The 71,783-nt window shown below is 40.4% G+C and overlaps 1 protein-coding gene across 1 annotated transcript; it reads right to left on the bottom strand.

The window, feature by feature from the left end:
• Window positions 1–20,818: 20,818 nt before the first annotated feature.
• Window positions 20,819–47,503, bottom strand: LOC103029142 (adhesion G protein-coupled receptor B1). The gene is made up of 31 exons (XM_015603237.3): window positions 46,958–47,503; window positions 40,981–41,918; window positions 39,640–39,789; window positions 39,429–39,524; window positions 39,145–39,306; window positions 38,860–39,024; window positions 37,987–38,151; window positions 37,663–37,827; window positions 37,434–37,535; window positions 37,108–37,214; window positions 36,800–36,994; window positions 36,607–36,675; window positions 35,188–35,296; window positions 34,921–35,064; window positions 34,731–34,806; window positions 34,361–34,463; window positions 33,744–33,787; window positions 31,582–31,705; window positions 28,703–28,806; window positions 28,436–28,538; window positions 28,044–28,264; window positions 27,853–27,919; window positions 27,643–27,728; window positions 27,057–27,228; window positions 26,862–26,957; window positions 26,642–26,678; window positions 25,405–26,045; window positions 25,036–25,071; window positions 24,605–24,709; window positions 24,103–24,153; window positions 20,819–23,137 (listed from the first exon to the last, which is right to left on the bottom strand). The coding sequence occupies exons 2-31, from the start codon at window positions 41,702–41,704 to the stop codon at window positions 22,940–22,942; spliced, it is 4,617 nt and encodes a 1,538-aa protein (XP_015458723.3). The 5' UTR covers window positions 41,705–41,918; window positions 46,958–47,503; the 3' UTR covers window positions 20,819–22,939.
• Between the last annotated feature and the right edge of the window lie 24,280 nt (window positions 47,504–71,783).

Genomic DNA, 71,783 nt, shown 5'->3' with positions numbered 1-71,783 from the left:
AGCAGTGACACTGAGGTGTTTAAGAACTCCAGCAGCACTGCTGTATCTGATCCACTCACCGTACCAACAGCACACACTAACACTTCATACACCAACACCATGTGGATCCTGATTATTAAAGAACAGGGTAAAAGGAGAATAGTAAAATATGCAAACATTCATGATCAATGGAGCTGACAGATGGGAAATGAGTATATACACAAGGAAGTGGTCATAATGTTATGCTCAGTCAGTGCATATACTGTATATATACACACACATTTTACACAACTTTTCAGTGCAGCCCATTACCTTACACTTACTCACTACTGCCCAGGTCAGCAGAGAGATGGATGGATGGATGGAAGGATGTTGCACCTGTTTCCATAGTAACATCACTGCTGAAGAGGAGCTGGATGCTTTGTGTTTCCCAGGTGATGTTAGTTAGTATAGCACAGATGCACACTGGACAAGAGCAAGAGGAACAAAACAATAACACCACAATGTCTTTGTGGATTACAAGCCACTCACACATATGCTTCTTGTGTTATTTTAATACATTTACTTGACAATATGCATTAATAAAAGCCCCTATACTATACCAATGCAGTCAAAAGTAAATCATTTGGCATTCGTCAAGAAGTACACTGACATGTCAAAAGTGATGGGCCAGAAATACAGTGGTATAAAAAAGTTTTTGCACCCTTGATAATTTTCATGATTTTCCTTTATAAATCATTGGTTGTTCGGATCAGCAATTTTAGTTAAATATATCATATATCAGATGAACACAGTGATATTTGAGAAGTGAAATAAAGTTTATAGGATTTACAGAAAGTGTGCAATAATTCTTTAAACTAAATAAGGCAGGCGCATAAATCCGTGAACTCGTTTTATTGATTTGAATACCTTTAGCACTGATTATTGGAACACAAAATTTGTTTGGAGAGCTCATTGACCCTTGGCCTACATTCACACAGGTGAATCCAAGTATGAGAAAGGGTTAAGGTGGACAACTGCAAGTTTTCCTCCTCTTTGCATCTTCTCTGAAGAGTGGCAACATGGAGCCTCAAAACAAAATGACCTAAAATCAAAGATCAACATCATGATGGTTCAGGGGAAAAATACAAAAAGCTCAAAATCTTAGAGATTTCAGCTGTCAGTTTCCACTGTGAGGAACAGAGTGAGGAAATAGAAGAACCACGGGTACAGTTTTAGTTAAGACCCGAAGTGACAGAACAAGAAAAATTACAGATAATCAGAGGAGAAGGATGGTGAGAACAGTCATAGTCAACCTACAGACCTCCAGAGCTCCACCTACACCTACAACATCATCTTACTGCAGATGGAGTTACTGTGCATCGTTCAGATATTCAGTGCACTTTACACAAGGAGAGGCTGTATGGGAGAGAAATGCAGAAGAAGCCTTTTCTTAGCACACGCCACAAACAGAGTCACTTGAGGTATGCTAAAGCTAAAGCACATATGAACAAGCCATCTTCATTTTGGAATAAGGTTCTGTGGACTGATATAACTAAACTTGATTTATTTGGAAGGCGGTTATTTATGCATGGCGGAAAAAGAACAAAGCATTCCAAGACAAACACTTTACTGCTTCCCACAGTAAAATCTGGTGGTGGTTCATCATGCTGTGGGGCTGTGTGATCAGTGCAGGTACTGGGAATCTTGTTAAAGTTGAGGTTCTCATGGATTCCATTAAATATCAGCAGATTCTTGAGAACAATGTTGAAGAATCAGTGAGAAAGTTGACGTTTGAAGTGCCGGGGCTCTGCTCCCTGCTCTGCTGCCTGCTCTGCTGCCTGCTACTCTGGTCTACTGCTGTGCTGGTCTGCTGCTGTGCTGCTCTGCTGCTGAAAGCTTGCTTTAATCTTCAGCTTCTACACTTTTCTCTGTTTTCGTCTCTTTTACTCTCTTCACACTTACTAATCCACTTTTAGCTTGCTTCCTCTTTGCTCTACACACCTATTAATCCACTCTCAGTCTACTTTTATAGACTTTTTCCTCAGGTTTGCTGGATTAGCTGTTTGCTGCTGCAGTTTGTTTGTGTAAGTTTCTAATTTCAACTGAAACAAGGTGAGTGCTTTTTTCTCCATGGCTTCTGCTCAGGTTTACACCTGTTTAGAGTGTGGCATGTATAGCTTAGATCCCTTATCCACCGATACTGGTAACAATAGTGGTATTTGTACTAAGTGTGAGATAGTTAGCACCTTGGTGGATAAGGTGAATAAGTTAGAGCTGCACGTCCGGGGTTTAATAAGGGATAGACAGCAGGATTCACTGTTAGCAGCCCCGGGTGTCTCAGGGAGAGTTAGTACCCCCTCGACTCCGGCCTTAGAGCCCTCACAGCGGGGCGAATGGGTAACGTCTCGGCGGCATAGTCGAAAGGCTAAGGCTAATGCTACCGCAAAGGCCACAGCCAGCCCACCTAAACACCACGCTCCCCCAGTTCACGTGTCAAACAGGTTTGCCCCGCTCAGTGAAGCACCAACTGAGGAGCCTGTTAAAGGTACTCTTGTGATAGGAGACTCTATCGTCCGACACGTGAAATTAGCTACTCCTTTAGGGGCACCAGCGGCAACAGTTACTTGTTTACCGGGAGCCAGAGCACCGGACATTAGTGGCAACCTCAGGTTAGGGAATAGGAGATATTCGAGGGTAGTAATTCATGTAGGGGCCAATGATATTCGTCTGCGGCAGTCTGAAGTAACTAAGGCTAATATTAAAGAGGTGATTAAACAGGCCCAGACGCTGTCCGAGGAGGTAATCTGCTCTGGCCCCATCCCAATGAGGCGTGGTGATGAAGCTTACAGCAGGCTTTCTTCGCTGAACCGCTGGATGTCCAAGTGGTGTGCAGAAAATCATGTGGGCTTTATAGATAACTGGCTACAGCCTGGTCTTTTAGGTAGGGATGGTGTCCACCCCACACGGGAGGGTGCTGCCTTACTTTCATGCAGCATAGCTCATAGTCTTTTAGCTAGTCGGCAGAGTAGTATTAGAAGCTGCTGACAATCCAGAGCCGGGACCAGGCCGCATGCAGAGAGGCTTAACCGACCGTCTGCGAGCTGCAAAGAGACGTTACCTAGATACCAATGTATTCAGACTGTGTCTGTCCCCCGAGTCAAACAAAAACATCAAAAAACTAAAACAGTCAATCTAAATAACTTAACTTATATTAAACAATCATATCCAGACTGTAGTACTAACACTTCAAGCCTAAAGATTGGTTTACTTAATATTAGATCTCTAAATTCAAAAGCAGTTCTAGTGAATGAAATGATAACTGATCAGAAATTCGATGTTCTGTGTCTGACAGAAACCTGGATTAGGCCAAATGAATATGTAGCATTAAATGAAGCCACCCCTGCAGGCTATAATTATATACACAATCCGAGATTGTCCGGTAGAGGAGGTGGGGTCTGCATATTTTTCCAAAGTACCTTAGTTAGCAATCAGAAACACTATGAAAATTTTACTTCTTTTGAGCTTCTTTACACCAGTATAATTAATCCAGTTACAAAAAAGAATGCATTTTCTTTAATTAATATCTACAGACCACCAGGGCCCTATTTAGAATTTTTAAAAGAATTTAGTGATTTTGTCACAGACTTAGCAGTAAGTAATGATAAAGTGATTATAGTTGGAGACTTCAACATTCATTTCGAAAAATTGGATGATCCATTAAAAAAGGCATTCACATCGATTTTAGACTCAGTTGGTATTATTCAAAATATAACAGGACCTACTCATTACTGTAATCATACTCTGGATTTAGTTTTGACCCTGGGTGTGAGCATAGATAACCCAAATATTCGTTCTCAAACCTCCGCAATTTCAGATCATTACCTTCTTTCATTTAAATTACATCTCAGTCATAATATATGTACATCCCCTAGCTACTCTGTAAAACGTTCAATTACGCCTTTTACAGCCCAACAATTTACAGATAAGCTTCCAGACTTATCAACTCTAATGTACTCTCCTGTAGACCCAGTAGAACTAGACAAACTAACCGAAGGTTTAGAAAATACCTTTCGCTCTACCTTAGATGTTGTAGCACCCCTTAAACACAAAATAGAGAGACAGAAAAAGCTCGCACCGTGGTACAATGATCAAACTCGTACCTTAAAGCAGTTAGTACGAAATTTAGAGCGTAAATATCGATCAACTAAACTGGAAGTGTTTCACTCTGCGTGGAAAGACAGTCTTGTTAAATATAGAAAAGAACTAAATAAAGCCCGCTCAGCGTATCTGGCCTCACAGATTGAGATAAATAAAAATAATCCTAGAGTTCTCTTTAGTGTTATTTCCAAATTAACTAAAAACAAGGCAGGTACTGAACCTCAGATTCCAGCCATTCACACCAGCAACGATTTTATGGACTTCTTCGATAGTAAGATTGAAAACATTCGGGATAAAATTAAACAGATAAATATTACATCCTCTCTGTCATCCTCATCTGCCTTTAAAACAGCTGTAATTAAACCTCTGATCAAGAAACCAAATCTTGATCCTACTGTACTGTCTAACTATAGACCTATTTCAAACTTACCCTTTATTTCTAAGATTTTAGAAAAAGCTGTAGCCCAACAACTTTGCTCTTACCTGTAAAGAAACCAGATCTATGAAAAATTTCAATCTGGATTTAGGCCTTATCACAGCACTGAGACAGCTTTAGTTAGAATAACAAACGATCTACTTACAGCTGCCGACCAAGGCTGTGCTTCCCTACTCGTACTTCTCGATCTGAGCGCAGCCTTTGATACAATAGATCATACTATCCTTTTAGAAAGACTAGAGAACATGGTCGGTGTACCCGGAACTGCCTTAGCATGGTTTAAATCGTACTTAACCGATCGCTATCAGTTTGTGAGGTTAAATGATATGTCTTCCAGTTATACCAAGGTAAGATATGGAATTCCACAAGGCTCTATATTAGGACCGTTATTATTTACATTACATATGCTCCCACTGGGCAAAGTTATTAGAAAACATGATGTGAATTTTCATTGTTATGCGGATGACACGCAGCTCTTCATATCAGCCAAACCTGATGACAGAGTGAGATTAAAGAAAATCGAGGATTGTGTAGAAGATGTAAAATCATGGATGTCGCACAACTTCCTCCTATTAAATAGTGATAAAACAGAAGTTCTCCTATTAGGCCCCAAAGCTGCTAGAAATAAATTATCAGACTTAATGCTAAATCTGGCTGACTTCTCAGCCACCCCTGGTTCAGCAGCTAAAAACCTTGGAGTTATTATAGATTCAGATCTAGCATTCGATAAACACATATCTAATGTTACTAGAACAGCTTTTCTACACCTCCGTAACATCGCCAAGCTAAGAAATGCCCTATCACTGCATGACGCAGAAAAATTAGTACATGCCTTTATTACCTCAAGGCTAGATTATTGTAATGCGCTACTGTCTGGATGTTCCGGCAGTAACTTAAATAAACTTCAGCTAGTTCAAAATGCTGCAGCCAGGGTCCTTACTAAAACGAGAAAATTTGACCATATTAGTCCAGTACTATCAGCACTGCACTGGCTTCCAGTCAAATTCCGCATAGACTATAAAATTCTCCTCTTAACGTATAAAGCCCTACACGGGCTCGCTCCTGAGTATTTACAAGACCTCATCTCCTGTTATGAACCACCGCGATTACTCAGATCTCAGGGTGCTGGTTTATTAGTAGTTCCTAAAATTCAGAGGAGCTCTGCAGGAGGAAGAGCTTTCTCTTATAAAGCGCCTCAACTCTGGAATAATCTCCCCGAATATGTTCGGGACTCAGACACAGTCTCAATCTTTAAGTCTAGACTGAAAACTTACTTGTTTAGTTTAGCTTTTGGTAATTAATGTTTTTCCCTTTAGATAAGGCTGCAGATTCAGGGGTTCATGGACAGAGGGAATTGTGGGTAAACTGAGATGCTGGTGCTGTTGTTCTCCCACTGCACACGGTCACTCAGGTTTGTGGACGGTGGAGTGGGTGGATGCCAGTGTTTCAGGGAGCCTCCATGTCTATGTTACCTTCTGGCTCTAGTTAGGCTGTTTTATTCAGTTCTGCCGGAGTCATTTGCCACACTCTGATAATGTTTTATATTCTCTGTTTTACATAAATCCAGTCAAAACTAATTCCATCTCTCTGCCTTCCTCTGAGTTACTGACTGCCCACCTGTCTGACCCGATACCGAGGGATGTTGGACCCTCAGGCTCTCATGTCCTCTGTCTGGCCAGACTGGAAGTTTCTGAAGTCAGCTCTTCTCCATCCACCACCACAGATCAGCTGCTCATCATCCATCTTACTCTATAAGCCATTAGTGGAGCTGCTATACACCTGAATATATAAAACCTATGTGGATGTATGAAAGACTTTTTTAAATTAATTTAAAAGCCATTTGACCAGTGGTAGGATGGTCCCCCCTTTAATGTGAGTCTTGGTCCTCCCAAGGTTTCTTCCTCCTCCTGCAGCTCTGAGGGAGTTTTTCCTTGCCTCCGCGCTCACTGGGTTCTGTATTATGTATATTCTATGTTTAATGTTTTGCCTGATTCTTTGTCCTGTAATCATGTTTCTGTAAAGCTGCTTTGTGCCAACACCAGTTGTAAAAAGCGCTATACAAATAAATTTGATTTGATTTGATACTTCAACAAGACAATGACCCTAAACACCCTAAACTCTGCTTAAAATGTACTAAAGCATTCATGCAGAGGAACAAGTACAACATAGGTAAGGGTGATGGTGGTGGTGATGAAGGAGATTGAGGAGGTGATGGTGGTGGCGATGGTGGTGGTAATGATGACGGAGATGGTGAAGGTAAGGGTAATGGTGGTGATGATAAAGATGGTGGAGATGAGGGTGACGGAGATGGTGATGGCTGATTGGCTGGAGGTTTCTGGCGGGGGTGATGATGGTGTGGTAACTGCTGCAGGAACAGAGGAGGAGTAGGGGGCTGGTGGTGGTGGTAACAAGGTGCTGGATGCTGCAGGAGGGCAGGAGAAGAGGGTAGCAGGAGCAGCACAGTCAAACCTGTTGTAAAAGTTGTTCAATTGATTTGCTCTGTCCACACCCCCATCTACTGGGTTGCTGCTGTTTTTCTTGCACCCAGTGATGGTTTTCATCACACCCCAGACCTCCTTCATGTTGTTATCTTGCAGCTTCCTTTCCACCTTTTTCCAGTAAGACTCCTTGGCCTCTTTAAGACTAACCGAGTACGTGCTTCAGCTCCACCAAACAAACATTCACACAAATTCACTTTAAATTGTATTATGTAAAGACTAAAGGATTTTAAAGATATCAGTCTGAAGTGGACAAAATACAGTTCAGTCTAGCCAGGAAACTGGTGATATAAACTTGAAAAGTCTTTGTACTGAGCTAATGCTAACATCCAAGTCTTTTCACCTTAACTGAGCAACTTATCTAAGTGAAAACTTGAAATAAATTTTATTGTCACATACCTGGCGTTCCTTTTTAGGGGTGAAGATCATAAAAAATGTAATTTTGTATTTATAGTAACTTGAAAGAATGTCTGAAGAGTCCAATCCCATTTTACCCCTTGTCCCTAGCACTTACCCCTACCCCATTGTTTTTGAGTGTAACATGGGGAAGTGAATTATTACTTTCCATTTCTTAATTTCTCTGTGAAAAGGAGCTTTGATTAGCTTTCATTTATTTTTTCCCCCATTCCGACTTAAATGCTGCAGTCTCTGTTGTCTGTTGTACCATTTAAGGTGGCACGGGAAAGTTAGCTACTACTGAGACAAACTACTAGCAATCTTTTTTATGCTTGTTATAAAGAATGTGGCCATAAAACATTGAAACTACACATTAAACTTTAGTAACAACGTTCTAATCGTCACTTTTAACAAGGAATATATTTACATTTGTGGGTTTCTTTCCAGTGATTCTTATACTCCTCGGTTTGAAGTGTGCATCTGATAAATCTCCGTATGAAGGGCTAACAAGCCCTATCCCTTCCCCTAACCTACCCCTCCAGCCTGACAAGAATTGGGACACCCCTAACTCTTGGCATGCACACGAAAAACAGAGGGATAGGGGTAAGGTGTGAAATGGGATTGGGCGTAAGCCAATACACTTCATTTTTTTCTCAGCTTTCACATAATGATATCTTTTCAGGTTATTTCCAAACATTGTATTCTATGCCTTCTGAAAAACCCCACCCAATCTGAAAGGTATTTCCTTTTTTGTGACTCTACACATTGACCATTCCTTTCTAAGAATCCCCCAAATGCTGTGTGGAACATTTGGCGGGTCTTGGCTTTGAATATTGTGAGTGGCCTATATTATATTTTATATTTTGTGATAATTGAGCTGTGAATGAGGGATAAGCATTTATGTTCACCATTAGTGTTGCAGCTGGTTATTAGCATTTCATCCATCCATTCACATCATTTGGACATGCACACATGTACGCAAACACTAAACCAGCACTTCCACTCGGCTTCCGCCCGACAGGCCACCACTTCGGGTCCCTGAGTGGCGCGAGAGCTCGTCCCCCACAGCGGAATTGCTCTCTGGGGACCGCTGGCATTTGCCCATGACGCACATGCACAGCTGTAATCCAGAGACCGCGACACTTTGTCATTCATGGCTGAAGGATCACATGGGAGGCACTTTTTAGCGGTGCAATTAGTTTCTCACAATCAGAGCCGGCGAGACAAAAAAGCCTGACTACAGAGGCTTAAGTGCTCCTATTCAGACCAACATCGCCAGAACGAAATAAAACGCTCTCTCTCTCGCTCTCTCTCTCTCTTTCTCTCTCCCTCTCTCGCTCTCTCGCCCCAGCCCGAGTTTGCAAAGAGGGGGAATGACTGTACAGCTATTTTCTGTGGCCTTGCTGATACTTGAGCGATGCTGCGTTAGTGCCTGTGTGCTGGGCTGACTAACAGCGTGACACATGAAAGAAGCGGAAACCAGGCCTCAGGTACTTCACTAATGGGTGTGTGGGCTGCGCAGTCTATAGGTTGGACTGGCAGATAAAGAGATAATTGTTGGGTTGGTGCAGAAGTTCAGATTGCTCTACAGGCTGATAGCTGTTGAGTAATGAATGGGGAAAAATGTGACAAATATCCAAAAATCCAAATATCCTAATATACCTGTGTCCCACAGTCCAACAGTGCAGAGAAGATGCTTTATTTTTTGTGTTGAAACTTTAAACTCATGTTAGGAATGCACGCATCGACTGGGCTTCGAGAGGTCCTGTCAACTAAAGGCCCGTTTGGACCACATGCAGATGGAAAAAACACACATGAAGTGTTAAAAACTATTTCATATAAATTAAGGATGACTTTCAGACTGAGTATGAAACTGATAGATTGCGACCCTGCATAATTATTTAGGTCCGAGCATGTTCGATTTTCTGTGGTGTCAGATGCGTTACAACCAGGCTGACCAGAGCTGCATCATCATGGCCGCAGACCAGACAAATTATCCTGAAGCAACATTATTATCATCATCATCAGCAGCAGCGAGAAGCTTATATTCTGATCAGCATGCCTACTATAAAACTGCAGAGCCTAAATAAAATATATTTCAAAGCAAAATAGCTCTGAATATATTTGGGTAGCAGGGGTGTAATGGTACGTGTATTCTTAACGAATCACTACGGTCACAGTTCAGTTCGCGCAAACGCACATAGAATACAAGGGGAACTTGTGGAACCAATGAATGTAACCCAGAAAGTGTAGCTGTAGCACTGTTGCTATTAGCAACTCGCTACTGACCTAGCCTGTGCTGAGAAGTTTAGCTCTGACTGGAAGTTGGCGTACAGAAACAGAGAGCGCAGAAACACAGATCATTCAAACTGTTCACACACCATCGCTGCACTGCCATAGAAAATGAATGGTCACCTGTTGCTTTCCAGTGTGAACGCAGGGTTAGGCACTCGTACTGTCTCTCTCTCTCTCTCTCTCTCTCTCTCTCTCTCTCTCTCTTTCGCTCGGGCAATCTGTCTGACTCTCTCTTTGTCTCTCTCTCGCTCTTGCTCTCTCTCTGTCTTTCGCTCAAGCCACCTGTCTCTTTTCTTTGTCTCTCTATCGCTCGCACTGTCTTTCTCTCTCTCGCTCTAACATCTGTCTGTCTCTCTCTCTCTCGCTCTTGCCATCTGTCTGTCTCTCTCTCTGTTTCTCTTTCTTGTGCTACTTGTCTCTCTCTCTCTCTCTCTCTCTCTCTCTTGTGCCTTCTGTCTGTCTGTCTGTCTGTCTCTCTCTCGTGCCACCTGTCTGTCTCTCTCTCTCTCTCGTGCCGTCTGTCTATCTCTCTCTCTCTCTTGCTCTTGCACGCGCCGTCTATCTATGTCACTCTCTCTCTGTCTCTCGCTCTATCTTTTGCTCACGCCGCCTGTCTGTCTCTCTTTCTTTCTCTCTCTCTCTTTTGCTCGCACCGTCTGTCTGTCTCTCTTTCTCTCTCTCTCTGTCTTAATTTTAACAGTCTAATGCTGATGTTTCTTAAAAAGAACTCAAACACTGAAATGCATCCAGTAATATACTTAGGAAAAAATATGTGTAGTTTAATCAGTTAAAGTAATGCTGTTGATTTTGTTCTTAATAAAGCGCCACAATCATCCTCATTGTTTGTTTGATGGCACTCTGAACACTGTGGTCCTGATCCTGAGTCAATATATGCATTGAGCAGGTCACCATTTCTTACACAGGGAGTATGGATGATTAAATGATGATTTTGGCTGCAGCGCTGCTTCAACAAAGATATTTTATGGGTCATTGGACATTTTATTGATGCCAGTCCTTCTGTCACAGTAGAGCATCAGAAATAAAGGAACAGCCTCTGTCACCGACAAGCCAAGTGTGTCAGGTCTAATGCTTTGGCCACTTCTTGAACCTGTCAGAAGTGCAGAGCTTTCAGAAGAGCACTGAAGTTGAAAGCGTATGCATGTGTGGAGATCTGCCAGAGCTTGTTAAAACAAGCACAAGTACAGGAGAAAAACCTGCTGTTGTCCAATCCAGTCAGGAGATGCCTCAATAACCCAAGCCAGAAGCAGCAGTTATGTGGAGGAACGTACTGAACCTCCACTGACCCACTTTCAGATAGAGAATTGGAGCACTGGTAGCATTGTGTGAGAGGGTGACCCAGCTATGGGTGGTATTCAGACATGCTTAAATTGGAGGGAAAATTCAGAACGAAAAGGAAAATATGTAATAAAACTTGCTTAAATACCACGAAAAGCTACATTGCTGCAGTGAAGTGTAGTAGACAGTAGCGTTGCTTTAAAGAACCACACAAGCTTCCAGCTACTTGATGACTTGGGTCAGTGGAGCAAGTGAACATTTGCCAGTGAAGATTTGCCATTCTCTCAGACCTCAGGATCAAGCCAATGGCTTTTGGAAATGATTTGAATGTGCAGCAGAGCATCAGACATTACCTGATGTCAGAATGGAGATGTTCAATGGATCAAAACCACCAGCCAGTCTCTGTCAGCTTTTATGTATTTATTATTTTTTATTCATTCATTCATTCATTCATTCATTTATTTATATTTGCATTTATTCATTTATACTCTTGTAATTTTTGTCCTCCATAGATATCACTGTCCGAAAAGTATTAATAATGTTCACCTTTTGAATTACTACCTTTTGAATTATTGAACAGATTAACTACATGTAAGCCAGGCGTAGACCACTTAGAAAAAAAGTGCTATATTTCTGAGGAAAACACAGAATGATTGCGCAGGTAATGTGATTCCACCTACTGAACAGTTGTGATGCGGTTGCTATGGCTTTCCAGGTGGTTTCTGTAGTATCTCAGTTGGTTGCAATGGAGCTACAAAGTGTATGCGATGGTTTTCCATCCTATTCATTCATGTATCTTAAAAATATGAAAAATATGCTTCTTTTTATGTGAACGTGTGAAGTTGTAAGATTTATATAAGAAGTTACACTACAATATGCACCATGATATTGTGATAAATCACGATACCGCAAGCAAGGTGATTGATTGCAATTGTTTAAAAGAACATTGTAGGAAAACTCATAGTATACAAATGCACTATTATATTTATAATATGTGAATTTAAGATGATGTTGACTTTTTACCTGATCATTACAGTTGAGTTTAATGCCTATAACACTATTTTTATAGTTTTAGCCTATTTTGCACTAGTAGTTCGTTCACTAGTTCATTCATCTACTGTTTACGTATCTTTTGCACTGCTAAATTTATATTATTATATAATTTTGTATTTGCACTTTCTGTATGGCTGACATAAGTTATCCTCACTATCAACTGGTGTTCACTGTCTATTGTTCAACTGCACTACCTCCATTCTACGTTACACACACACTAAAGACTGTACTTTTACATTGTACATTGTATTTTTTATTTGATTGTATTTATATGTATCTTTATATCTTTATATTTTATATATTTTATTTTGTAACTTTGTGTATTATACCTGCTGCTGGATGTCTAGAATTTCCCCTCGGGGATCAATAAAGTATCCATCCATCCATCCATCCATCCATCCATCCATCCATCCATCCATCCATCCATCCAATGACTAAGTACACTATCTAGCTATCTAATGGCCAAGTTTAAATACAACACCAAATGAACCACTTCTGACATCAATCTTTACATGTAATGTGATAGTTAAAAAACTAAACTGAGTTTTTGAAAATCAATACAGTATGGCAAAACAAAAAATCCTTTAATATATGGATATTTTCATTATTTTGCCTAGTTTGCACCTGACATTGTGACCTTGTCTGGCCAAACTGTGTGTGAGTAGTCATTACAGCAAGCACAGCAAGCTGGTTTCCACTCTTACACTGCCATTTAGTGTTAGCACGAGGTTACGCAACTACTGCACCTGTGACTGCAGGATGTCAATTAGCCTGTTTGGGGCTGCAGGTGAAGTGAGTCAAAACGTTTAGGTAAAAGGATATCAGGACAAATTATACTGATTTTCTGAGATAAAAACCTGTGGGAACAGAACTAAAAACAGTCCTTTTTTAAGACCACTGGAAAATGCAATTACAATATATTCTGATATATTTCAGTCTCCACAGAGCCTCATCACTGGTTTCTAAAAAGACTCTGTCAGGATGTGCAGTACAGGGCCGTGTCATTAGGATGATAACACGTCTTCAGTCTTAATCACTTCCTGCAGGCTCTTATGGTGCAATCTCAGCCTTCTTTTCTTTGCCGGATTAGAACTGACTGGGATACTTGACCTGGTTACCTTGGCAACCTGCCAGGATTTGGTGGCGGTGCAGAATCCCGTTGTTACTGGTGATGAGGTGTTAATTGAGATGGAAGATTAGTGGAAAGATGGGAAAGAGAGATAGAGAGATAGAGAGATTTCTGGAATCAGGGTTTGGAGCATTTCTCCCAGGCTTTCTGCTGCGACAACAGCATTAATCAGGTCCAGATATTGAATCCAACAACTCAAAAGAAAATCCCAAAAGTAGTGGATGGAGCTCCATCATTACAGCTCTGGAAAAAAAAATAAGAGACCACTTAAAATTTTGGAATTTCTTTAATTTTACCTAATTGAATACCTCTGGAATATAATCAAGAGGAAGATGGATGATCACAAGCCATCAAACCAAACTGAACTGCTTGAATGTTTGCACCAGGAGTAAAGGCATAAAGCTATCCATAAGCAGTGTGTAAGACTGGTGGAGGAGAACAGGCCAAGATGCATGAAAACTGTGATTATAAACCAGGGTTATTTCACCAAATATTGATTCCTGTAGTCCTAAAACTTTATGAATATGAACTTTTTTTATTTGCATTATTTGAGGTTTGAAAGCTCTGCATCCTTTTTGTAATTTCAGCCATTTCTCATTTTCTGTAAAAAATAAATGCTCTAAATGACAATATTTTTGTATGGAATTTGGGAGTTGTTCATAGTTTATAGAATAATACAACAATGGTTATTTTACTCAAATATATACCTATAAATAGCAAAATCAGAGAAACTGATTCAGGTTTCCTGCATCTTGGCATGTTCTCCTCCACCAGTCTTACACACTGCTTTTGGATAACTTTATGCCTTTACTCCTGGTGCAAAAGTTTAAGCAGTTCAGCTTGGTTTGATGACTTGTGATCATCCATCTTCCTCCTGATTATATTCTAGAAGTTTTCAATTTCAATAAAATTAACAAAAGTCATCATTTTTAAGTGGTCTCTTAATTGTTTTCCAGAGCTGTATATTCAAATCCTAACAGCAATGCTCCAAGATTTTGTAGAAATTAAAGACAAAAGCATGATCATTTTTTTTAATACACTTAAATGCATGATCCATTGCCCCAATAAATTAGTCCAGAAAGTAAATACATGTCCTAGAAAAAGAGGACAAAGGGTCACTTTATAGGAAGCATTTCCTCTCTATTCAGTGTTTAAACAGTGTTTTCAGACTCGGTGACTCCAGACAGCCAGAGCGTGGGAAACACACAGTCAGGGTTGCCAGGTTAGAGAATTTCCTACCCAGTTTGGCTGGCTTGAAAATGAAGTTGTGGATAAATGATGGTGTACAGTGTTTTTATGTACTGTTTAGTGTAGCAGTATGTGGTTTGGGATTCAGCCAATGACTTCAGCCCTCATTAAATGGAGCGCTGCCCAATCTACCCAGCGTCTCTAAACTGCTAGGGCTATAGACAACTGAGAGAGTTGTGCTCTGGTAAATTTCCAACGTGTTAAACTCTACAATAAACAGAATAAGTAATAAAATAATATTGCTGTTCCCTTAAACGTGCAGGTCAGTATCCTCTGCTGAGACGCGCAAAAGCGCCTCACTGTTAAGATACCAATACACCAAAGTTAGAGCTCACCTGCCTCTTAAAGGGAATGTCAGCTGGCACACTGACTGGTTTATTTCACGTTTATTTCAGGCCCAAAAAACACCTATGATTAATTAAGAGAATTAGTCCATGCGTTTTGAGCATTTTGAAAACAAAGACACACTGACACGCCCTAAATCCAGCTGCACAATCCGCAATTGACTGATGCGCTATAGATCGCCAAAATAGGCCCCTATGTGTTAAAATGGGATGTCTTTTATTTTACCAAATTGAAAACCTCTGGAATATAATCAAGAGGAAGGTGGATGATCACAAGCCATCAAACCAAACTGAACTGCTTGAATTTTTGCACCAGGAGTAAAGCAGCATAAAGTTATCCAAAAGCAGTGTGTAAGACTGGTGGAGGAGAACATGCCAAGATACATGAAAACTGTGATTAAAAACCAGGGTTATTCCACCAAATATTGATTTCTGAACTCTGAACTTCTGATTTCTGAAACTTTATGAATATCAACTTGTTTTCTTTCCATTATTTGAGGTCTGAAAGCTCTATTTCAAAACGATTCAGAAATTGAAGCGGTCTCTTGCTGTATATATATTTCTTTTTGCAGAAAAGGGGATCTACTCTAGGCTAAAAGCTATTGCTAAAGCCGATGTCAGTTTTTAAATTGTCTTTTCCTTATTGTCTGCTCCTTTCAAAACAAATTGGATTGCTTCATCTGAACTAAACTCAAGCTAAACAAACATCCGAGAAGAAAATGTTGCTTTTTTCACTAGTAGGACTTCACGGAAGCAACTGGTTTTGGCTAATTGGCCAAAATATCTCGCTCTGAGGTGACGCAGCAAGAGCTCAGCAGTACTATTGGGTAAAACTCAGAAATAAATATGTACAGTGTTGAATCTATACTATAGTATGTGGCTTTTGTGAACAGTGCTGTATACCACCCATTAAAAACCAAAAATAAAAAATTTAAGCCAACTCAAAATGGGAAATGAGTGTTTTATTCTAAGTAAAAAAAAAAGTTGTGAAAAGGCAGCAGCAGTAACACTTACCCACTCATAAAATAAATGTGTATTAATAAAATGCATTTAAATATATTTAAAATATGATTCTTTAATGTACTGCAACAAATATGTTTTGATATTAAACAATATACTTAATATTTGCCTCACAAATAAATGTAGTTAATATATAATCAAAGAACAACCTAAAATAGTAACTTAGTCATTTTTCATGTTTTTACTCCTTTGAACTAAATGTGTCATAATTCCAGTGGAACAAAAGAAGGAATTTGGACATTTCTGAAAATCTGAAATTTCCAAACGGGAAAGAAAACTGATTCAAACTTGTTGCAAATCAATTAAAAACTACCAAAAAAGCAGAGAGGAGAATCAAACATAAGAAACCATACAAAAATATCATTGAGATCTAAGAATTCCTAAAAAGGCAGAAGCCCAGAGCTGAATACATATAGCTCTGACTAATTCTGAGTAATTGCTGGAGTTCAGTCATGTGAATGTGGGTGGGATGGTGATCACAAGTGTTGAGAGGTGTTCCTGGTGGGAGGAATGACAGATTTCCACATGTTATTTATGATTATATGATTCATTGCATCATGTCTTCTTTGTATAAAGCAGATGCTGCTTCAGGCTGAAAATTGAGGCCACAGAATGTTTATGGGGTGCTGGACATTGATTGAACTATTTAAGAAGAATTACATGAACCAGGAAATAAATGTCAAAACTCTGCGTTAGATTTTTTTGTCATGTTTTTTTTTTTTTTTTTGCGATTTTCTCTTTTTTGGTCCAAACCAAAGGACCAAAATTCGACCTGACCGAAAAAGGCAGTCTTGGTCTGGTTTGGTTCCAATTACTTTTTTTAGATGGTTTGGACTTTTGGATCAAGCACAGGTTAAGGAAGGCTGTTGAGACCTATTAATCCTATTAATAGAAGAAGAAAAAGGTCAGGACAGCTAAGGCACTTCATGCTTGGTGAAGGATTCCATAAAATGTAAAATGCAAGAAATGCATTAAAACATTTACCCAGACATCCGTCAAATTCACCTTAAAATGTTCTGAGGTGCCTCTAGGCTCACTACTAGGGTATTTGAAGTTATTCAGTTTTTAGTCTCTGCAGACCTACAGTATGAGAGATTCTGGAGAAGAACTGTCTCTGATCTCCATGGATCTGAATATTTAACATTTAGACAGTTAATTTTCCAGTACAAGATCATGGTAATATTTATTTGATTTATACTGACACTTATTTACTGTGTGTAGAGTCAATATGCTTTTTATAATCCGATGCACCTTATGTATGAATTTTACCAGTCAGGTTGTAAGCAGCATTAAAGCCACTCCACTGAAGTACAGAGTTATACAGGAGTTTCAGTTTAATTCTCCAGGACTGAGACTGGAGCAGTATTAGCATTAGCCTCTAACTGCAGCGCTAGCTCTTTCACCATTCAGAGGCAAGTATATCGGACTGTGGTCTAGACTAATTGCTATAGCTAATATCGCACTGGCTTACTGGAACACTCAGGGTTCCTCAGTGTAGCTCTACCGGGTGACATTTACTAGCGCTAACCACTGCTAACCGAGGCTAGCACTCTTGCTAAAATACTGGAAATCTAAGTTTACTGTAAATAAATGGAAGCGCTTTACTCAGACAAATGAAGAGTTTTCAGGAGAGAGATCAGTGTAGATTAACATCCAGCACTCGCTTGACTTTGATCATACCTCACTGGGCGCTCGTTCAAGGTGTCGTGGCAAGGACAGCTGTCCTCAGCCTTTAATCTAGAACACCCTTTCAGAATCTCAGTAATTATTACCGTATCTGAGAGATAAATTTGGATACCTTCATGCATCAACGCATCAATAAGGAAAACAGAAGAGAGCTGTTAGCAGCCTCAGTAACAGGGTGATAGGTATCCAGCTTTTTAAAAATGGGTTACATCGGAAATAGGTCATCACTCTTAAGATTTTAAAGTGGCTGGCTGGGATATAATGCGTTTGTTTTTCTGCTCTCGAGTGTTTATAGCACCTAGATTACATCCTGGCTTTCAAGGTTTGCTTCTATTCTCATTTCTGTTGATATTATGTTTACCAGCGTGATAAATAGCTTTTCCTGTTTTCTTCTGACAGATATATACGATGCCTTTTTTAAAAGTCTATTTCCTCAAAGACTCTGTTTAGAAAATAGAACCTTTCACATAATGGCTTCTGCAAATTGCTAAGAGCGGAACTAAGCTATGATGTGTTTATTTACTGGAGATTATATTGTAGTTATGCAATATGGTGAATATACTATCAGCAGCATGCTGACAGTCAAAGAAGTACATGTTTTTATTGGGTAATAATAGGTTTAAAATAATAATTTACCATCTGTGTTATCTTTTTTACTCTGTCTGCACAATGTGAGAGCCAGTTTGTAGTCTTTACAAGCTAGCACTGTGAAATTTAAGGAATCTGCTGAAAATCAAGGAATTTAGGGTGAGAAAAGCCTTAGTTAATATGTTGAGGTGCCTCAAGGTCCACTGGCTTACTGGAACACTCAGGGTTCCTCAGTGTAGCTCTACCGGGTGACATTTACTAGCGCTAACCACTGCTAACCGAGGCTAGCACTCTTGCTAAAATACTGGAAATCTAAGTTTACTGTAAATAAATGGAAGCGCTTTACTCAGACAAATGAAGAGTTTTCAGGAGAGAAATCTGTGTAGATTAACATCCAGCACTCGCTTGACTTTGATCAAGGTGTCGTGGCAAGGACAGCTGTCCTCAGCCCACTCCCTATCCACTGGGGTTCCCCAGGGTTCGGTACTGGGTCCCCTTCTCTTCTCAATATACACCGCCTCTCTTGGTCAGGTTATCCACTCACATGGCTTTTCCTACCATTGCTTTGCTGATGACACCCAGCTATACCTGTCATTCTCACCTGAAGATAACTCAATCTCTGCACGGATATCGCAGTGTCTCTCTGACATATCCTCTTGGATGAAGGAGCATCACCTTCAATTAAATCTCTCAAAGAATGAACTTCTGGTCATACCAGCAAAACCATCTTTTCAACATAACCTCTCTATAAGCATCGACTCTCTCTCTCACCGACAAAGGTTGCTAGGAACCTGGGTGTTATGGTTGATGACCAGCTCTCCTTCACGCACCATGTGGCCTTGGTTGCTCGATCCTGCCGCTTCGCGCTTTATAACATCAGGAAAATTAGACCGTTTCTGACGCAACAGGCCACCCAACTCCTGGTACAAGCAGTCGTCATCTCACGCCTCGACTACTGCAATGCCCTGCTAACTGGCCTCCCGGCCTGCGTAGTAAAACCACTCCAAATGATCCAGAATGCAGCAGCACGTCTGGTCTTCAACCAACCAAAACGGGCTCATGTAACCCTGCTGCTCATTGAGCTCCACTGGCTACCAGTTGATGCTCGCATCAAATTCAAAACTCTTACAATCGTCTACAAGGTGATGACAGAACAGGCTCCTTCCTACCTGCACTCGCTCCTGAAGGCTTACGCTACCTCCCGGCCGCTGCGCTCCTCCAGTGAACGTCGCCTCGCTTTGCCAAACACTCACACAAAGCAATCCAGACTGTTCTCATACAGAGTTCCCCAATGGTGGAACAAACTACCTTCCACTACCAGATCAGGAGAATCTCTCGCTATCTTTAAGAGACTCCTGAAGACTGAGCTCTTCAAAGAGCACTTACTCTCCTAACACCTCTAACACACTAACTACTTCTAACCCCATTTCCTTCTTCCCCTCCTTCACTTCTCTATCCCTTTATTTCCCTTCGACCTCCTTTAAGCCCTATCTAAAAATGGGTTATCTAAATTCCTATTACTTTGTACTTCATTATTGTAAGTCGCTTTGGACAAAAGCGTCTGCCAAATGAAATGTAATAATTTTTTTTTTTAAGAATTACATTTTTGCACCTCCCAGCGGTGAGATCTGCTGAATTAGAAGGGAAACATGGGGACCTATGTTCCTTACTATTGTCGCTTAAAATACACCTTATAATAGACTTTCATTTATAGTGTGCTTTATAGTCCATAAAATAGTTTATGTGAATACATCTTTTTCCATTCTTCTATTCTCATGCTCCTGATTTCTGCAGGCTGGTCTCCCTTTCTTTTCTTCTTTCCCCCCATTTCTAATGTAAGCCTTTAATCTAGAACACCCTTTCAGAATCTCAGTAATTATTACCGTATCTGAGAGATAAATTTGGATACCTTCATGCATCAACGCATCAATAAGGAAAACAGAAGAGAGCTGTTAGCAGCCTCAGTAACAGGGTGATAGGTATCTAGCTTTTTAAAAATGGGTTACATCGGAAATAGGTCATCACTCTTAAGATTTTAAAGTGGCTGGCTGGGATATAATGCGTTTGTTTTTCTGCTCTCGAGTGTTTATAGCACCTAGATTACATCCTGGCTTTCAAGGTTTGCTTCTATTCTCATTTCTGTTGATATTATGTTTACCAGCGTGATAAATAGCTCTTCCTGTTTTCTTCTGACAGATATATACGATGCCTTTTTTAAAAGTCTATTTCCTCAAAGACTCTGTTTAGAAAATAGAACCTTTCACATAATGGCTTCTGCAAATTGCTAAGAGCTGAACTAAGCTATGATGTGTTTATTTACTGGAGATTATATTGTAGTTATGCAATATGGTGAATATACTATCAGCAGCATGCTGACAGTCAAAGAAGTACATGTTTTTATTGGGTAATAATAGGTTTAAAATAATAATTTACCATCTGTGTTATCTTTTTTACTCTGTCTGCACAATGTGAGAGCCAGTTTGTAGTCTTTACAAGCTAGCACTGTGAAATTTAAGGAATCTGCTGAAAATCAAGGAATTTAGGGTGAGAAAAGCCTTAGTTAATATGTTGAGGTGCCTCAAGGTCCACTGCTAGGGCCTATCAAGTTTTTAATAAGGAACATTCACCAAATAATAAATAATAAGCTGTTCAAAGCTTCAAACTATGAGGAAACCTTGTCGTTTGGTGCGAAATGAAGAACTGTTACATGTTATAATATAGATTTTTCTTTTATTAGAAATAACACATATTCATTTTGTGCTCTGAAAACTGTACACGTGGAAAAAAATAAAAGAATAAAGACATAGAAATGAAAAAGGACAGAAAACATTCAGGTAGGAACTTGAACACCTGTACCGTGTAAGACTGGAACGAGAGGGAAGGTTATTGGCACATAGGGTGACACATAGAGTTCCATAACACAGGACAATACAGAGGACTGGCAATTCAGTAATCTGACAATGGGGAGGGGGTGGGGCATCAAGTAGAAAACCAAAGGTATTTACCTGAAACTCTATGGTCTATTATTCTTTATATATAATATCTCTATTTTAATTTTCCAAAATTAATATTGGTCACAGGACTCAATGTCATGTGCTTTCATCCATTACATCCTCACGGTGAAAGAATCTTTGATCGTTGCTAACGCAAAGTCCTTATACAGTGTTCTTCTCATAATAAATGTGTCTATATGCTCTATAAACATAGTACAAAAATCTCTGGAAATAACAAAAAAATATGTCAAGGGTCTGACATCAGCCTCGCTTGAGCATCAAGCGTCCGTCGTCATATTGCACAGTTATCTTTCGCTCTGTCTGCACAACGTGAGAGTCTGAGAGTTTGCAGTCTCTACAAGCTGGCACTGTGGAAGTTCTGATGAAGCTCATGGGAGAGGCAGGGCCAGAACAGCCTCAGTTAAGGATGTGCTGAGGTGCCTCAAGGCCCAATGCTATGGTCTATGAGGTTTCCTAATAATGCATTTCTTTTTTTCGTCTATAGTTCGCAAGGCTGTAGAAAGAGCTGAAGTAGCGGAAATGGAGGCGAAACACAACCAAAAAATTTGATGCAAATTATCCAATGAGGCCTTCAGCAGAGGACAATCCGTATCCACCGCAACACAGTCACTGGCGTCCGGCCGTTTGGTACCAGGGAACAATGCACCAGGGTTGCTCCAGACGCAGCTGTGGCGTAATGCAAGTGGGGCATGAGGTCTTGAGTTTGAGTGTCTCTGTGAAGCCACACCTCCACTTCCTCTCCACTCTCCTCTGCTCTTTCTCCTTAAGAAAAGCTCATTATGCCTTGAAGATGATTTCTTTTTTTTGGGATCTGGTGATTTGATGAGTGATTTGACTTAAAACTTGAACTTATTTGGAAAATCAGTGACAAAACATCTTCGAACCAAAGAAAATAAAGAATAAAGAAACATAACATTCAATAGAAATCATATCCATAATGATATTCACATAAGAACACATAAAAATCAATGATAATAACTGCAACAATAATAGAAGATAACAACAACAGATGTTCAGCTCTTATAGTCCTATTCAAGCCTTGAATACGAGTCCAGAAAAGCTATGCTGAGAGACTCTGAATAGAGTTCAGTGGAAGAGTCTATAATAAGCTCCATAGAAGCAGCTCTACATCAAAGCGATTAAAAACCACAAACCACAGCGTAAACATCTCGCAAAAACATGCGTCCATCCACCGCAGGGTTGGAAATACCCCAGAGGCTGCTGGGAGGTCGCTCGACGCTCGTCTTCCTCCACTAGCAAGCGGAGAGGAGGTGCTGGAAGAGGCCCCCGAAGAGGCCAAGCTCAAAGCAGCCGAGCAATTGGACGGTACTTTGGCCAGAGGCCCCGCCCCTTTCCACGCTGAAGTCGAAGGAAAAACTGAAAAGGCACAGGCATGAAGACCACACCTCTCCTGGACCAGACGGAAGAGTAATGGGAGAAGCTCTCGGCGGAACCACCTTCGCCAACCACTTTGGACCCGGAGGAGAACCAAAGCCAACCAGAACCAATCAAATCTCCACGTCTCCACTAACATTACCATCAAATGCTACTTCCTGACAGCTACTGGTGAAGCTTGAGGATACATGAATTCACAATTTGTGCTTACACCTTTTCTTCCTCTCTCTTTTGTCCATCTTTTTTTTTCCTTTTCCTTTTTTTTGGTTCTCTTCATTCTACTCCTCTCTTCATCTCCTTCATCCTTCTGCATCTATCCAGCTTCCACCGCTTCCCCAATTCCCTTCAGAATCTGCCCTCTTTTCCTTCTTTCCCAAACCAAAAGGAGCCAGGGGTGTACAGGGGTTTTCACAGCAAGGCCTTCACACCTCCGTCTGCAGGTCGATGATGTCTTGGCCCACCAGAGGGATGGTGGTGCTGGCCTTTTCCCACTCCACGGTGGGCAGTTCAAGAGGGGACGCTGCCAGGGGCTCAAGGTCTTTCCGTACCCAGGCCGGGGGCGACGTCTGCGACCGGGGCATGCTCTCCCACGACCGCTCTCCTGGGGCCTGCTGCTTGTCCTGGAGAAAGGTGAAAAGAAAAAGATTTGTTAGTGATGTTCTTGTGAGGAAAGCCTAAAATGCATTCTCTGGTGGAGTTTTCTATTAATAATCTATTAATATTAGTATTAATTTGAAAACTGTATATTAGTTGACAAACACAAGTATTGGGCCTTCTACTCATCATTTCTGAAAAATCAATGGTAATAAAAAAAGCTAATTATCCTGCTTTTATTGGAGTAACTGTCTCTACTGTCTGAGAAATGCTATCCAATGCATGTTTTAACCAATAAATTGATAAAATGATTTTTTCATGACCACACAATTTTTAAAACATCAGAGTAGACATGGACAATAAAACCAAAAATCAACTAAAACTATAATTTAAATTGATATAATTTAGTAGATTTAAAAGGAATCTGATAAAACACACAATCTTCAATAGTAAAATGTGTGTCAGAGAGAGCTCCAAGGCTTAAAATTACTGAATTAATCTTTGTGCTGATGGATGTATTTTTTTTATTTATTTTAGCTCAAAATAGATTTTATACATCAATAAACTGAAACACAAGGATTTGTAGGCCAAATGTTTGTATACCATGACTTTTCCAAAACTTTCTGGTTATTTTTAATTTCCCAAAACTTATCCAGACCTGGAAATTGCTTTTTTTTTTTTTTAATTATTACATTACTTTTCATGACCATATGAACCCTGTTGAATAACTGCTGTGAGGATTTGATTGCATTCAGTGTCAATAGCATTAGTAAGGTCAGGATGTTGGATAGTCACCATCCAACGCCTCATCCTCAACTCCTCAACTCATCTTAAACTTAACTGGAGTTTAGCTGCTCCACAGCTCAATGCTATAAGATTTGACAGATGGTGTGTACCATATATAAATGTTTAAATATATAGTATAAGTATTGTAACTGTCTGGATTAAAGACAAGGTCTTTAAAGTCAAATAGTTAGACAAATATACTTACGCTGTGGTTGGTTTTGTCGCTTCCCGCAGAAGACACGCTCCACCTCACAGACTGCAGAGAAGACAAAAGATTAGAAGAGAAGATTAAATAAGGAAAAGTATTTTAAACTTGGTGCATTATTTTAGGACTCTAAAGAGGAAAAGGTGAGCTGAGATTTCTTTGAACTGCTATTTTCAGCTTCCTTTTCTAACCCTGCTATTTATTCCTCTCTTCCTACAGAAGCAATTTAAGATAAAACTAACTGAAGATGGCTGTGAAGATGTGAGGAAGATCTTAGATGGCTGAACTGAAGGCTGGTCTGGCTTTGCTCTCAGCTACAAAATGAAAGCTGTGCAGTTCTAGTCAGACAGAATTGGGTCTTTGTGATAAACTTAGTTTCTGACGAGGCCCGATCTTGAGAAGTGTACTCTTGTCAACGATCTGTCGTCTAAAGGCGTTTGCTGCTATTCAAAGTGCTCTTAATTGGATCTCGGCTGCATTTAAGTGGCTATTTGCATCTCACCTTGCTGTCAGAAGCAGGCGACTCTCTGTCCTTCTCAGCGTGGTGTACTTTTCTGTTGAGGTCTTGGAACATGTTCTGGTGGCGCTTCCGCGTATGCATGATCTTCTGCAAGAAAACAGGGGGAAGAATATTTTAGGATATGATTAGAAACCACAAAAGGATACAGCAAGCTACTGCAGAAATCATCTTGACTAATTGTCTTCAAAATACTCAATTAATGTTATGATTTTAGAGTGCAATTTGATGTTCTGTTCTGATTAATGCAGGAAAAAGGCTGAAATATCTCTCAACATTTGGTTAGGCTTAGGCAGTGTTTTTTTAATCAGGTTAATAATGTGACTGAACCAAAACTGAAGTAATGGAATAATTATGCTTAATGCATCACTAAATTGCGGTGGTGCTGTGTAGGTGAGTTATGAAAACATAATTACCTCAAAGTCGAGCTCAGCATAACGAGATTTCTGCCTCTGAGATGAGGAAATCGGAGGGAAGGCGGGAGAGGAAAGAGAGAAAAACAGAACGAATATTAGACTTTTTCATCATCACAGCCATTGTTTTTTTTTTAAAGCTAAGTGGTACAAATGTGTCTTTTTTGGGCGTTTATAGAGGTTTTTAAGGTTAAAAGACTAAAGCAATATTTTATCAAATATTTCAAACCAATCTTAATAGCTTTTTCCTCCATGTTACTTCATATCATTAAACAACCAAGTTTAATTTGGCAGTCATTTAGTTAAGAATCTTAAGCTATCTTACGATTTAGTCTTAGTCATGGTAATTATCCACAGAAAAGCACAGCTTACCCCTTCACTAACTTCCAGTGAGCTCATAGACAGCGTGGAGATGGTCTCGCTCTTGGACATCATGGAGTTCATGGAGTCAAAGGTGTCTCCCAGGCTGCTGGTCATGTGGCTCTCGCTGGAGATGTTGTGCAGGTTCTGGACGGGCGAGTCTCGCTCCTCCGAGTAGGAAACGCTGAGGCGGTCGGCCGGAAGCGTCCTGCTGGCGTAGGCGGCCTGGGGCTCGGCGAAGCCGCCGCTCATGTGCATGAGACGGGCCTGAGGCAGCTGCTCCACGCCGATGTTGTACTTGGTGGTGGAGGACAGCTCCTCTTTGGGCTTGGAGCGCAGGGTAGACGTGGTGTTTGGCATGAGGACGTAGCCGCCGGCGTCCATGCCGCTGCCTTCGGTCTGGCTTCTCACGAGGTCCACGTCCATCTGCTTGAAGATGTCGCTGTCGCACACGTAGACGGGCTTTCCGCAGGTTGGGTCCACGCCGCGGCCCTTCTCCCTCCGCAGGGTCAGCGTGTGGCTGGAGTACTCGGGGACGGCCTGCATGTGTGACTTGGCGCTGGGGTTGGAGGGAAGGGTGTGGAAGTTGGGTCCCATGGGTAGAGGCATCTGGGGAGGAGGCATCTTCTCCTCTGAAGAGCTCTTCATGCCACCTGATGAGAGGAGCACAGATTGGCACGTGAGGTTAGATATAATTATTGCCATAGAAATATGTTCACATTTCCTACAACTACTCTAAAGATCTCATTTGCCAGCTAATTAAGAAGTCATAAATAATCTGGACCATTGATAATTGATTGGGGTTATAGCACAACTCTACATTGCTGCCTAATAAAATAAGACTTAATCTGAAATATGAGGATTTCAATCTATTGTTATGGGCAGAAAATTGGCTGGCATCCCACAAGGTTGTATTTTAGGGCCTATTCAATTGTCATTATGAGTCCAAAAACACATTTTCCTTAAACTGTGGCATCTTGAGTCCACATATTATACAATGTGTTTAAATAATAAAATTGTCTAAATTTGTCATTTATGCTAACATTTATGCTAACATTTATGCTAATATTTGAATGTGCAACATTGCAAATATATGATACAAGAAAGAAGCTAGGCTTTATACTGTCCTGCGCTAACATGCCTTGGGTCATAATATAATAATACACCCTAATACATGCTAATAGACACAATATGCTGGGATTCAGTTTGTTCCAACATACATATATATCTTTTTTAATGCTAATCTTACCTGTTCTGTTGGAGTCAGCATCCTTTTCGAGGTCACCCTGTGAAAAAGGGAAAAAGATGTAAGGATGAGGAAAACGAGTGAGAAATAATTAAAATAAGCAGCTATTTGTGATGGCTGCTGGTCATCATGTAAAATGCATAAGAATGCTAATGTGGCCTACACAGAATATGTGCTCATATATACATATATATGTGTGTTTGTGTGTGTTTATGGGACTCACCAGGCGCTGTGTGTGGCCGTTCTGAAGCGAGCTCCCAGAGTCTCCATTCCCGTCATCCTTGCGGTCGACGACGCGACACTTCACAGCTTCCTGAACCTGTAGAACAAACATGAGGGATGTGTATTAGCGCACGATTCCCACACAGCTCCAAGTCTTTATTGTCGGGATCATGAGTTTGCCTGTTTGACGGCTCACCTCTCTGCGCAGGATGCAGTGAACCATGACGATGATGAAGCCCTCGAGCGAGTCGAAGACGGCGAAGAGGATCTGGAAGAGAGCCGAGCGCCGGTCTGTGATTGCCAGGACTGCCGACATCCATGTGAGAGCCAGCAGAGGAAGAACCACACAGGAACTCCAGAGAGACGCCCTGTGGGAGAGCCAGGGGATGATATAGGTGTTATATATGGCATAGGCAGTATGGGAATGCGTGCTTTGTGTTTAAAAGCCTTTTTTATGTCAACCAGGAACATCTGATTGCACATATGCTTCTGAAACCTGTGCTATTTTAACCATTTCTATGTTCTATGTTTATAGTAGTAGTAGATTCCATAGAAGGACCATTAATTTAATGTGTGGAAAACCTTTTAACCCATTGGATCCTAAAGTACTGTAAGTATTCAGTTATTAATAAGCTAAATACAGTACTGTAATTGTAAATAATCTTTTGGTAACCATTCAACTGATGTAAATCAATGTAATAGCAATAATGTAGTTCTAATATAAGTTCTAATGGCTTAAGGAAGTGGATGAGATGGTTCTTTACTAATTTGATGGTTCTTACCCTGCTCTCTCCTTCAGCTTTACATCGGTGATGCCATCCTTGGACACCAGCTTATTAAAGACCAGAATACCAATCACCATGTTCACCTGAAGCACACAAGCATACACAAGCATATAGTGAGCTCTAAAACTTCTGTACATTTGGTACTTTTGTTTTTTTTTATGTTTTTAGGTTTTTATATCTTAAACCAATAGTAATTCAGGTATTTACCAGGACTACGGCAGCTGCGGGACCAACAAACGAGTAGAGAAGCCCGCCCTCAAGAGACAGCCAGCAGCTGTAAGAGACAAAGTATTATTTTTATAAGTTAAAAAAGTAAAAAAAGTTAAAAAAAAAGAAAGACCAAGAGTTATAGACATAGAAAAAAAAGATAGATAGAGATCTCAATATTCAATACTCACTAGTTGACTGTGCCGTATCCCTTGGCCTTGGTGAATCCCACAGAGACGGCCACCACCAGGGCAGGAAGTCCCCAGCCCAGGCACAGGAAGCGCTTGCGGATGATCCGGTTGCGCAGGCGCCCAGTCACGGCCATGTAGGACTGCCATGCCTCGGTCAGAACCCAGCAGAAAGAGGACAAGAAGAAGAAGTGCAGGAAGGCTGCGACCAGGGTGCACATGATCTGCGGAGAGAACAATAATGAAGGGAATGGGATTATACTACATGATTATATGATTATATTCATCATTAGAAGCACAACTATCATTTAATCAGCAATAATTATGGAACTAATATGTACCATAGTGTTTTTTTCAAAGGGTCACTTTGGTCCATACATAATGTGATAGCATACCTTGTTGCGAGCCTGAGTCTGACCAATCAGGATGAGCGCATTGGAACAGATTATTGACAAGCAGAAGTTGATGAGGATGACCGAGCGCTCTGAGCGGATGTACCTGAGGGAAATAGAAAAGCGTCAATATGAGGTCAATATAAAGTAATATACAGCATACTGTGTAATATAATACACATATATATAGTCATATATATCCTTTATATATTTATATATAGCCTGTCTATATTTGGCACGTTTAAACTATTTGTGTGTCTTTTTACTTACTTCCAAACAGAGACATAGATGATGATGAGCAGCAGCAGTGTCAGGGATGACACTCCGCATCCCACGATCATCGTAACCGACGGCAACAGGTTCTTATCCATGTTCTAGAGAGGAGACAGGAGACAAGAGAGACGTGCATTTGAGTTATCATTCACAGAGACACACACATTGACTCTCTTACACACACACACAGTCTTTAGGACTACACACTCATACACTCATACACTGGCTGTTGTCCCTTCAGGCAGTATGAATGGCAGAAGTAGGGCAGTGCTGAGGGAAGGAGAAATGAAGGTGAGAGAATGAGACAAAGAGAGAGAGTGTGTATGTGTATGTGTGTATGCTTATGTATGTGTGTGTATGTGTGTGTGTGTATTCTGCAGAGGCCAGGTGGGCTATTCTCACCTCAGCATTAATCAGTGTTGCTGTGCGGTAGATGCTAAATGCCCATGGTGTGCCAGTGGGCACCACACACTCACTGCCCTTTGGTGACTGAATTAAGTTAGACAGAGTATGTGGACCAGTTGTAGGCCAATGAATGGCCAGTGTAGACTTTCTGCCATAGCTAGCTAGCTTCAGTATTCCAACTCAACTGGTTGGAATACTGGAATAGCTTTAGATGATATCTCTATTCTCTATATTGCCTTGTAGAGAATGGGGCTTGACGAGGTTTCCAATGAAGTCTCATAAACTCTAGTCTTGGACTTTGAAGATTTGATCTTCCATTGAAAGGAAAATACAGTCTACGACTAGGCTTTATCTACTCTTTTCCATTCTTTACAGACTCGAAGATATATGATTTTAGCCTAATTGTATGGCATCAATCAAAGAATCCTTTTTTTATGACCATACCAAAGTGGTACCAGTAATCTCAGAATTTACTGTCAGAGCAGAAATCTCTGCTCTGACAGTAAATCTAAGTAAACTGAGATGAACCGAACTGTAGCTACAGTGCAGGAAGGCACAGCCCGCACTGCTTCTTTTATCTCTCAAAAGATACAGACAGAGCGGGATGAATCCTAGCTAGTGTGACCCAAATAGACGTCTGACAGGCTTTGCCCTTGAAAGATGGAATATTTGTCTCTCCAAAAAAAAAAGAAAAAGAAAAGCGTATGGAAAGCAGGACGAGGAGGCCGCAGAGACTAAAGATGAATAGATACACATCTTTCTGCACGGAAATGACTGTCCTGTGCATCCTCTTTTACTGTAATAGCGTGGATTGGACTGTTTCAGGGCATTTTTTCTACGAGATTAAAGGGAGAACAAGACAAAGAAGACTGCTTGTGTGTTGTGTCTGTTTTCTTGAGGAAGCAGAGCTGGTGGAATAAGAGCGAAAGAGAGAGAGAGAGAGAGAGAGAGAGAGAGAGAGTGAATGCTGCAGTGTTTGGTTGTTTGTCTGGTTGGTCTGCATTCATATGCTCTCTTTCTTTCTTTTTTTCTTTTTCTCTTTCTTTTTTTATTTATCTTTCTTTCGCACACCTCAACAAGAAAAAAAAGGGACAGAGTGTGTGAGGGGGGGGGGGGGGGGTGCTTAGCTTCATCGCTGATTGGCGGATTGGGTAGCCACCGTTCAGTATCACTAGCTGTGTGAGGTAAGTTTTAGCTGCAGTCTCCCCTTCCAATATAGAGTGTATATGTGAATATGTAAAAATACATGTGTGAATAGAATAATCAATATATATATATATATAGAGTAAAAATAACTGAACTGAATAATAAATAATAGTGTAAATAATAGATGTAGGTAATAATAGTCTGAATAGTCAGGATTGGACAAAGAAGAAGAAAGCCAATAGATGTTTAAATATATTAAAATGAGAGGATGAAAAGAAATGTATATACACAAACAGTCTTGATATATATATATATATATATATATATATATATATATATATATATATATATATATATATATATATATATACACCAACACACTTGTGACCAAATACTATTATATATATTTTAGATATATAACTGTACATTGTCCATATACTGCATACTCAGTCACAATACATACGTATAGCGTGCATGTATGGTTCTACATGCATATGTATACATGCAGTGTATATAAAGCTATGCAGCTGTTTTAGAGTATACATTAGTATCTAAGAGGGGAGGGGTTGTTTTTCTTTCGCCTCTCTCCATTTTCTATACCACACACACACACACTCACACACACTCTCGCACAAACACACTGGGCTCTGCGGATGCCGTTGCCAAGGCAACTGGAGAACAAAATGGTAGCGAGGCAAGAGAGAGAGGTAGAGGCAAAGCCTCTAATCACATACAGAGCAGCTAATGTGCACGAGTGGAACGTGCAAGCTGCAGGTGCCTACATCAAAGCTAGAACATGAGCTAGAACACGGTTCCGGGGCAATGACTGTTCTTTTTTTTTTTTTTTTTACCTTTTTTTTTCTCTTTTTTTTACATTCACATTCATTGTGATTTGCACACAATGCAATGCATGCATTCTGATTATGTGGTACTGAGGAGCAATAATACCATAATACCATAGTACCATAGCCATGTATTAATTATTAAATGTTAATTACCATGCATATAATGCATATGCATATAAAGTGACTGCAAATTTCAAATTCTAAATAAATTATGTCTGTAGTAAAAAAAAATTCTCTCTCTCTCTCTATATATATAATATAATCCACAGCTTTGCCTGATGCATGCATGCAAATCATGCTAAACAAATTGATTTCATTTTAATTGCAATTTAAATTTAATTGCAAAGGCAATTAAGTCTGCAAATACAGGTAGTGTCTTATTTTATGAACCACACATACACACACACATATGCATGCACCCAACACACACACACACACACCATGCTCATCAATTACACAGACTGGACCGGACTGACTTACCGAGTCTGGGTTTGGCCGCGCTAAGATGGCGAAGGTGGAGAGCGAGTCACACACACATTTGGTTCTGGAGTCGAGCGCGAGCGCTCTGCAGCCGCGAGCCGACCACGAGCCCAGCAGAGAAGCACTGCACGAGGGGAGATAGAGGAGGAGGAGGAGGAGGAGGAGGAGGAGGAGGCGGTCGAGACGGAGAGGAAGAAGACAGAGAGGGAGAGAGAGGGAGGGAGAGAGAGATGGGGAAAGAGAAAGAGAGAGAGAGAGATGCGCACAGAGTGTATGAGAGAGAGAGAGAGAGAGAGAGAGAGAGAGAGAGAGAGAGAGAGAGAGAGAGAGAGGAAAAGAGAGGGAGAGGGAGGCAGAAAAAAAAGGAAAAAAATATTCTCAGTGAAAAACAATGAACCTTTCTCCAGCCCTTGTGGGAATTCAGCATTCAGGTTGAGCTCAATGTGTGTCAGTGGTAAAAAAAAGCCAAGGAGAAAAAAAAGAGAAAGAGAAAGAAAGAGAGTCCAGACCATCAGCTCTTCTCACTGTAGACTGACTGTAGACCTTAGTCTTAATCTTTTTCTTAAGATATTGAATGTGTTTCTTTGTGTATTTTAATGCTGGTATACATCATTTACAGATTCACAGATCATTCAGCTCATTCAGATCATTAGACTGCACTGCTGCATTGTCCACACTGGTGCAATACACTGGTAGAGGTCTGTAGAGATGGTGTTTAGAGACTGGAAGAAATGCCAAATCCAGTTTATTTGGAATTGATTGTTTAAAAAAGGGTCTAAAAATCCAAATTTAGTATGTATTTTATTTATAATAAAAAATTGTATACATAATTTGTACACACTGGTCTTTTTATTTTTGAATGGACCAATAGGAATGCTCAATTAGATCCATTAGAACACATGGGTTCTGAAGTTGCATTTCATTGTTATCTCATTAAAACTAGATAGAGATTTGTTTTCAGTTGTAAATTTCTACATTGTTTGAATGCAACAGACACTAGAGTATTTCAGGATAAATGGACCAACTTTCTCCTGTAATTTGTTTTGGAGATGCTTGGTTGTCAATGGAAGTCAATGTAAAAAGTTGAACATATTTTTACACAATGTAAGAAAAGCTATTGTTCAAATAATGTAGACAATTAAACTTTAAAACATAAAAGTAAATGACTATAATTGATGAACCCCAAAATCCAGTCTAAATAACTGTACCTGAGATGCACCTTTTATGATAAATGAATATACCAACAGAAATTCTCCACAATGGCAGATTTCTTGGAATTAAATCTTTTTACATTTTTTTGACTTTCACTAAAACAGTAAAAAACGGTATGGAATGGTAATGTCTCTCTCTCTCTTTTTTTTTCTCTTTCTTTTCTCTGAGAGATTTGGTGTAGGTTGCCATGGTTTGCTGTGTTGGCAGCGGAGATGGTTCTTGGCTGAGGGGGGTGGGTGGATTTCAGGTCACATGACCTGGGCTTGAAAAAGACAGAACCCAAATAACTGGACAGGGGTCAGCTGGGTGGAGGGGGCGGAGAAAAGGAGGCTGAGTGACAGACTGCTCCTCTTGCTGCCCTTAATGATGCTTGGCCTTGCCCTTTAATTCCTGACCTGGCAACCTGGCAGGTGCTGACCGTAGCCTGCTCTGTTTCACCTGTATTCTCCATCAATTTGTGTGAGTGTGCATGTGTGTGTGTGAGAGTGAGTATATGTATGTGTGTGTGTGTGTGTGAGTGTTCTTGGGGCCAGAGCACGGCAGATGAAAGTGTTTCAGTGTTTATATCAACTTGGAGTTCAAGTGTGCGAATCTATCTAAATGCAAATGGCCCACCTGCGCTTTTGGGTGCATGCTTGTGTGTGTGTTGTGTGTGTGTTGTGTGTGTGTGTGTGTTTCTCCTGCTACACTGATGTATATCTTCAAATCCTGAGTAGATGGTTTAGTTTTGACCTGCTTGTTCAAACCGAGGGCAGAAACTAGGCGGGCGAGGATGACTTGGACATTGCCGTGGTGACACATGGCACTGGGGGCAGTAGGGTGTGAGTGGCCTTTTCGGCTGTGAAAGTGTCCGGGCCAACTGGCCTGCTTTGAGAACTTTGGAGAGCACACACATTCGCCCAGCAACATACACACGCTCAGAAACCAGCAGCTACAGAATTAACACTTACGTCTCGCTCTCGTCCCAGGCAATGCATGTCTCATTGATAGTGCCCTGCAGAGACAGAGAGAGAGAATAACAGTGCATATGTGAGCGAGACTGCAGTGAAAAATATGCTCCATATGGTTATGCTGCAGATCTGGATTGCCTTATGCCATATGGAAATCTTTACATAATCTATATAAGGACTAAGCATATGTTTTTATATATACAGCTCATGAACTTTGTTTTTTTTAATTCTATAAACTACAGACAACATTTCTCTCAAATTGCAAATAAAAATATTGTCATTAAGAGCATTTATTTGCAGAAAATGAGAAATTACTAAAATAACAAAAGGTTGCAGAGCTTTCAGACCTCAAATAATGCAATGAAAACGAGTTCATATTCTTCATATAAGTTTTAAGAGATCAGAAATCAATATTTGGTGGAATAACCCTGGTTTTTAATTACAATTCTAATGCATCTTAGCCTCCACCAGTCTTACACACTGCTTTTGAATAACTTTATGCCATTCCTGGAACAAAAATTCAAGCAGTTCAGCATGGTTCCTCTTGATTATATTCTAGAGTTTTTTTTAGTTTGGTAAAATCAAAGAAACACATCATTTTTAAGTGGTCTACTCACATTGTGCAGGTGAGGGAACTCGATCTCCACAGGTGCAGTCAGGAAACCAGGGTTGGGCTTCACAGTTACAGTGACAATCTTGGAGTTCAGCAGGGTGCTGTTGCTGGAGGGTGAAGAAGCACATTGACTGTGTTAGGTAAGACAACTTTGCTTTAGTGTATCTACTATTAAATATGTATATTTAGATAATATAAGATTAACATTTAGCAGTAATGTTCAAGTCATTAGTAGTAGTCAAAAGGTGTGGATTTTTTTGTCTAGCCTTGTTTCAAGGTACAATATAAGACAAGATGTGTGAGACACAGTGTGTTGGACTGTGCATGGACACTATCTGTGTGTATATGTGTGTATGTGTTTGTGTATAATGTACCTCTGCAGAGACAGGATAGGGCCCAGGTTTCTGTACAGAACGATGCCAGTCACAAAGCCTGTGCTGTCTTCGGCACCTGGAAACAGATCAGAAATCAGAAATACTGGAATTTGGGCCCACAGATCCCATTCCTTTGGGCATACGGATAATGGACATATGAATTAAAGTGTGTGAATGTGTCTGAGTGTACCTGGTACATCCAGACTCAATGCATTGCGGGACACAACGATCTTTTCTTCTGAGTTGCGCACCCACTCCATCATGCCTCTCCATCCCTTCATTGGGAAAGTCACATCGGAGGTCATGGTTTTGGGACGCTTTTGGATGCTCAGCTCTGAAGGAACCATAAGAAAGCAGGAGGAGGAGTCAGGTGAGAGTCAGGTGAGACCACATGAGGTTGACTTCCTGTGCTTCAGGTAAGTGTCATCTTTGCAATGTTTTAGCTTCGCAAACTCACCAAGGTTCTCAGTCACTTCATAAATGTCTTGGAAATCTCTCATCTGCTTGCCGATCATGTCAATGAAGTCTTCAATTAGGCTGAAGAAGTCCTTGATGCTGCCTCCCATCTGAGAAAAATTTAAAATTTGTATTAAGACCAGAAAGACCATACTACAGAAGGAATGTGTTGGATGTTGGGCATCCTTTGCTTACAACACTCAAGGAACAGTAAGGGTTAAGTAGTAATTGGTGGGTTAATCCAAGTATTGAACCCACAAACTTCTTATCAATCATCTATCACTGCAACTACTGGGAAAACTCTGGTTTGGTGGACACTACATCATTTCTGCATGCACGTCTAAGACCAAACAATTGAAGACTGTAGATTGAAGGCTGAAGAACTTCCTTGGTCCCATAAATGGATGGTGGCTGATTCACTCGTACGTGTGGAGTGAGTATGTGAGGAATTTCGTACGTCCGTCTGACGCAGACGTGCGTGAGTGTGTAGGCGCGAGGTGTTCGCATTCCCTGCCCCTTCGCTTTTCACTGCCTATACAACTCCTGTTCTCTCACGGGCTGCCATGACAACACACAGATTGTCGTGTAGGCGGTGTGAGTCTCGCTCGCTTGCTTTTTTTTCTTCGTTAAACTCGCTCACCGTGTTAATTCTAGCGACACTGGAGACTGGAGGTCGGGGCAATGCAGGGCTGCTCTCCAACTTGGGATCTGCACTTACTTGAAAACCTAAACTCTTAAGGTTTTATAGGGCTGAGGAAATGGTTCTTTGACCCTTAATGACAATGGTGACATCTTTATACCGCCATTGACTTTACCAAAGAGTCATTGAAGATCCTTCTTTTTTGTTGAGTTAGAAAAGTTAGATCTATACTCTCTTCTTATACAGTAAAGTCTTTAAGATCTTTTTTATGTCTTGTGGAGATCATTCAGTTGCATTGGCAAATGCATCAAAGACTGTGATCAAGTCCTAATAGAAACTAAGGAAAAACCTAACAGCATATTCTCGTCTAATGGTTTAGTCTTCTAGCACGCTACATTAAGCATATCAGTAGGAGTACTGGAGCTTTTTTTCCTCCTTATTTTGGACAGGAACAATCTGAGTGGGCCATGTGAATCAGCTTCATCTGGGAGACACAAATGGGAGGACCATGAATCACCCTGTGCTCTTAGGTATAACTCACCCAGGATGGCATCTTAATGTTGACTAATGGTGCTCAGTGCCAGCTGTGAACTCATGCACTGCACCTTTCCCGGCCCACGCCACAGGGCTATTCTGTCATCCACACTAATGAGTCAGGTTCTATATTCACTATGCTCTATGCATTGGGGAAATGGGCTCCGGGCGATAATGAGAATGTCGAAAGTGTTAAGGTAGACCCACACACCCACCCATCACACATACACACATATACACACTCACCAGCTGTGTCTCTTCCCATTTGCCATGGTGTTCCTCCTTCAGTAAATTGCTGATTGTCTGAGCGTAGTTCTAATTGGAAAGGGAAAGAAGGAATTTCAATTGGATGCTTGAAAAAAAGACAAGAAATTTGGTACTGCTGAGCTACAGGAAGGTCGTGCATGTCTTTTGTTTAGCGGTTTGAGGCAGTATTTACCTCAACGTCAGCGTTACTGAGGCTGTAACCAGATCCGCGGAAGATTTCAGTAGTGTTCTTCAGAACTTCCATGACTGCCAGCAGGTCTCCACTGTACTTCGTCCCATCATCTGAGGTCATTCTCAGCCTGGAGAGCATCTCAGACACACCATCGACTAACACACCTTTCTGCGACTTATTGAAGTGTTCACGAGCCTGAGGACACAATATTAGAAACACCATGGTTATTTATAATTATAATTTTTTACTGATAAGAAGGTCAATAAATCATGTTCATGTTTTTTGGGGTTGTTTTAAACCAATCATACCAGTTCCTGGATGTCTTCAAACTCCTTAGAGATGCACTTGATGTAGGTGGGGTTCTCCCAGAAGGCCAAGCCTACGGCATCCAGGGTGCAACGTCGAATGACCATGCCTGCAGCAAAAAGCAAATCTGAAGATAAGCAAATAGGCAAATTCCAGTGGGGAAAAAGGGAAGGATAATGTAGGCCAGTGGAAAAGTTGGCAAGTTCCTCTAAAAAAAAAAAAAAGAACAGGCTGTCCCTTATTTTGGATCAGCCTGTGCTGACCCACAAACTGCATGCACTGCCTTGCTCGAAAGCTAGCATGGTTTATCAAAAATGTGCATCCGTACCTGTGGCATCAGAGGGGCAAGGAACAGCTGCAGTGTCACCAGCTGGAGTCCTCTTCCACACCACACTGCCATAGTTTTCCTCGACACAGATCTCATGGGGTTCTGCAGGGTTCAATACAAGGCCCAGTTAAGTTTTGCACAGATGCACAGATGAATAAAGCACAGTAAATAAAGCTGATAAAAAAAACTTTCACAAATGCAAAGAAACAAGCATGGATTTGCTTTGTACCTGGGCATCTCTTTTCATTGCAGCGTCTAAGTTCAGCTTTGTCACCAACACAAGGTTCTCCACCAAAAAATGGCCCTTCACACACTCTCTGTCTCTGCTGGCTTCCTCCTCCACATGTCTTGCTGCAGCTGCCCCAAGAGCTCCAGGAGAGCCATCTCCCGTCCACTAGAGGGCACCAAGAAACCAGTTAGTACAGCTTGATCCATGCAGCTCCATGTTGTGCACCATGTTAATTAGTCCATACTTATTAACTTTCATACTTATCAATTACAGCTACAATATTAAACATTTAATACTACTGTGGCAACAGTCGTGAGGGCTTACCTGGGCAGTCTTTGAGGAAGCAGTTGCTAGTCTCACGCCAGTCTCCTCTGCACTCTGAGCCTCCATATGATGGGCCATTGCACTCGCGTGTGCGCTGCATCGTACCATTGGAGCAGGAAGCAGAGCATGGACTCCAGGCGGACCAATCGTTCCAGGAACCATCGACTGTGAAGACAACAGGACGAGGGCCATTAGCTTCACTTTAGTTTAAAATCGGGTGAAAGGGTTTTTTTGTCTCCTCAGTTGCTTTTTAGGTCAAGGGGTCTTCAAGACCTTCACCTCAAAGCATTCATTGCTGTTGAACTAAGGGGATGTTGCAAGTCCTAATGATAAAAGTCTCAGATGGGGTCAAAATAAGAGTTTATACTAATGAGGGCTCCCAGGAGTGTAAGCATGCAGGTACGTGTGTGAGAAAGACATTTCCCAGTGGTCCTACTAATGGACTGAAACACAGGGCTAATTAGGAGCCTCAGGAGGACATAAATTGCTTCTTCTTTAGATGGCCTCTTAAGTGCAGAGGTCTGTAAGGAAGCTTAATGTTCCCCACTGTAAATCACTGCCTTTTCAGGACACTTCACTTTTAAGGACTCTTAATTGCTTTGATTTTTATGGTGGGAAAAGAAATGAAGAGCCAAAAATGCTAAGCCATTAACTAGCATGTGGTTCTTTTGGATGCTCTAAAGCAGTGGTGGACTATTGTGCAGTTGAAAACGCATGGTCTGCTGTTTTACACAGAGCAAGGAATGGGCTCTAGAAACTATGGACTCCAGCGCCATCTGGTGTTCAAACTGAACATGACATGCCAGAACACAAAAAGCCTGCAAATATACTAGAATTTGCAGTTTTGTGCTTTACTGGGCAAAGAATACATACCAGGGCACACAGCGATGTTGCAGAACTTGGTCTGTTTGGTGGGGCCCCTGCACGGTTCTCCTCCATTATTGGGTGGCTTGCAGAGGCGGACACGGTCACGGTAGCCACGTCCGCAGGTGGATGAACACAAACTCCAGGGTGCCCACTCATCCCAAGCTCCATTCACTACAGAGACAAAGAGGTGGAGATGCAATTGCTGTCAAAGAAGGGCTCAAATAACACTTCTTTGGACAATAGAACTATGCAAGTCTAGTTAATTTGGTGCATCTAGGTTCTATCACTTACCTGGGCAAACAACAGAGTTGTTGCAGGGTCTGTTCTCTCTCAGGGGGCCGGTACACAGTGTGGTAAGTGCGGATGTCATGCAGTTGCGTGTTCGGCTCTGCCAGCCCTCACCACAGCTCACGGAACAACCGCTCCATGAAGACCACTGATCTTGATTTGTTTCTACAACAAGAAGCCAGAAAAGTTGAGGCAAACCTATTAAACTTGTTAAAACACACAAATATATACAAAACTAAGACCAATAAGATATATAAAAGATCAATTGGTTACTTAGGGCATCATACCTGGTTGAGGAACCTGCAGAAGGCTGCTCTCCTCTCCATTGTCCCTCCTCTGGCCAATGATGGAACGAAGACCCTGGCTACGCTGGCGAACTTTACCTGTTCAGATAAAAAGACAAGATGACCTGTTAGCCTCCCTCCACCACCTACATTTCACTCCATTTCACTCCATTTTATTAAGTTCTCCTCAAATTTGAAGGAGATCCAGACTCACCAATGCAGGGTTGGGGGTTGCAGGCACGCGCTTCTTCAACTACGCCCTCGCAGATGCCATCCTTGGGTTGACATGCCCTGCTGCGAACCTGGATTCCACCTCCGCACTCATTGCTGCACTCGGACCAGTGAGTCCAACCAGCCCAGCCCTCTGTGGGAGAACAGTAGGATTGCATGGTTAATATTTACATGATATTATTTTATTTTCAAGCTGTATAAGCATAAGTTATATGCTGCATAAAGTAAGCTCCAATTCTCTACACTTTGGGATTTTGGGAATTAGGCTAGCAATACTGCCACCTGGTGGAGAACATTACAAACTGCACCCAGCCATATTTTTCTTTAATACAAAAAAAAGGCACTACAAAAGCTTTGGCTGGCTGTTCCAGGAATTTAAGGTGCCTACACCAGACTTACAGGGCATTCATCTACCTGTGCCTTATCACAAACACATTTCAGGATTCGATACACTCGAACGACACAGTCAATACAGCAAGGGTGGGCAAAACTCGAAGACATTTAAGAAGAACATGAACAAGACGAACAAAAGTTCTTTCGGTGTTTGGCTGCTTTGAGCGGCAAATGCCAGGGCGCTGCATGATAAAACAGCTTGAAAAGAGGTTTTGATGCCCGCCGTGCTGTGTATGTTCGCTTTCGGTGCAGAGAGGCTGGTTTCTATGGCAACCACGAGTGCAGCGCATCGATTGCCTGCCCTCCCCGGCTGCGGAGGCATTGTGCGGCAGTGGTGGTGGAATATTGCCTCCTGCCTCGCTTCGCTAACACCTCAGTAATGCCGAGAACACACACATACACACACATGCTTCTGCTTCGCATCTGGGTTAAGTGAGCGGCAAACCTCAGCATCACTTCAATTGCAGCTTGTTAAAGGCTGGTAGAAGCGAAGGTAGGGTGTGAAACTGTGCCCTTGTTTCACTGCTGCCGCTAAATCAACTGTTTATGACTCAGTGGCACAGCGGGGCATCTTCTGCAAGCCAGATTTCTGGCTTCTTGCATGGAAGGGTGGTTTGTGAGAAATGGGGAACATTAGTGTTTGGGATTGAGAGAAATGCTAGAATGAAGACATGAAGACGATCAAAAGTTTCATGCAGAAGTTTGACTTAAACTAAAGTGGGCTAAAGTTCTTGCCAAACTCTTGTCAAGTTTCTGCCAGATTTAACTTAATACTTAAGACCTTTATCCCCAAAATTTAACTCATTAACTAATCAATTCAAGTCCTTCAAATTGCTGATAACCATTTAAAACAAGTTTGGATAGTAAGTATGGAGCTAAACTTTAATCAGATGGGATAGACACATATTTGAACACATACAAACACACTTACTCATGATCTCGGCATCCCTGTTGCTGTCTCTGATGGTTGATGAACACTTGTCCACGTAGACTCCGCCCCTGTAGCAGCCACCTGCCCTCTTCTTGGGTGGTTCCCAGCACTGGCATGGGGTTGCCATGATACCACATGGGTTACCGTGGGTACTGGTCGTCAGGCAGTCTTCCAGCCACTTGCAGAGCATCTCGCAGGCAGGCACACTAGGATTCCTCTTGCCAACAACCAGGAACTCTGCACTGAAGTGGCTGCCTTCATCGTCAGAACCTTCCTCAATCTCCAGAAGCTCAGAGCCAATGCGAGGGACCACTTTCCTCACCTGCAGGAACTGCTTGCTGGACTCCAGGTAGGCCACAGAGGAGGTAGCATCGCAGAGTCGCACGACCTCATCGAAGCTCTCCATGCCCAGGTAGGTGCGTGAAGTCTCCAAGAAGGAGTCGAACTGGAAGGTCTTGATCTGGCGAGGGGTGCAGGACTCAGTGGGCTTAGTGATCTTCATGTAGACGGTGTAGCGGCGGGGATCTGGGTTCTGCAGGGTCCAGGAGCAGGGAGCCGAATGCAGGGCCGTTTTGGAGGAGAACAATCCGAAGAAGCGACTCTGTTCCAGGGTGGCGCAGGTGGCTGAGGCAGGTCCGGAGGGAGTAGCGTGGGTCAGGCCGATAAGAGTACACAAACATAGGGCCAAGGAAAGGCCGGTCAAGGAGAGGGTTCTCCACTCCATCTTCTTGCTTTTAGAGGATGGATGGATCGATAGAACTGATCTGGATGTCTTCTGCTCTCTTTTTTGCTTGAGCGAGTTTCCTGTTCAAGGTTTAAACTTGTAGGTTTTCTTGTTCTTTCTTGTTTTTGTTGTTTACTTTTGTGCACTAAGTTGGTTTGGATGGAGGGTTGAAGACTTCACTAGAATGTTTGGGCCATATTTGTCTGTAGCAGATCTGTGGAACAAAGCACAAACACAGAAAACAACAACTGATATTAGAGGTGTTACAGGTGAGGCCAAAGGTGTTTGCAATCAGGCATGGTCGGTTCATCAGCGCAATTAATTTAATTTAGGGATCATTTGGGAATGCAGATCATATCACAGAGCTTTCCATTGACTATGCAATTTCAGGGCCTCGAGCCATGCTTCAACAATAATCATATCACCTGCTCAATGGTTGGCAGGCCCTTGATTAGCATTAGTATGTGCAAGCATGCACCCATCATCAGCATGGATGCAGGCGATGAGAGTCGCCACTGCTGAAACACAGAGCAATTACACTTAGACTATAATTACAGTGTGCTTCACAGCACATTTTTTCCCTCTGTTCCATCTCTTCACTTCTCTCTCTCGCTCCTCTGCCCACGCGTTAACACGTGGCCTGGCCGATTGCGTCAAACTGACGTCCGTAAAGATTCCACAAACGCCCACAAGAGGCTGGTGTCGCCTGGAGACTCCAATTTTGGTCCCTGCAGTTTTGAGGAGCCCAGCGGGAACTCTCGCTTGGTGTCAAATTTGGCAAAAAAAAAAAAAAAAAGTTGTCAGCAAGGCAGACAAACTCGTGCTCGCAATTTGCAAGAGCATTAATTTGCAAGGGTGGGTGAAAAGTGTGGATTCATAGCAGGAGTTCTGTCTGGACGTCTGTCTGCAAGAATGTTGGTTCAGAACGTCTTGAGGAAGTTGAGATTAATGAGAGTGAGGTTTCTGAAAGATTCTTGGAGATACTCTGCAGAGATTTGTGCAGTTGGGTACAATTTCTTCTAAAGGTCACTTTAGAAAAGTCTTTGCACATTCTTTGTATTGCATGCTTCCAGAACACCATCTCTTGCTCCAAATAAAGGAGGAGAGGAGCGTGAGAATCGCAGAGCTGCTCTCAGCTACCGGAAGGTTTCTTGAACTCTGAATGTGTCTTCCTGGCATGCAAAGTGGAACAGGGATGAAGGGGGACATTCAGCCCCAGCTGAGCGAGGAGAGACGGATGGAGGGACGATTGTGGGTTTGATAAGAAACAACAAGGGAATGTGAGAGCAGCTGGGATTCTTCACTTCTGGCTGTGGTGCACGTGTGGGTCTGGGAAAGCATTTAGCCTTCTGAGGTCAACAGTGCATGACCCTTATTAACCTATATGTATATATATATATTAGTCTAAAGTATCAGATGAATGTAGTGTGCTAGATTTGGGATGAAGGTATGTCCTGCAGGATGGTAGCTCTCCAGGAGCAAAGTTGGTGACCTCTGGTCTGTGGAAAGTTCAGTATCTTAGCTTAATAATCTTAATCATCACATGATTAATTTGCATGCTTTTGCTGCTGATGTTGCAGATTGCATGCAACCCAACAGTTCTGATATGATCATGCTGCCCATATTATGTGATGTGTGAAATTGCGCGACAGCATTGTGCTGTGAAAGCTATAAGGTGACTCGTTCCTCTTTTCCGTGTCATCTGAAAGCTCTGTCGCTTCTAATGGGCTTATCTCCCACTTCCACCCTTGCCCTCGCTCTCTATTGAATCTCCCACACCGGAAGCCATTAAAAGCAAAATGAGTGCCCTGAAAGTCTCTTTCTCTCTCTTTTTCTCTCTCCCTCTTGCTTACCCCTCTTTCCCTCCCTCTCTCTCTCTCTCTCTCTCTCTCTCTGTCTCGCTGTCACTGTCTCTCTTTCTGGCTCTTTCTGTCTGTCTCTTTCTTGCTCTCTCCTAAAAGGCAGACTGGATTTTGATTTAGACATTTCCCCGGTAGTTATGGAAACAGATGGTTTACTTTTTAGAGGAGAGATGAAGTGGTGAGAGGGAAGGAAGTGGAACAAGGGAGGCGAACGGACAGAGAGCGAGAGATCGGAGCCAGCCGGCAGACGCTGAGAGATAATATATGCAGATTTGCTCCTGTTTTCGAGTGCCACTTGTGCAGCTGAAGTATTTACTTCAGGAGTGTCTGGCCTCTATCTCTAGCTGCATCACCTGATCTGTGAACTGTTAACAGATCCCTGCATACCTAACATCTACCTAACATCTACCTAACATCTCATAACATGTTCCTAAGTCTCCTCAACTTCACACCTTTCTACATTAAGTCAGAAACATTTGTCTATTATTTTCAAACATTAAACATTAATGTAACAACTACCAAACACCTGTTTAACACCTAACTCAGATTTCTTAACATCTGGCTAACTTCTTAAAATATACCCAATATGCCTGCAATAACACATCTCCTAATATCTTCTTGTACCTACTACATGAACTATCCCCCCCAAACATCTACTTACTTTCTTCCCTAAACTTTGAACATCTACCAAATATATAATCTTACAACTTCTCCTAACGTGTGCTTAAAACTTCTTAACACTTTCTGAACTCTAAACATCTACTTGACATCTATTTATCAATCCTAACACCCACTTAACATCTTAGAACATATTCCTAACACCCCAATGTCTCCCCTAAGCATCGTAACATCTCCATATCCTCTCCTAACATCTACCAAACGTTTCCTAACCCTCCACAACCGCCTTTCAGCACCAGCCACATGGCTTGAGATCCGGATGGAGTTTGTGAAGCGCTGCAGCTGCAGCATTGTGCTGGGCGTGAGAGACTGCGAACGCCATCAAGTTTCGTCTGACTCACGCCGCGAAGAAGAGAAAGCCGATCCAGGGTTGCCTGGCAACTATGCCACTCTCCGCTTGCCAGCCCGTGTTACATTTTAATAAGCACTTTTGGAGTCTGAGGGACAGGTTTGAGCACCTGTGACGAGACAGCAACTCATTACAAATCACCGCTCATATTGTTTATGATTATAGGAGGAGGATTCTCTGCTTCCAGACGAATCCTGTATCAAGACAGATCTGGTTCGATGCTGGCTGTCTTATGCTGCGTGAGTCAGACTTGTAGAGATCTGGATATGATCTGAGGCACAAAGACCTATAATAAAGCAGATCTGACACTTTGACCACGGTGGGTTTGTGTGTGCCCCCTCGCTGCGAGGCAGCACTCGCCTTTTTTTCTTGTCTTGCTGACGCAGATGACTTAATGTTTCCTTCGGCTGTTTATCGCCAACGGTGTTAGAAAAATAGTGCGCACACTTTGGCTCTGGACGAGCTGGCCATGTGACTGCCCACACACATGCGCCAGTGTGGGAACAGGCGGGCAGGCAGTCAAACACACAAACACTAAGACTAAAAAGCACACATTATAATACACACAAACAAGCAGTTGATTCAAATGCAGCAGCTTGCTGAATGGTTTTTTTTGTGCATCAGTGGGAAACACAAGTGATTCATTTCTATATGATTCAGATCAGTCCTGAACAGACAAGCTGTCTATGTTCATGCGTTATGCATGTGTGTGTGTGTGTGTATATGTGTGCGTGCATGAGTGCATGAATGTCCTAAGACTTGCATAGGATGCTTGACTCCTATGCAATTGGAAGTCTAGACACACACCTGCAGCTTTAGGCAATCATATGCATGACTAAGGTGTAAAAGAAGGGTGAATGCTTCCTTAAATGCATTAGAATTGAGTGAGAAGTAATAAAATTTGAATTGGATTGAATGTGCCCATTCAGTGTTTTTTCTTTTTCCAACACACTGTTCAGTTCAACATTCAGTTAATCAGCTCATTTAGAGAAAGCACTAAAATATGCAGAAGCACATATTCTAATGTGTAAAGGAGTGTTATATTATTATATTAAAGATAAAAAAATAAATATGCAAAAATACAACATGCATTAAACAGTGCAAACCAACACAAAGCAAAAACATATTAAATGAAGTCTAAATAGCTAAATATTAAAAAAGTTTTAACAGATCAATAATAGTAGTAATCAGTAATCATGAGTGCATGCATCAAACACGCATCAGAGCCAAGCAGACAGAAAGCCTCACTAACTGCATTCCTACCAGAAGCCTCTGTTGAAGAGTTGAAGAGTTTCAGGTGCGTTGTTTTTAGCGCGCAACAAGCTCGAGCTCGAGCTGGAGTTTTCCAAAAGCTTCGCGGTTGCCGCGTGCGTATCTTTAGGTTGATTAGCCTTTTGAAAGCGCGCGTGCACACATGGAAAAAAGGTTTCTGATGCGAGCTTGCGCTTGCTGCTTGTTTTATTATTCAGTTCAGTTAATAAACTGAAGGTGCAGCACAAATCTATAAAGTGAAAGTGTTGGTTTGTTAGACTGAGTCCAATGAAGTGTTTGCATTTGCTGCGTTTGCTGCTTTAATTAATGCAATGCAATCAAATGCATTTTAATTTAAAGTGCGTCACTTTTTACTTCCATCAAGTGTGCACCGAGGCAAACGCTTACAGCTTTTTCGCTGCAATCCCACAATCAGTATTATTTTCTTGTTATTACTTGTTCATTGGATCCAGCGTGCACCGTCTTTCACGAGGTATATGCTGTGAGCGCTGCGAATGCGCGAGCCTCAATCCTCCGTGCGTAAAAGTGAAGTGCGTAGAATGCTGTGGAACATTAGGCTGTGCATTGGGATCAAGAAATACATCAAACAAACTTACTTACTTACGTATTTGAAGCATCATAAGAGGCAGCGAACAGTCTAACAGTGTACCGCTCAGTGCGCGTTCACACTTTCAGCACCACGGACAGCGCAGCGCAGCTGTGCGCGCACACACGTGGAGGCACTCCGGCAAACTTTTTGCGCGCTGTATTTGCTTCTTTCAGAGCAGCCTTAGTTTCTTAGCACAATGAGCGCGCGCTTACACATACACATAGACATACATAGACATACATAGACCTATAGAGAGCCAAGAGAAGGGAACCAACAATTCCATGCAATTGACAGATTTCCCACAAAGTTCTCACAATGTGACTAAGCAACTACCTAAAGGGATTGAAGACATTTTTGGTTGTATCCACAGAGACAAGAGGAGGAGTACCTCTTAAACAACATCATCATAACATAGACAAGAACATAGACAAAGACATAGGTGCAAGAACAAGCCAAGTAACGAAGTGTGTTGTGCCACAACGTGTCCCACAAAGTGAAGTTACCTCTAAGAAGAAGATCTTTCAGAAGTTCTCTCCATCCACGATTTCTGCTCTCGCTGTCTCGTTTCTCGATCTCGATCGACCTCAAAGGCTGAAGGAAGGCAGAATGAACTTCTTCTCCTCCACGCTCGCAAGTTGATGAGAGCTGTTGTCGAGACGCGTGCTCGAGAGCGCGCTCGAGACGCGAGAGTCCAGAAGTGCGTAAAAGTGCGTAAAAGTTTTCAGACTGAGAGTCCTGGTCTCAGTGCAGTCCTTGTTCCACAAGCAGAGTTCAAACGGCTATGAAGCGACTCTGACCAAACTCCAGAGAGTTTACTACCAACCTCTCCTGCTGCAGGTCCAGCTCTGGGGCTGGGAGTCCAGCAGCAAGCGACGGAGCTCCAGCAGAACCAGCACAACAAACAAAGTGTTCTTTCAGCGGCTGCCGATCCTCAGGCTTTTCTATCTCTCTGCTGCTCCTGTCTGTGTTGGTACTTTTACTCCCGGCTTCGGAGTCCTCCTGCTTGTGGTTTCTGCACTGCACGCGGGCTGTTTCAGTCTCGCTGTGCCTCGTGGCCTCACGGTGCGGTTCTTATATGCCACCCCGCCCCCCCTCGAGAGAGAGAGAGTGAGGGAGGGAGAATTGGAGAAGGGGCGGAGTGAGAGGCTTTGCGTGGAGAGTGAATGAGCCACAGGCAGGGAGGGAGGGAGAGAGCGCGTGGGACACACACACACACACACACACACACACACACACACACACACACACACACTGTTCTGTGTGTGTGTGGATGGCGATGTAAGCGTTCGACTACGCACACAGATGAACGAAGCGCAGGAACCGGAAAGAGGACATAGCAGAGAGCTGCTGCAGCAGAAAGCAGAGCGAGAGAGAGAGAGAGAGAGAGAGAGAGAGAGACAGGCAGACAGAGAGAGAGAGACGCTGTCAGCGCGCGAGCTTGCAATTACATCACCGTGATGGACAACACATGATGGACACGGCAGGGGGGAATCGTCTACCCGCGTAATGAAAAGAAAAACATGTTTTGACAAGATAGTAATGAAGTAAGGAGAATTGTATACATATGTTTTATAATACATACAGGTGTCTGAGGACAATACACAATACATACAGGTGTATGGAAGTTATATACAGATGAGTTATAATACATACAGGTGTATTAAAGTTTATACAAGTGTGCTCAGTTATCTCTGACAATACATACATATGTATGCAAGTTGTATACATTTGTTTTACAATACATACAGGTGTCTCTGACAATACACAATACATAAAGGTGTCTCTGACAATACACAATACATACAGGTATATGGAAGTTTTAAACAGATGTTACAATACATACAGGTGTATGGACGTTGTATACAGATGTGTTACAATACATACAGGTGTACAAAAAGTGTATATAGATGTGTTACAATACAAACAGGTGTATGAAAGTTTATACAGGTGTGTTACAATACATACAGGTGTATGGAATTGTATACAGATGTGCTACAATACATACAGCTGTCTCTGACAACAGGTGAATGGAAGTTGTATACAGATGTGTTTCAATACATACAGGTGTCTGATAATACATACAGGTATATGGAAATATAGATGGCAATACATAATTGTCATTGACCTGTTTTATATTTTATCTTTTGAGAATATACGTGTTCAATTTGATTATTCACACATATATAATATTAATATTATAATTAGTATATTGGTCACGTGGTCACTGGAGCACGTGTACAGGTGTGAAAGTGTTAAACATTGTGATTCAGCAGTTGGAGATAAACTTTTTTGTATGTTTTGGAAGCACGAGCCCAGACGAGGTGTGGGATCATACCAGTCCCACACTCATCTCTCTCTCTCTCTCTCTCTCTCTCTCTCTCTCTCTCTCTCTCTCTCTGGCGCGCGCTCTGCTCCTCGCTGTAGTGTAGTGCTGGAGGAGGATGCGCGGGGGCGGCTCTGGGGGGGCGGCTCGCGGGGAGAGCCTGAACTTAGCGGAGCATCATTACATAAAGATCATGTGTTTAACGCTGCGCGCGCGCCACGACCACTGTATACAAACGCTGCGCGCGGGGCGGTAGTGAAGGGGGGTGGTGTGAGCAGTGAGTTGTGGAGGGGGGGGGGGGGGTGTATGTATTGAGTTTGGGGGGGGGGGGGGGAGTAGGGAGTTGGTGGGAGGGGGGATATGAAGCAGATGGAAGTGATGGGAAAACTTCCTGTAAAATCAGAGTGATTAATCCTGTTACTCACATCACAGAAAACACCCAGAATCCTCATACTCCTCTCTCTCTCTCTCTCTCTCTCTCTCTCTCTCTGTATCTCTCCATCTGTTACTCCCTCCTTCTCTCACTGTCTGTTTTCTTTGTTTCCTTTTTTATTTCCACCTCTCTATTTCTCTACTTCTCTATGGTTCCTTTACTTTCTTTCTTTCTTTCTTTCTTTCTTTCTTTCTTTCTTTCTTTGCTTTTTCTCTTGCTGTTTCATACTTTCTTTCTTTCTTTCTTTCTTTCTTTGTTCTTCCTCTCATTGTCTCATTCTTTCTTTCTTTCTTTGCTTCTTCTCTAGCTGTTTCATACTTTCTTTCTTTCTTTCTTTGCTTTTTCTCTCGCTGTTTCATACTTTCTTTTTTGCTTTTTCTGTCACTGTTTCATTCATTCATACTTTCTTTCTTTCTTTCTTTCTTTCTTTCTTTCTCTTCTTTCTTTCTTTATTCTCTCTTGCTGTTTCATCCTTTTTTCTTTGCTTTTTCTGTCACTGTTTCATTCATTCTTTCTTTCTTTGTTCTTCCTCATACTTTCTTTCTTTCTTTGCTTATTCTCTAGCTGTTTCTTTCTTTCTTTCTTTCTTTGCTTTTTCTCTCGCTGTTTCATACTCCCATCCTTTCTTTTCTGCTGTTTCCCCCTCACTTGTGCACTCTCTGTCACTCTTTCCTTCTCGTTTCCCTTTCTTTCTTTCTTTCTTTCTTTCTTTCTTTCTTTCTTTCTTTCTTTCTTTCTTTTGTTCTTTCACTGTCTTTTACTCCCATTCTTTCTTTCTTTATTGTTTTCCCCTTCACTTATTCTATTATGTTAATTTCTCTCTGTCTCTCTTTTCATACACTTTTTTCATTTTCTTCCCTTTCCCTTTCATTTCTTCTTTTACTCTCTATGTTTGACTCTCTGTCTTCCTCATCCACTCTTTCTTTCTTTCTTTCTTTCTTTCTTTCTTTCTTTCTTTCTTTCTATTTTTTGCTGTCTCGTAGACTCATTCTTTATATCTTAGCTGTTTTCCCCTTCATTGATATCATTATTTTAATCTTCTCTCTCTTTTTTCTTACCCTTTCTTCTACATTTTCTTTCTTTCTTTCTTTCTCTCCTCAACATTTTTTTAGTTTTCCATTTGATTTTTTTTAGTATCTCTCTGTCACTATTTCCTTGTCATTTATTTTCCTTTTTTGTTATTTTCTTTCATTCCCCCCCCCCCTCCTCAGTGTGAATGAGATATGATTCATTAAGTGGCAGATTGGAGTAAAGGGGAGGCTCCAAATGCCTGCAGAGCTTCATACGTCATTTATCGCATCAACAGGCAAGAGGACACAATTCAATATTTCCCCCGCTCTCTCTCTCTCTCTTCCTCTCTCTCTCTCTGTCCACCCTCAGGATTCTGTGCAGTGATGAGCAGATATATCAATAACAATAGATGATGTCACTGTGTCTTCTTCTCACCCCATGGAATCCCATCAGACGGCTGGGCCGATCTGAACTAATCTGATCTGGGGAGCTGGATGACCTCAGTTCCTCACCTGGTCACAGGGGCAGGCAGGCTGGGGGCAGGACGGGTAGGGGCAGACCCAACAGGGGCAGACCTGCTGGGGCAGGCAGGCCGGGGGCAGCTGAAAATAGAAAGGACTGCAGAGAAAAGGCCCAGAGCATGGTGGGAGAGGCCCTGGGAATCTGGATTGAGTTATTAATTAGTATAATTCCAGCATCTGCATCATCACTGAGCTAAATAAAACCCTTATTGTTTCTCTTTTTCTCAGTTCTCCCACTCACACACTTACACACACACTTTTTTCTCACACACACACATACACATATAAGAAAAAAATGCCTGGAGACAGAAACCATAAAGGAGATGCTGCTAAACTGGGCTGTTTCCATCAGCGTCGGCGTGACTGGAGGGACTTAATTGATTCCTGAATGTAGCTAACAATATATTTAACAACATGTTCTTGTCACTTTAAATAGGATCATTGTAATCCTGTTTTAAGGCTATATAAATAGGGACTAAATGACATGTTAATAACTATTAAATAACACATTTATAAAGTATGTAAAATGTATGTTTGAGCATTTATAAAATTCAATGTGCACATAAAAGCTCATATGATGAGAAATTATATGAAGTATGTGTTCTTGTACAGTACTAGTCAAAATTTGGACATCTTCACATTATCTTCACATTTAGTTAATCTCCGTATCTTCATAAGGGGGAAAGTCACCTGGAATAGTTTTCTCAGCGTCTTGAAGGAAGGAGTTCCTGGAGGTGCTGAACAATAGTTGCTGCTTAGAAGCTCAATAGAAGCTCCAACTCATCCCAATTAAATCACCTCAAATCACCATCTCAGTTCATCAGGTTTAGAGACATAATTCCATACGTGTCCTTTAACTGTTTTCATGTCTTTAATATTAATCGGCTATGTAGAAAATAAATCAAACAAATACATTGATTAAAAAATGAATAAAAAAGGTGTGACCAAAGTTTTTATACTTTTGACTTTCCCATACATAGACATTTTGGTACCACTTTAAAATAAGACTACCTTTATAAAGGGTTAATAAATGGTTTACAATTAGTTTCTTAATGGTTATTAATTAGGTTGTAAATGCCTTAAAAATGCATTAATAATCAGTTATAACATACGTAGAAAGGGCAACAGTGGCCTGTTGTTTGCCAAATAGTGAACCCACAGCCATCTATATTGTTGCCCTTTCTACGTATGTGTTATAAATGATTATTAATGATATTTTAGGCATTTACAACCTAATTAGTAAAAGTTAATAAACTAATTGTAATCCATTTATTAACCCTTTATAAAGGTAGTCTTATTTTAAAGTGGTACCGACATGTTTCTATATAATAATTTTAATGTCTATATGTATTTTTTATGTATTTTCTTTAGTTTTCAGCATAATAGTATATTTCATATACTGTATATTCCATACCTAACACACACACACACACACTCACACACAGATGCTTTAGCCTGTTGAAATGTCAGTGGTGTATTAGCTAAAGAGGCTCTACAACAGCTGCAGGCACTTTCTTCTCTCTCTCTCTCTCTCTCTCTCTCTCTCTCTCTCTCTCTCTCTCTTGTCCAGTATATTAACAAACAAACTCAGATGCACACACACACACACACACACACACACACTCTAGCTGTCCTCAGCGTCAGCTCAGCAGATCAGTAGCACACCCACACCACTCCACTGTCTATTCACCACACACACATCACATCATAGACGTAAGCGCATCAGCGGCGCACAACAATGCACAATCACCTCATCAGCATCTCAAAGCTTGCCTAATGTACGCACATCCAGCACAAACACACACACACACACAAACACATGTACACACAATACACACACACACAGCCAACAGCTAGGATTACAGGCCACTGGAGTATTGGCTGTTCACATTCTGCACATATTTTATAACATTATGATGTTTTCTGACCACAGTCTGTACTAGATTCAGTCAGTAATGTGTTTTTCAATTAATTATTCATAAACAAAGCTAGCATTAGTGTTGACGACACATTCACAGCCAGGCCAACTTACACAATGACATAGTAACTGAAGTTTACAGAAAGTTTTTTTTTTTAGTTAACTTAGTTTTTATTCTTTTTGATTTCTAATTAGGTCAACAACATTGAAACTGAAGTTAAATTTAATTAAATTTAAATGTGTTTATTTAAAAATATACGTTGTATTTTCACAACAAAAGTTGTCAAAAAGCAGAGATACAGGCCCAAAATGCTTATAAAGTTATATTTTCTGTAAGTATATTCATTATATGTACATGCAATGAAATACTCAACTGCACAATTGTCCCACCCACTTCACTGGAAAAACAGTAGTTCTAGAGCCATTGAGGCAAATAACAGCTAATGTTTTCATAATTTAAATGTGATTTAGAACATTTTTAATCATGTTTTTACACACAGGCTTCTAATGCAAACAACTTTTTTTATAGTAGAATATTAGAGTCTTCTTTTCTGTGCATTACAGACAGAAAACAGCATTCTTACATTTTATCTCCATTGTCACTGGAGATAATTCAGGTCTGAAAGGGTTAATGTTAAATAATTAGTCATCTACAGCTCCAGTGAAAAAATAAGAGACCACTTAAAACGATGAGTTTCTTTGTTTTTACCAAATTGAAAACCTCTGGAATATAATCAAGAGGAAGATGGATGATCACCAGCCATCAAACCAAACTGAACTGCTTTTTGCACCAGGAGTAAAGGCATAAAGTTATCCAAAAGCAGTGTGTAAGACTGGTGGAGGAGAACATGCCAAGATGCATTAAAACTGTGATTAAAAAACAGGGTTATTCCACCAAATATTGATTTCTGAACTCTTAAAACTTTATGAATATGAATTTGTTTTCTTTGCATTATTTGAGGTCTTAAAGCTCTGCATCTTTTTTGTTATTTCAGCCATTTCTCATTTTCTGCAAATAAATGCTGTAAATGACAATATTTTTATTTGGAATTTGGGAGAAACGTTGTCTGTAGTTTATAGAATAAAACAACAATGTTCATTTTATTCAAACATAAACTTATAAAAAACTGATTCAGGAGTTTTCTAGAGCTGTATGTGTATAAAATTAAGTCGTCTGAGGTTCTCTGTGCATTAATGTGTTTCATTAATGTATCAGCTGTGGCTCTACAGTGTTCATGACAGCACATGTCCTCTAGAGGGGGCTCTTACCGCCAGACCTCAGATGGCTCTGCTGCATATTGAGGCCTGAACAGACTCCTGGAGGCCTGAAAGAGAAGCTTGAGGAGCAGAGTATTGGGTTAATGTGCTTCTTTTCATGTTAAGCATCCTTTAAAAACTGTAAACGGAAACAGCTCCAGCTTCAAAGACGTGACTAAAATGGAAAGTGTGATTTCTCTGAAAATACTGGATCAATATTTTCTCTTTTTGCTGTGGTTGAAGTGTTGCTTTGCTCTCTGAGCCACTTTGTTCTGGATGTGAAGACTAAGACTACAACACAGGGCTTCCTGAGATGACATCTTAGCAGGGCTGCACAATATGTAATTTTTACTTATCTTTGTTTTAAAAAATAGCAATAATCACTGCACTTATTATAGCATTACTGGCTACATGCACCATGGATTTGTGAGATACGTGTGTGTGGGGTCTACTGAACTGAATGTGGACGTGATTTCTGTTCACACGGACAATTCTGGCTGATGTATTGTTGGTACGCATGTGACACTGTGAATTAAGAAATGTTAAATTCACTCAAAAGTTTATAAAGTAAATATCCCAACCATCTAACACCCACTTTCAGGCCTCTCTCCAACTCCCATAATTGGTCACCTTGCCTTGAGCCTGTTGGCTGGTGTTCAAATTCTCACACAAGATGACAAGATAATAGGTCGGGAGACTGTACATTCTGTACATTCGGTCATCAAACATTCTGCACATCTTTTGCTTGTTTAGCATCTTTAGGAATAGCCCTGCTGCTAAAGCCGTCCTCCATTAATTTCCAAGGTTTTTTTTTTTCGGATGGTGGGATACTTTCAGATTTCAAAACAGTGTCACTGGCTGCAACACAAGCACAGAGCATGATCTATCCACCCTCATGCTAAACAGTCGGTAGGGTGTTCTTATAATTGAAATCAGCATCTTCTTCTACAATCATACCTTTAAAAAGTTATGTTTTAATCTCATCAGTCTACAGAACCTGTACCCAAAATGCAACAGTCTAAATCGAAGATGATCCTATGAAAACTTCTGACACTGACATTTGGTGGTGATCTACAGCTCTGAAAAACAATGAGAGATCACTCCAGTTTCTGAATCAGTTTCTCTGATTTTGCTATTTATAGGTTTATGTTTGAGTAAAATAAACGTTGTTGTTTTATTCTATAAAATACAAACATTTCTCCCAAATTCCAAATAAAATATAAATTAAATATTGTAATTTAGAGCATTTATTTGCAGAAAATGAGAAATGTCAAAAAATAACAAAAAAGTTTTCAGACCTCAAATAATACAAAGAAAACAAGTTCATATTCATAAAGTTTTAAGAGCTCAGAAATCTATATTTGGTGGAATAACCCTGGTTTTAATTACAGTTTTCATGCATCTTGGCATGTTCTCCTCCACCAGTCTTACACACTGCTTTTGGATAACTTTATGCCTTTACTCCTGATGCAAAAATTCAAGCAGTTCAGTTTGGTTTGATGGCTTGTGATCATCCATCTTCCTCTTGATTTTATTCCAGAGTGTTTCAATTTGGTAAAATTAAAGAAACTCTTAATTTTAAAGCGGTCTCTCCAGAGCTGTACTATCTATCTATCTATCTATCTATCTATCTATCTATCTATCTATCTATCTATCTATCTATCTATCTATCTATCTATCTATCTATCTATCTATCTATCTATCTATCTATCTATCTATCTATCTATCTAAACAAAACTCTCTCTACCTTGCTGCACCTCCCAAACCTGTATGAGTTAATTACATTTTATATTTATCTATCATTTATTCCATCACATTCAGACCTTCATTATTATTCTTGCTGTGCACAATTTCAGAGTGACTGACTGACTGATTCTCAGAGCCTATTTCACAAAATTTCAATGTGCACCGTATGTGTGTTTGTGTGCAGGTGTGTGTTTGTGTGCAGGTGTCTGTGTTTGTGTGCAGGTGTGTGTGTCTGTGTGTGTGTGTGTGTGTAGTTGAATTGATGTATGGAGAGAGAGTGCAGCTGCAAATCTGGGGCAAAAGCAGGTCAGCCTGCCAGCCTGGCCGGCACACTTCTACAAACAATAACACACACACACACAAACACACACACACACACACACACACACACACACACATACGTGAAGTTGTAAAAGTTGGAGATGATCAGGAAGTGCAGGAGACGGGGTCACTCTGAGCCCCGCGTGTGTTCACTCACATAAGACTGAGGGACAAAACGTCTGAGTCTGGAGGTCAGACCCGGGTCAGCATGATCAGCTAGATCCCTCGGTTACAGAGAAACGGAAGTAGGCCAAGATGTGGAATAAAATTATAAAAGAAAAACACTGAAGTGCTTGAATTTATATTTATAATATTAGCTATTATTATTGATTATTCATTATTTAGTAACAACTGTGCATATCTTACTACCCACTATAAATTATTTAATACTTACTATAGATTACTCACTCCTTGTTACAATTTATTTAGTAACTACAACACAGAATTGACTAACCACGCAGTATCCATTATAAATTACTCAGTATCTATTTTAAATCACTTAGGATCCATTATAAATTACTCAGTATCCACTATGAATTACTCAGTATCCATTATAAATTACTTAGTATCCGCTATAAATTACTCAGTATCCACTATGAACTACTCAGTATCCGCTATGAATTACTCAGTATCCACTATGAACTACTCAGTATCCGCTATGAATTACTCAGAATCTGCTATAAATGACTAAGTAGTTACTATCATTTAATCAGGATCCGCTATGAATTATGCAATATCCACTATACATTACTTAATATTTGCTATTAATTACTACTAAGTAACTACTATGACTTATTCAGTAGCTACGATATTTCCATTTTCCAGTAAGAATTAGTCAGTATCCTCTGTGAATTGCTCAGTATTCACTATGAATTAGTTAGTAACTATTATGGAGTATTCATTAACAACAACAGGTTATTCAGTGTCAGGTAACCCCAAATGTTAGGTGCAGGATGTATTATTATTATTATTATTATTATTATTATTGCGCTACATAGTCATGATGAATTATTCAATAGGATACCCTACTATGAATTATCAACAGGATTTTTTTCTTTTTCTGAGTCAGCACTTTTATGAATTATTCAGAGTATTCTACAAAACTTAATAAGAATTATAGTCAAATAAAATGATTCTTAAATGAGTGAAGTAGGTGTTAAGCAGTAAATAGAGGGGAAAGTGAAGTTTGGCCTTTCATATAGCTGGGAGAGCGAGAGAGAGAGAGAGAGAGAGAGAGAGAGAGAGAGAAGGACGAAGAGGGATACATTTAGTCTTCTTTTGCAGAAGAAAAGGATGTTGTTGTACAGCTAGAAAGTAGGCCAGGTTATGAATTGTGAACAATATTTTTCTAAAAGTAAAAAAGCATGCATTATATTGAAAAAAGAAATAACACAGAAATGCTAAAAGACAGAGGGACAGAGATATGCAGGTAAAGAGAGAGAGAGAGAGATAAAGAGAGAGATATGAGGACATGCTTGGTGTGGGATAAGGCCTGCTTGTGGTGACTCAGGCAGTTGAGAAGTGGAGAGGAGTTTGGAGAGAGGGAAAGAACGAAGGAGGGAGAGAGAGAGAGAGAGAGAGGTAAAGAGGAGAGGAGTACCTACAGATCGGTAGAGTACCCACCCAGCCCACTCTCGCCAGCCTACGGAAAGCTGACAGCTCTGGGAGAGCCCCGTTCCCCTGAAGAGGCCTCTGTTTGTAGGTAGCATAGTGCTACATGCTAACAGGAAGACTAGGGCTAGAAACACCGTGCTCGTGATCGCTGAAGCCTAGACCAGATATAAATACATCCTCAGCTGAACTGGATGCAGTAGGCAGTCCTGCGTGGGCACGCTCACACTCCACCAGCCCACAGCACACAGCGAGAGCTTCCCAACAAACAGGACAAGAAAACAAGTGGAAACTTTAAGCAGGTCAGCCTTTAATAGCTGATGATGATCTGAAGTTTAATAGAAATCATACTTACGATTTAAGTCATACAAAGGAATTACATTTACATTCCAATTACACAAAAAAGTAAAAGAAAACAAAAAAAAACTTTTTAAAAAAAATTGAATATTGAAGAGAATTACTCAATTTTCCCAGACCTATTGTGTTCACATCTGCATTTTATAGTCCAGTTAAACTGGACTTGTTCCAGTAGGTAAATACAGTAATCGCTATTGGATGTAGACCAAAACGACCACTCCTAGAAACCTGTGAGAAAATGGTCTCAGATGGGTTACAAATGAACTCTATAGATCCTCAACATAATTGTCTGTGCACCCAAAATACATCATTTAAGTCATTACCACCCACAGTAGACAGAGCACTACAAGGCACACTGGATTATGTGTAAGGCGCACCATCAATAAACATCTATTTTCTGATCTATTTTCATACATATAGTGCACTGGATTATAAAGCCCATTATGTGACACTAGTAAGGAACATGGGTGTCGCCATGTTTTCTTTCTCATTCAGCAGGTCTTACTGCTGGGTGGAGACCTGTAAAGCTAAGCTAAACTAAGTAAAAAAAACTGTAATTCTTATAAAACATTTTCTTTTAAAGTCAAACGAGCGCTGGATGTTAATTTACTCAAATGTCTCTCCTGAAAAATGTTTATTTGGATGAGTAAAGCGCTTCTGTTTATTTACAGTAAGCTTAGATTTTTCAGATTTTTACTAATGCCACCCTATAATACTCTCCTCTTAGCGGCGAAAGAGCTATCTCTTAAAGCAGTTAGCAGCTAATGCTAATGCTGCTCCAGTCTCAGTCCACCATTAATTATCCATTTATAATAATGTCTCTTACAAGATTTTTATTCCAGTTTTTAATGAAAATTTGACTGCTAGAATTGCTAACCTATTACAGGGGTTGGACAATGAAACTGAAACACCTGTCATTTTAGTGTGGGAGGTTTCATGGCTAAATTGGAGCAGCCTGGTGTTCAATCTTCATTAATTGCACATTGCACCAGTAAGAGCAGAGTGTGAAGGTTGAGTTATCAGGGTAAGAGCACAGTTCTGCTCAAAATATTGCAATGCACACAACATTATGGGTGACATACCAGAGTTCAAAAGAGGAAAAATTGTTGGTGCACGTCTTGCTGGAGCTTTTGTGACCAAGACAGCAAGTCTTAGTGATGTTTCAAGAGCCACGGTATCCAGGGTAATGTCAGCATACCACCAAGAATGACCAACCACATCCAACAGGATTAACTGTGGACGCTGTAAGAGGAAGCTGACTAAAAGGGATGTTCGGGTGCTAACCCGGATTGTATCCAAAAAACATAAAACCACGGCTGATCAAATCACGGCAGAATTCAATGTGCACCTCAACTCTCCTGTTTCTTTCAGAACTGTCCGTCAGAACAATAAATAATTATTGTGGTCTAAAACCAGGTGTTTCAGTTTCATTGTCCAACCCCTGTACTAGAATCCCATAGGGTGGGTAGCAAAAAATTGTTATTATCATTTTTGTTTCCTTTATCATCATAAATCTGTAGCATTCACATCGTTCTCCTGCTCTGTTGAGCTGTGGAAACTCACCATAAGAATGTTCACCCCCTGAAATGAGTCTAACCTCAATCCAACCTCGTTCTAAAGAAAGCGTGGCCTGACGCACAGGCCTGGTGTAGGAGAAGCTGGCATCAACAAGGCGCTCTTGATTACAATTATTGTGCTTAAAGCTCATCTGCACATTACCGAGACGCAGCGGCTAAAGGAGGAAAGCGGAAGAGCCGGAAATAAAAACACGGGATAAACAGCATTTACACGCCGCGGCCTATTCCTGCCGAGGTGTTTAAGCCATAATGTGGACCCTGTTTTTCCTTTTTTTTGCTTTGCTTTCCTTTTTTGTTTTATTTTTCATCCAGTATCTTAAGAGTCATAAGGAAAAAAACATCCCTCACGTGCTATTAATACACGCAGCGGGCAGACGCAAACACCCGCTAAAGAAGTGCAGCGTCAGCTAACTGTGCGCCGAAGACAAAAGAAGAGGGATAAAGGAGGAGGGAAAAAACAGAGAGTGCTCTTTTTCTACCGCCGCTCTCCCTCCTCCACAGTAAAACGCACTGTAATAGCTGCTCAGACCCTCTTCACAGCGAATCACACGCCACAGAACTCTTAGTCCTTTAAGCAACCTATTTTTAGCCCCACAATCATACACAGTATGGTCAAAATTATGCGGACACTTTATTGATTGCTTCTTTCAAAATAAGGTGGGTGTTTATTTTGCTTTTGTTGGAGTAACTGTCTTTACTGTCCAGGTTTGGCTTTCTATACCAGTCTTACAAAAGAAAAAAGAAAGTCTCCACCTGGATGTAAGTGAGTAAATGATGTGGGGTTGATGCTGCAGTTGGTCTGCAGGTTTAGGTTCAGCAACAGTATGTGCTGAAAGAATGAGGTCAGCTGACTACCTGAATATACTGAATATAGACCAGGTTATTCCATCAATGGATTTTTTCTTCCCTGATGAACACGATCATATTTCAAGATAACAATATCAGGATTCATGAAGCTGGAATAGTGAAAGAGTGATTCAGGGAGCATGAGATCATCATTTTCACACATGGATTGAGAGAGTTCACCACAGAGTCCAGATCTTAACCTCATTGAGAATCTTTGGGATGTGCTGGATGGAGAAGACTTTGTGCAGCGGAGGAGGCTCATCAATGCTGCTGCAAGATCTTGGTGAAAAATTAATGCAACACTGGATTAAAATAAACCTTGTTTTTTTTTTTTTTGAAAGGGTTGTAATTACTGTTAAAAAAATCTGAAGACAGGGCTTGACTTTAGCTCAGTCACAATGTGGACAAACAATGGATAAAATTAATAGCCATGGCTGTCAGCAATAGGTGCATGAATAGATTATTTAAAGTAGGGCTGTCCACAAATGTTAAACATACAGCTTTGGACAAAATAAGAGACCACTTAAAAATGATGAGTTTCTTTGATTTTACCAAATTGAAAACCTCTGGAATATAATCAAGAGGAAGATGGATGATCACAAACCATCAAACCAAGCGGAACTGCTTGAATATTTGCACCAGGAGTAAAGGCGTAAAGTTATCCAAAAGCAGTGTGTAAGACTTGTGGAGGAGAACATGGTAAGATGCATGAAAACTGTGAATAAGAGCCAGGGTTTTCCCACCAAATATTGATTTCTGGACTCTGAAAACTTTATGAATATGAAACTCTCCATCTTTTTTGTAATTTCAATCATTTCTCATTTCCTGCAAATTAACTCTAAATAACAATATTTTTATTTGGAATTTGGGAGAAATGTTGTCCATAGTTTATAGAATAAAACAACAATGTTCATTTTACTCAAACATAAACCTATAAATAGCAAAATCAGACTTAATTCAGTTCTGTGTTTTAAATTAATACTGAAGTCAACTAAACTATGAAAAAAAAAACATATAAAATGATTTAGTAGATAAAAATTGTTACACAAACCAGAGTATATTTTATATTTGACATTCTTCAAAGTACACTGTAAAAAAAAACATTTTTTTTTACAGTTTTTCCAAGTAAAATTTTACAATATTTCCCTGTATTTCAAAATGACAGGCAAATGGTATTAAAATGACAAGAATAAACTGTCTATTGAAATGAGTCATGTGATTTAACATAAACAATCTGTGTGAGTAAAATACATTAAATATCTGTTTTTTAACAAATTTTAGATGACAATTCGAACAATACTAACTGTAAAAATAAAGTCATATTTTGTGACAAAAAAAGCTAAATTTTCTGTATTTTTACAGAAAGTTAACATTTTAAAATGTTAAAAAAAAGTGTAAATAAACGGTATTTTTCCGGCAGCAGGGGCGCCAGAAAATGTCTGTAAAAAAACAGAAAAATTGTGTAATTTTTAAAACATACATAAACCGTAAAAAAACAGTTATTGTATTTATTGTAATCAACGTCTATTATTGTAATTTTACAAGAAATTGCCCTTTAATTACATTAAATGTTTTTCTTTTAACATATTTTATTTCTTAAAAAAGTGTCATGCAATCTTTATAAAATGGAATAATTCGTCATTTTACAAGAAATGTTTCTATAATTACATTAATTCTTTTAGTCAGTCAAGTCATTGTCAACTGCTTTATCCATTCACACACAGAAAGACCCGGGTCGCCCCAGCCGGGAATCGAACCCAGGCCATCTTGCTGTGAGGCGGAAGTGCTACCCACTGCGCCACCGTGCCACCCATGAAATCTTTTAATTTTAACATATTTTATTTCTTAAAAAAGGGTCAAGCACTATTATAAAATGGAATAATTCGTCATTTTACAGGAAATGTTTCTATAATTACATGCAATCTTTTAATTTTAACATATTTTATTTCTTAAAAAGTGTAATTTGCTTCTTATAAAATAGTGAGAAAAAATGGTAAAAATAGGCTTGGAGCTTTGGGTTGTGAACATAACTGTACATGGCAGTGATGTAGAGAGCATTTGCTAAATTATCATTAGCTAAGTTTTTTTTTTAACTCAGCTTCATCACCACCACCTGGGAGTAGCAACTGGTGACATAGGTTATATATATGTTAGAATTAAAAGAGTTCATGGGCGGCACGGTGGCGCAGTGGGTAGCACTTCCGCCTCACAGCAAGACGGTCTGGGTACGATTCCCGGCTGGGGCGATCCGGGTCCTTCTGTGTGGAGTTTGCACGTTCTCCCCGTGTCTGCGTGGGTTTCCTCCTGGTGCTCCGGTTTCCTCCCAATTAGATGTCAGAAACAAATTGCCCCCTGTGTGTGAGTGAATGTGTCTGTGTCTGTCTGCCCTGCGATGGATTGGCGGCCTGTCCAGGGTGTATCCTGCGTTCTGCCCGATGCTGGCTGGGATAGGCTCCAGCACCCCAAACCCCCCCCCCCCCTCCCCCCCGGGCTGGATAAAGCGGTTGATAATGACTTGACTGACTAAAAGATTTCATGTAATTATAGAAACATTTCTTGTGAAATGACGAATTATTCCATTTTATAAAGAGTGCATGACACTTTTTTAAGAATTAAAATATGTTAAAATTAAAAGATTTCATGTAATTATAGAAACATTTCTTGTAAAATGACGAATTATTCCATTTTATAAAGAGTGCATGACACTTTTTTAAGAATTAAAATATGTTAAAATTAAAAGATTTCATGTAATTATAGAAACATTTCTTGTAAAATGACGAATTATTCCATTTTATAAAGAGTGCATGACACTTTTTTAAGAAATAAAATATGTTAAAAGAAAAACATTTAATGTAATTAAAGGGCAATTTCTTGTAAAATAACAATAATAGACGTTGATTACAATACGTACAATAACTGTTTTTTTACGGTTTATGTGTGTTTTAAAAATTACACAATTTTTCTGTTTTTTTACAGACATTTTCTGGCGCCCCTGCTGCCAGAAAAATACCGTTTATTTACACTTTTTTTTTTTACAGTGTAGCACCTCTTCCTCAGGTGACAAATTTGCACATATTGGCTGGATTTTCTCAGTCAGGTTTATGAGGTAGAGTCACCTGGAATTCAGGCTTTCAGTTAACAGCTGTGCTGAACTTATCAAGAGTTAATTACTTGAATTTCTTGCTTCTTAATGTGTTTGAGAGCATCAGTTGTAAAGTTGTAAAGATGTATAGTGAATAGAGTTGGAATACAGTGAATAGCTCTATTTGAGTAATGTTCTAATCCATATTTTGGCACAGACTCAAGTGCAGTTGCAAAGACCTTTTAAAAACATTATGATGGAACTGGCTCTCATCAGGACTGCCCCAGGAAATGTGGACCCAGAGTTACCACTACAAGTTGCACAGAATACGTTCATCACCAGCCACTATTTTGTTTTGTTTTTAACACTTTTAAGTTACTACATAAGTCCATATGTGATCTTACATATATTCATTTACAATGTTTGTCGGGTACTGTATATGAAATAAATATATATATATATATATGCCTGTATATTAGTGTGTGTGTGCTTAGTGTGTTTGTGTGTGAGTGTGTTTTATTTGTTCTAGTCCCATGCTGTGTGGTCTAAACCAATCCCAGTTGTGTGAGCTTCTCCTGCAGGGGTGATACTTCCTCTTTCTAAGAAAAGACAGAGAGCTGTATTTGTATCTTTATCACTTCACACTATAAATACAGAGCTGCACACTTTCTGAATGAAGAGAGAGAATAAGAGGTGAGCACAAAACTGCGGAGGAGATCTAGCACCTCCCCACTGATGATTTTAGCTTCTTTATCTGAGAAACACTGTGTCTCACGACCACAGAGTTCTGAATAGCTGGCAATACGACTTCACTGATGAAAAACGTTTAATGGGAAGATCCAACGATTTCAAGCATGCAAAAATACATATTAAGCATGATGCCACGTTTATGTCAATCTGCTTTAGAGCGTTCTATCGTATCTGCAATACCTCTCTCTTAAGGAACTGAACCAGCTGTGCCAGTAATGAGTGCAAATTACTGTATAGTAGTTGAATGCATTGATTGCAGAAGGGGTGATTTCTACTTAAACATAATGAACATAATGTAAGACAAGTGGCTCTACTATCCAAGAACAATATATGACCAATGATTAAGGTCTAGGCAATGACTAAAACACTATAATGTTATTATTCAAAAGTTTCTCCTAAGAGTTAGTTTCTTATAAAGCAATAATTTCCAACTGCATGTCTATTAAACGTCTCATTCCGCAAAAAAATCCACTTTTTCTAGTTTTTTTGTGAAATACTATAGGTCTCTCTGAGTTGTATATGGATGCTGCACATGAAACTGTTTCTCAGCCTCCCTTGTCTGCAGTAGCTAGTAAAAGAAAATCCTCAGAAATATGAGTTGATCAGAGAGATGTAAAATGTAAAATGTCGACATCAACCAGTGACATCATGGCCTCGTCCAACTTGGCTCCGGACTGTCCACAGGCACCACTAAACTTAGCTTACAGCTTTTGTTTACAGAGCTAGTTAGCATTAGCTATCTTATGTAAGTTACAATAGATTTCAATCGGATCTCCAGTTGATTCAACATTTTACCGAGATCTTAAATATACACTATGGAAGCACGGTCTGACAAGGCAGCACAACTCGACAGAACAAAGATCAAAGCGGAAGCCGTTCTGGTTGGATTTTATGATATAGATTGAACTCTCAGGCTTTGATGTGGTGAAACTGCCCAAGCACTGAGTCTCCAAGTCTGAGGTAAGAGTTTAGTAGCCACCAGGGTAGTCTGGGCTCGGCTCGTGCCATTGATAACACATGGATAAAGTTTTTCAACTGCGGGGCCACTCGAGTGACGTTTAAGGGTTAACTTTACCTAGCACTTAGTGCTAAATCTTTATAACTCTTTATACATCTGTTTCTCTGCTGCAATGCTGTTAGCCAATCAGAGGCAATATATTTGCATGTATGAATATTCATGAGCGAGAGCCAAAGCCTGTCTTTCTTCAGAGACCTCTAATTCAGTGATCTAAAGCAGGGCTAAATAGAAACACCTGACCACTTTTCTTCACAAAAAACAGCTCACATGGCATTCATTCATGCTAGAGACCACAACTAGACATTTTAAAATTAATGAAAAAACGATGGAATGAGACATTTAAATGCAACTGAACTGCCATAAATGCTTTAAACTGCTATAAAAAGTCTTACCTAATATCCAAATGTTGTTTTGGGAAGTTTTTCTCCAAGAGACAGAAAGTGAGAAAAGGAGGCTTTATTATATATTAAAGTCTTGAATTTACTTTTTTCTAAACAGAGTTCCTTTAGTGCAGAAAAGTCTGCCAATGAACAAACCCTTGAGAATCCCTTAGAATCCTCTCCAACTGTCCAACCCGAACAAACGGGACGTGTCTTTCATAACCATCCCTGATCCCTCACCTGCTGTCTGGAGACCTCTCTCGAACTTCATTAAAAGGACTTATTGTACAAGATTTTTGCCATGTTTCATGTAAGCTAAAGAACTGCTGCACTGGCCTGAGGGATATATGTGCTGGCTCTCTGCTCTCCTGCATTGAATGTGAATGTGATGTTTGTATGGACAATTCTAACCAGATTCTGTCTCTCACCATCATCGCAGAATGATAAATGCCTGCAAAACCTCGGAAATTAAATATCCCAACACAATCAGCCCAACCCATTGATGTGCCAGCTCTCATAATTCACATTGCCTAGGTACGAGCAAGCTCATCAGCTTTACCTCAGTTTAACCTCACTCACTTAGAAAACACAAGATAACACCTCCCAACTTATTCAGGTGTGGGTGTTCCCAAGCTGACCCCTGATGAAGATATCACACTTCATGATCAATGTAGATACTGCTGTCTCAGGACTATCGGCATGTTAGTATAATATACATCTTGAGCCTAAACTACAACCACAATCTTTCCCTGCTAATTAGGCAGCAAATAATGACTGTGTTAAATTTGTTGCTTAAATTGCCAGTGGTTGCTGTGGAACCCCATGTAGTTGCTAGGGTGCTGCTAAATGCTTTTTACTCTGTTAAAAAATCATGTTTCCCACTATTTATATACATATATATACTATTTTACTGTACAATTGACTGATTTGTAAATGTGCTGTGATTTTATTTACAAAGTCATTTTATGTAAGTGTAATGCATAAATTATCTGTTATTTTAACAGCTTCTAGCTAATGATTTTAACAAAACAACTCAAATTTGTTATTTTATCTGTATTAAAAATACAGTCATTATGCTGAAACATCCCTTTTAAAAATAGTTTATAACTAGACAAAACATTTCTGTGGTTTCCCAATGCTTGATATAGTGTCTCAAGTGGTTGCCGTGGGACCCCATGTGGTTTCTAGAGTGTTGCTAAATGCTTTTTAGATTGTTTTTGTGGTTTCCCAATAGTTGATTTGGAGTCTCAAGTGGTTGCTAGGATGCTGCAAATTAGGGCTGTCTGATATTGTAAAAAATGGACATTGCAATACATTTTCTTTTTGTGATGTATATTCCTATATAAAACATATTTTTTAACTACATTTCAAGTATATGCATGCTTTGTATTAAAGTTTGTAGAAATTGTATAAATGACGCTGGGTAGACAAGCACCGAAATTAAATTTTAGACTTAAACTGGACAAAATGAAACATTTTTTTGCACGTTTTCATAAATTTTGACACCAAATTTTCACTGCTGTCCTTCTTTCCTTTCACCTTATTTCTGTTGCCAAATATTCAATGCATCCCTAATCTTGGGCAAATAGAGTCTGCCCAAAATATATATTTTGTTTTTGAGCTTCAAAGACTCATATGATGACATTGCATATGATAGTGCATGCAGTGAGTGATGCCATAGAAGAACCACTTTTGTTTCTACGAAGCTCCAAATTTTAAAGAATCTTTGAGGCCCACGCCGCCAATGATACATAGTAAAGATAGACTCCGCCTCTTTTCCAACTGCCACTAATGCAGCATCACTGGGTGTTTAATGTGCTCAGAGAAAAGTGCTGGATCCCCAGGTCTAATACATTAGCCAACAGATGCCCGCGCTGACCAGCATCACATTTGGTCAGAGTGATGATAGAACAAAGAGAGAACATCTACCATCTAAACATGGGTAAAGCATGCTCAATCAATTGTGCTCTCTCAGACTCTGGCTGCTGAGGGCAAGCAAAATGAGCCTGGATTCATATCTAATTCTACATGTTTAACAAGCTTCATCTTCTTCTTGGCTGAAAAAGAAAACCTTGTGGCCACAACATAATTATTAGCCCTTCATAATATCACCTTTATTTTTAAGACTGTGGCTCAAAACAGGCGTGAGAACCTTTGACAAAAAAAATGCACATATGCAGGCACGATATTCCACCTTGCCTTTGCGCATGTTTCCTGTGTGTGTGTAGTGATGTGTGTGTGTGTGTGTCTGTGAGAGTGTGTTACTGTGTGTTTGGCGCAAGGCGTGATGATAATGTGATTTATAATTGAACAGCTCGCTCATCTGATCTTCATTAACTCATCTATTATCAGCCCGGAACATTAGATGGAAAAGGAAAAAAACGTCAGGCGCCCAAAACCGCTCTGTTTGGACCCACAGTGAAAGGTGGCATTGTCCCCTCACACACACACACACACACACACAGACACACACTCTCACACACACACCTATGACGTGCAGTGACAGGAACAGTTCCTGAAAGCACTGGATAAACATAGGTGTGCAGGAGTGATCTTGCATGACTTCACGCGTTATTTTTACAGTTTCATAAAAAAAACCCCGGCTTCTCACATCATGTGACGTACTGTAAATCATCACGGAGAAACATGATCTGTCTGGAAATCAACATCCGTTTTAAAAACGGATCTTTCAAACGCAAATCAGAAAAGATTGCGACAGTATAAAAAGTAAAAGAAAAAAAACATGATTAATTCGAGAATTAGTACATGCCTTTTGCCCATTGCGAGCCATGTAATGTGTACTTTTCCCATCATTATGATAGCAAAGACTCTCTGACATGCTCTAAATCAAGCTGCATGGTGCATGGTTGAAGGCTCACATATAGATTGCTAAAATAGAGCCTATGTTTAAAAAAAAAACCCTGCCATGCTGATTCAGTCCATCCCAAATGCATCCAAGCCCAACATTGCTTCTAGACATCGCTTCTGGTTTCATAAAAAACACAGTTTTTCACATCACTGTCTGAAAATAAACATTCATTTTAAAAACATATATTTTAAACATAAATCTAAAAAGGTTGCGACAGTATTAAAAAGTAAAAAGAAAAACTGGAGAGAAAAGCACATGGCTTGGTGGTTTGGACTATTGGTTAAGGTTAAGGTTAGGTGTAGGGTTAGGTTCTATTTTGAATAATTTTCTACATTTAACATACGGTTAAGTTGCATTTAACAGACAGTCAGTTAAATGTTAGTTGAATGTCGGTTGAGCATCACCAAGGCCATAAAATAGACCATCGAAATAAAGTGTTACCGATTGTTTTATTGCATGCTCCTTGCAAAACACACCCACGATTAATTAAAAGAATTTGTACATGCCTTTTGCGCATTGCGAGCCATGCAATGTGTACTTTTCCCGTCGTTATGATAGCAAAGACACACTGACACGCCCTAAATCAAGCTGAACAATTGACGGCTCACCTATAGATCACTAAAATAAAATTGCTAAGAGCCAATGTCTTCCAAAAAAAAAAAACATCTCAACATCTCTTTTAGACAGGGTTAACAATAATGACACTTTTTTCTATTACTTTCTATTTCTTACTTGTTTTTTCTTACTTACCTATGTTTATATTTTGTTTGTATACATTTGGTATATACATACAGTATGTTTTCTTTTAATTTTTGTGTGTATGTATAATGTTCGTGTGTTTTATGTCTGATGGACCCCAGGAAGAATAGCTGCTATCATTATAGAAGTTAATGGGGATCCAAATAAGATAAACAAATAAATAAGCTTCTGTTTTGCATAGGTTCATTTATGAGTGTAACTCTGAATTGTATTGCTTTACTGTGGAACCCTTCTCCATTATGTCTCTCTGTTTCTTAAACTCAGCTTTTTTTGTGGATACTGCTTTAGTACAGAATCATGATCACAATCACCTGTTTGAAATGACATCATTATTTCCTATTTTTTCCCTTATTATTCAGCTTACCTCATAAGCTGCCCTAAGCTGCAGCATATTCTGTTTAAAGCAACAAAAATAACTGTCACTGAGGATGAAGAGAATATTTAGATGCCCTGTGTGTGTGTGATGAGTCTGATGATTCAGAAGAGATTCATCCCACTGCAGCCCAATCCCCTGCTCCAAAAACAGCCCCGGGAGGAAAATAGAGGGGGAGAAGTTAAAGAGAGAGAGAGAGAGTACCAGCAGAGAGAGTAAAATTAGAGCATTTCTTTATCTTCATCAGTTCCGCCACTCAGCCTGCGTCTGAAAGGCTGCAGTGCTTTTTTATAGTGTATTATAGCTCAATTTACACGCTTGCACATAGAGTTAAAGCAGGGTATTATAAACACCTAAGTGTTTTAGCACTTATTTTCTGTACAATAGCACTTTGTTTTTCTACAGTATAATTACAGACTGTAGTTCTGTATCTGTTTCTCTATGAACTTTATTATAATCTTTATTTTACCTTGTTCTTCAATACTCAGAACCCCACAGGAGAGAAAACCACCACAGAGCAGATATTATTATTATTATTATTATTATTATTTTGGTGGTGGGTCATTATTTTCAGCACTGCAGTGATTAGCAGTGATTAGCATGGTGGTGGTGTATGAGGTGTTCGTAGTGTGTGTTGAGCTGGTGGTACAGTGAGTGGATCAGATACAGCAGTGATTAGCAGTGATTAGCATGGTGGTGGTGTATGAGGTGTTAGTGTGTGTTGAGCTGGTGGTACAGTGAGTGGATTAGATACAGCAGTGATTAGCAGTGATTAGCATGGTGGTGGTGTATGAGGTGTTAGTGTGTGTTGAGCTGGTGGTACAGTGAGTGGATCAGATAGAGCAGTGATTAGCAGTGATTAGCATGGTGGTGGTGTATGAGGTGTTAGTGTGTGTTGAGCTGGTGGTACAGTGAGTGGATCAGATACAGCAGTGGTTAGCAGTGATTAGCATGGTGGTGGTGTATGAGGTGTTAGTGTGTGTTGAGCTGGTGGTACAGTGAGTGGATCAGATACAGCAGTGGTTAGCAGTGATTAGCATGGTGGTGGTGTATGAGGTGTTCGTAGTGTGTGTTGAGCTGGTGGTACAGTGAGTGGATCAGATACAGCAGTGATTAGCATGGTGGTGGTGTATGAGGTGTTAGTGTGTGTTGAGCTGGTACAGTGAGTGGATCAGATGCAGCAGTGATTAGCATGGTGGTGGTGTATGAGGTGTTAGTGTGTGTTGAGCTGGTGGTACAGTGAGTGGATCAGATGCAGCAGTGATTAGCAGTGATTAGCATGCTGTCCACAGGACGCTGTCCACAGGATGCTGCTGCCAACAGGAAGCTACCCAGAGGACACAGACCACAGGATGCTATCCACAGGACGCTGCCCACTGGACACTGTCCACAGGACACTATGACACTGAGGTGTTTAAAAACTCCAGCAGCACTGCTGTATCTGATTCACTCACTGTACCACCAGCTCAACACACACTAACACCTCATACACCACCACCATGCTAATCACTGCTGTATCTCATCCACTCACTGTACCACCAGCTCAACACTCACTAACACCTCATACACCACCACCATGCTAATCACTGCTAATCACTGCTGTATCTGATCCACTCACTGTACCACCAGCTCAACACACACTAACACCTCATACACCACCACCATGCTAATCACTGCTAATCACTGCTGTATCTGATCCACTCACTGTACCACCAGCTCAACACTCACTAACACCTCATACACCACCACCATGCTAATCACTGCTAATCACTGCAGTGCTGAGAATAACCATGACCCACCACCCAAATAATAATAATAATAATAATAATAATAATAATAATAATAATAATAATAATAATAATAATAATAATAATAATAATAATAATAATAAAAGCTGCTCTGTGGTCCTTAGTATTAAAGAACAGGGAATAAAGAAAGGAGGATAATAATAATGATACATGAATACAGTCATGTACTGTATTACTGTATAGAACTACATAATATACAGTATAATGCACAGTGAGCATGCATGCATATACACATGCAGAAGAGGTGAAAGAGAGATAGAGAGGAAGAATAATGGATAGAAAAGAGAGAGAGGGTGAGGTGGAGAGAGAGAGAGAGAGAGGGTGTATTGTGCTTCTTTACTTCTTGTTGCTACAGCTCTGGAGAAAGAA

This window comes from Astyanax mexicanus, chromosome 2 (assembly GCF_023375975.1).
Source record: "Astyanax mexicanus isolate ESR-SI-001 chromosome 2, AstMex3_surface, whole genome shotgun sequence".
Taxonomy (NCBI): domain Eukaryota; kingdom Metazoa; phylum Chordata; class Actinopteri; order Characiformes; family Acestrorhamphidae; genus Astyanax; species Astyanax mexicanus.
This window is presented reverse-complemented; position numbering and strand designations above follow the sequence as displayed.

Coding starts and splice junctions, on each gene's coding strand:
- LOC103029142 (XM_015603237.3), bottom strand. CDS start 41,704: ATGGAGTGGAGAACCCTCTCCTTGACCGGCCTTTCCTTGGCCCTATGT. Junction 26,958..27,056: donor ACTGCATCCTGCGCAGAGAG/GTGAGCCGTCAA, acceptor TTTGTTCTACAG/GTTCAGGAAGCTGTGAAGTG. Junction 23,138..24,102: donor GCGACAAAACCAACCACAGC/GTAAGTATATTT, acceptor ACCTTTCTCCAG/GACAAGCAGCAGGCCCCAGG.